General features: G+C 32.8%; 3 protein-coding genes and 1 pseudogene across 9 annotated transcripts; 2 read left to right on the top strand and 2 right to left on the bottom strand.

The window, feature by feature from the left end:
* The first annotated feature begins 15,476 nt into the window (after positions 1-15,476).
* Positions 15,477-17,543, top strand: LOC18589522 (uncharacterized; annotated as a pseudogene).
* Positions 17,544-27,681: 10,138 nt separating this feature from the next.
* Positions 27,682-36,129, bottom strand: LOC18589520 (Zinc finger C-x8-C-x5-C-x3-H type family protein). 6 transcript variants are annotated; one of them, XR_016028156.1, is made up of 11 exons: positions 36,000-36,128; positions 31,469-31,658; positions 31,194-31,273; positions 30,996-31,091; positions 30,410-30,503; positions 29,475-29,707; positions 29,221-29,327; positions 28,912-29,140; positions 28,685-28,757; positions 28,089-28,189; positions 27,682-27,999 (listed from the first exon to the last, which is right to left on the bottom strand). XR_016028156.1 is itself a non-coding variant. In XM_018127867.2 (10 exons), the coding sequence occupies exons 1-10, from the start codon at positions 36,041-36,043 to the stop codon at positions 27,994-27,996; spliced, it is 1,152 nt and encodes a 383-aa protein (XP_017983356.2). In that variant the 5' UTR covers positions 36,044-36,129; the 3' UTR covers positions 27,682-27,993. The 6 variants fall into 6 exon arrangements, 5 of the variants coding, with proteins under 5 accessions (XP_017983356.2, XP_017983355.2, XP_088665499.1 ...); XM_018127867.2 differs by lacking the exon at positions 28,089-28,189 and having other exon boundaries at positions 36,000-36,129; XM_018127866.2 differs by having other exon boundaries at positions 27,682-28,189; positions 28,685-28,754; positions 36,000-36,129.
* A 141-nt stretch (positions 36,130-36,270) lies between these two features.
* On the top strand, positions 36,271-39,669 carry ROS3 (RNA-binding (RRM/RBD/RNP motifs) family protein). Of its 2 annotated transcripts, none has more exons than XM_088810271.1 (4): positions 36,271-36,740; positions 37,019-37,429; positions 37,519-37,803; positions 37,919-39,669. In XM_088810271.1, the coding sequence occupies exons 1-4, from the start codon at positions 36,336-36,338 to the stop codon at positions 38,828-38,830; spliced, it is 2,013 nt and encodes a 670-aa protein (XP_088666397.1). In that variant the 5' UTR covers positions 36,271-36,335; the 3' UTR covers positions 38,831-39,669. The 2 variants fall into 2 exon arrangements, with proteins under 2 accessions (XP_088666397.1, XP_007014591.3); XM_007014529.3 differs by having other exon boundaries at positions 37,519-37,818.
* On the bottom strand, positions 39,100-42,588 carry LOC18589518 (myb family transcription factor PHL6-like). The gene is made up of 7 exons (XM_088809690.1): positions 42,001-42,588; positions 41,478-41,691; positions 41,321-41,397; positions 41,188-41,227; positions 40,620-40,695; positions 40,473-40,542; positions 39,100-39,417 (listed from the first exon to the last, which is right to left on the bottom strand). The coding sequence occupies exons 1-7, from the start codon at positions 42,586-42,588 to the stop codon at positions 39,100-39,102; spliced, it is 1,383 nt and encodes a 460-aa protein (XP_088665816.1).
* Positions 42,589-72,089: the final 29,501 nt, after the last annotated feature.

Raw genomic sequence — 72,089 nt, 5'->3', positions numbered from 1 at the left:
TTTATAAATGGATAATGGCATCAAATTTATACTTGCACCCAATCACATAAAGCTTTAGCAAAACAATGAGCACCAATAGTACATGGAATAGTAAAATTGTCTGGATCTTTAAGCTTTGGAGGAAGCTTATTCTGAATGATGGCACTGCATTATTCAGTAAGTGCAATAGTTTCAAACTCACCTAATTTCCTTTTTTTAGACAAGATGTCTTTCAAGAATTTAACATATCTTAGCATTTATTCCAAAGCTTCAACAAAGGAAATATTAATATGTAATTTTTTTAAACACATCAATAAATTTCTGGAATTCTTTGTCAAGTTTTTCTTTTTGAAATCTTTAAGGAAAAGGTGGTGGGGGTGTAGAAGCAGTTTTTAATTGTGATTTTTCTTTTGAATCTCCAATAGATTTTTCAACCACAATTTCTTTTTCAGCATCTTTTTTTCAATTTCTTTCTCATTAGATTGAATTGAAATTTCAGAATTTAAATCCTTACTACTTACCTCTTTACTTACCTTTTTTTCCATTGCGAAGATAAATTGCCTTACAGTGTTCCTTACCTTCTCTTCTTGAATTAGGTTCAGTATCACTTGGTAAGGTACCATGAGGTCTAGTATTTAAAACACTGGCAAGTTAGCCTATTTGTGTCTCAAGATTTCTAATTGAAGCTGCTTGATTTTGAATGAAGGCATCAATCCTCGTCATAAATGTATCAGTCCTTCTCATGAACTGCATGAACATATCCTCCATTAAAAGCTTGTTCTCTAGCATAAGGGCTCTAGATGGAAATCCAGGAGGAAATTTTGGCTTAGTTGCTGATGAAGACCCTTGGTTGTTATTCCATGAAAAATTAGGATGATTCCTCTAACTAGGATTATAAGTGTTGGAATAGGGATTGTTCTGTTGCCTGTTTCCAACAAATTGACAAGACTTTGAATAGATGGGACAATTGTCAATGGAATGTCCTTCCCCACAAAATTCACATGCCATAAAGGAGTTCTGAACAGCATTAACACTTAGTTTATCTATTTTCTTTACGAGAGAAGCCAATTGTGCCAAAAAAGTGTTTATCACATCTAATTCATGAATTCCAGGAATTTTTCTTGTACCCAATCTTTCATATGGCCATTGATAATTATTAGAAGTTATTTCTTCAACCAAATCATAAGTGTAATACCCTGTACTTTGACATGGTGGCTAATGAAGCTTATCGGATGCCAAATGAGGTTAATTATAATGTTTAAAGGTGAGGAAAGGTGAAAAGAGTATTTTAAGATAAAATATTTCACACGCGAGGGAATAATAATAAAATAATAATATTTTTATCATGGAAGAATTTGCAAGAAAAAAAGTGATTTGGAAGTGAATTGAGGCATAATAAGGTATTTTAGGTACCAAGGAGACAAGTGAAAAATTTTGGAATAAAATAATATTAAAATATTAATATTTTATTCAATGTCTAAATTTTTCATGAAAAAGGAGTATACGATTAATCTAAGTGGGGGAGAGAAAGAACGAAGAAATTTCAGAGAATAATGAAGCTAGTGGGGCCCATGCATTATTAAATAAAACTAACGTAGGAAAATATTATGAAGATGTCGCGTTGGAGTACAAGCTTTATATTTTATTTGTATATGTGTAAAAGAAGATAATAGAAGGAAATTGGAGTTAACAGAGTGTTGGGAGGACTAAATTAAAAAGGAAAGAAACTTGGAGGGTAAAATGGCAATTTTACGTAAAGTTTGGTCAAAGCTTCCAAAGGAAGCTTTGACTCTCATCTTTATCAACCATGACCATCTTTATCTCCTCCAGCAAGATATTTTCTTCTTCTTCTTGAAGCTTCCAACGCCATTTTCATTTCAAGTTCATGAAAATCAAATTTTTTCATGTGATTTCCCTTGTTTCTTTTCATTTCCTTTCTTTTCTTACTTCTTTCTTCTCCAAACTTCTTGGGCACTAAACCTGCAGCTTCTAACCCCAATTTCCAGCACATCTAAACCCTAGAAGAAGAAGAAAGAAAAAGAAAGAAAGGAAGAAAAGCTTGGTTTTGTAATTCAAGCAAGCTAAGGTAAAGATTTTTATGTTTTAAGCTCATGGTTGGTTAAATCTTTGGAGAAATAATGTGTGAATCATTTTGGCAGCTTGATGATTAATGTTTTGAAGGAATATTGGAGTGCAAGTATGGGTCAAGCAACCATAAAGGTAAAGACAAATGATGTTTTAAGTGTAGTTGAGGAATCTTGAGAAAATGGGTATTGTTGTGTAGTTGACATTTTAAGTGGCATATTGTGAGAAATTGTCATTGTGGAAAGGATAATTGAACTTGATAAATATCCTTAGAAAAGATTAATATATGTGTTAGAGTCATAAACAAGTTACCGGTAATCATAATTTAAAGAATTACGCAAGCAAGGGATAAAAGCAACTTTGGTAAAAATTATGTCAAGACAAGTTAAGTTGAATAAGGATTTGTGATTGAACGAAAAAGGGAAGTATAAATGATGTACGCCAAAAATATTGAATTGGGATTGTTGCTAGGAAGTGCAACAGTAAAGGTAGCGTACTGTGGTGGTGTGCTGGGGGAAATAACGAGCGACCGGCAAGTAGAAATAGCTAGATATGCCTCCGAATAAATAGCGATGTAATATCCCGCTATCGTAAAGTGAGTGAACTTGCATTGAAAATATTTTGGGAAATGTATTGGTATTTGGACAAAGCATGTGAATGATTTTTATTTGATTTTTCCTTAAAGATTATGCATGGGAAGAAACCTTTATTAAAACGTTTTATGTTGTGAGTGTGCAATATGATGAATCCTTGTGCCTTATATGATGTTGATATAAATATATATGTTGTGTATTGATAGTTAACATTGAGTAATAAATATAACCGTGCGTGTGCGCGATGTGGGGGATGCACATGCCAGTGATGACGGGGTGCAGAAGTGTGGATAATGATATTGAAGTGTGCGAGTAGGGAGTGCACACGATGATGTCGAAGTGTGCGAGTAGGGAGTGCACATTATGATGTTGAAACGTGCGAGTAAGGAATGCACACGATGATATAGGAATGTGCGAGTATGGAGTGCACATGATGATATATAGTGTGCGCGATGTGGGGGTGCACACAATGACTCCAGCTATGTGCGCGATGTGGGGGTTGCACATGAGCTGGTGAGGCAGTGGTGGTATTCGTGTTATATATATTTATATATACATATGCAATAGAAAGTTTATGAGTATAATGTGTGGTTTGTAATGTATGTTGCATCCTACATGTTGAACCTTGAAAAATTGCTAAGTGCTTCCGAATTGATGTTCATTACAGCAAAACTGGTTTTTCGTTGCAACAAGAATTCTTTTGACTTAATTGCTCTGTTTCTCGCTGCAGCGAAATTGCATTCTCGTTGCGGCTAGAAATTCTCAGGTGTTGGGGGCTTGCAACAGCCCTGGAGTTCACTGCAGCGAGAATGCATTATCGTTGTAAAGAGTTGCTCACTGTGGTTTTCGCTGTAGCGAGATTCATTCTCGCTGCAACGAGAAACTCTCGAGTTTGGTTCAGAAACCTGTGCTCTAAATTTTGCTGCAGCGAGAATCCTTCAGTCATGTTTACCTTGTTTATATCTTGCTTTGGTTTCACTCATTTATCTTCATGGTTGATCTTGGGTTTTTCAACACTAAGAGATGACTAATCAAAGTTTTGAAATAAGGGGTTTTAACAAGCAATTAAGTTAAATTGCATGGTTTTAACAAAGTGCATCATGATTTTAAAACTTTCCGTATCATATGCTTGTTCCCTTCTTATGTTCACTCACTAGGTTTATACTCACGTTTTTAAACTTCATGTTTTCATATTCGGAGGCAGTTAGGACCTAGATTGAGTGTCCATATATGCTCGTCTTCTTGGTAGGTACTATGGCATCTCAGTAACAGTACCTTCACTTAAAGTCACTCTGCTCACAGTTAAGAGTCTTTTGTCTATGTACACGTATATGTAATGGAAACTACTAGGAGTCATGTTATAAATGAAGTATGTATATGTTGGATTCATGATGATGCCCTTATGAGACGGCAATGAATGACAGTACTTTGAGATAATACAAATATGAATATTCGGTTGCTATAAAATATTACTGAAACATTCATCATTGAGAACTACAACACATGGTTTTAAAGATGATGGATGGAATAAGGAATAGGATCTCATAAAGAGGCTTGCTTAGGCCTAGTGGGCTATACCCATTGAGCCCATGTGCCGATCATGGCCTAGGATTTGGGCAGTGACAATAAGCCTCATCAATGGATTTACTCATGAGTGCACCTTCAGCGACAACGTCAATGGTAGTTCTAAAAGGTCCTAGCAAACCATTATAAAAGTCTAAACTTGTAGCCACTTAGGTAACCCATGGTGAGGACACCTTCTTATCAAATCCTTATACCTCTTCGAAGCCTCATATAGTGATTCAAAATCAAATTGCATGAAAGAAGTAGTATCATTCCACATCTTTGCTAACTTTGCAAGTGGGAAGAATTTGCTAAGAATTTTTCAGCTAAATCATCCCAAGTATTAATGAAACCAGCAAGAAGCGAATTTAACCAACTCTTTGCTTTATCTCTCAATGAAAAAGGGAAAAGCCTCAATCTTATGGCATCATCAGTAACACCATTAGCCATGAATGTATCACAGATTTTCAGAAAATTTATCATATGAGCATTCGAATCATCATTAGGCAAACCCCCAAACTGAACAGCAATCTGAACCATCTGAATGATTGATAGCTTAATTTCAAAGTTGTTGGCTTGAATCGAAGGTCTTCGGATGCTAGAGTGAAGATTTTGTACTTGTGGGACCGCATAATCCCTCAAAGGCTTGGTCTCTTCCTTTTGTTGATCAACCATTGTTTTACTTGAAGTAAAAACTTTTTTATTTTTCCTATGAAGTCTTCAAAAAGTTTTTTCGATTTCTTGATCAAAAGGAACAATTTCTAAATTTCGTGCTCTTATCATACAATGATCAAAAGTACCTAAAAAAATTAAATAAAAAAAGTCTAGATTAAAATTAAGAATGTTTAGTATTAATATTAAAAAAAATAAAAATCAATTCCCCTACAATAGCGTCAAAAACTTGTTGCTCAATTTTCTACCCACGCAAGTGTATGTATCGCAAAAATAATATAGAAATGAGTAGAGTATCAATCCCTCAAAAAATTATTTTAATCCTTATTATTAAGTACTAAAATTGACACACCCTAATCTTATCCAAACAATTAAAAATATAATTAAAACTAATAAACTAATAAACTAAAAATAAAACTAATCTAAAATCTATTAGCAAATTTACTTTATTAAATTCGAGTGACTACCAGACCTAAGATTATGATATCCCTCAATACTTCATCTGAATATTGTCTTTCTCTCTTAACTCAGTTTAATGGATTAAGTTGCTAACCTAGAGTCCTAAATTAGTTATAAGTTTTCTATCGAGTTTTTTATAAAAATACATCTCCCAAGTAATTGACTATATGTCTATGAAAATTATATTGAAGAAATATTTAGTAAATTTGTGCTCTAATTTTGGCTACGTATGGTTTATAGGTGTATGTCTACTCTATATGAAAATCAAACCACCTAATCAACTAAGTGTATTCAATCATACGCTATTTTATTCTAGGTCTACCTAAATCTCCTTTGTCAAGGTTTAACCTAGGTTTCCAATTCAATCTAATTGGTGGCCAATCAATCAGAAGCATGAAGAATAGAATAAAATAAACAACTTAAATTTATCAAATATAAGTAAAAGAAAGATAAATAATTTAGACTACATATTGAGTTCAATCATAATCTTAGATTAAAAACTTAGTTCCCCATCAAATCACACATCATCATTGAACAAAGTTTAAACTTTCAAATCATACTAAGAAAAATAGGAAAATAACAAAAGATAGAAAAACCCAAGAATTGTATTCTTGATCTCCAATTCTCCTTGAATCTTTCAAATTCTTCTTAGCTTCAATAACTTTGTCGCTTAACTCTCAATTGTCAATCTTGGTGTTTTGCTCTCCCTTTTTCGAAGTCATTTGAAAAGTTTTTTTTATAGTGCTTTGAAGTTAGGCTAAGTTGGGTGAAGAAAGAAGTCAATTTCAGTTGAGATTTCCTCATCAGACTATGTGGGTCACAACTTTGCCCAATTAATTAACATAAATCGTAATTGATCTAGGACTACTACAATATAATAAATTTGACAAGATTTTTTACCATCTTCCATGCCGAGCTAGGCAAAGTAATAAACATTTAAATTGTATATTTTTATCTTATCTTTGCAATGGTTTTAGAATCACTTCATTTGGTCTAAAATATCAAAACATGTGTAATGAAAGTCTACACCTCAAAATTGCTCTCCTTCTTCCATTAAAATTCTTCTTTCATCAAACACCTACAAAAGTACAAATAAATCTGTAACAACCTATCTTAACCACATTAACACCAAATTAAACATAAAATTAACTAAAATTAGATTGACACACCTAAATTAACTAATTTAAAATAATTCAATAAAATCTACTAATTTTTATGCATTACTACAAGAACTAAGCTAAATTATTATCAAAATTAAGCCCGAACAAGTCCATATCATAGAGTTATCAATAATACTTCTCATGTGTTAGCTGTGTAAATACTCCCTAGATTTGAGACACTAGGTTGTCTTGTGTGTGGAATGCTATACTTTGATTTCATCCCTACGAGTGCCTAATCAAGGATGACAAAACAGGTTGTTTTTAGGTATAGCATAAAGCATGTGAAGGTAAATGAATGGGTAAGATAGGAATCATCACACCAAGCGATTCAAAGGACATATCCTAACAGCTCTTAGTTGATATTAGCTTATTGAAGTCCTTGACCAAGGCAACTTAAAGATTATGAAAGTAGTTTCATAAGTCTCTATAAAACTGATGATCAAACTTAAAGAACGAATATGGAGATCAATAAGATTACACACTGCACCATACTCTTATCATCTTCGAAATATATGATAAAGGAATGAATTGCACTAAAAGACTGATCACTAAAAGGTTGAGTCAAACCATCTTGACTCTTTTAATATTTAGGTGGCCATGATGGATTACTAGATCCTAATCTTGGTCTATGAACTCTAAGTACTTGATTTGATTAATGATAAATTTAAAGTAGTTTAAATTTATCTAATTCTAAGTTTGACATAAGAATTATGTATTAAGTTCATTGCCAATATATTAGAAGCCTAATGGGTCACACACCTAAAATGAAAGTTGAAAATAAAATGGGAGAGGTGATTGAGTTGGACTTAATCAAATTAGAAGTTATGAGCTTCTCAAATACTTGATTAAAATTGTTTAATTAAGTTGTTGGGTTTAATTAATTAAGTTATTGGGCCTAATTGATTAAATTAAATAATTAAGTTAATTGGGCTTCTTAATTAGGGTTTAAAATTAATCCATGGTATAAATGCCTTCCTATAGCCTCCAAAAAAAAAAAAGAGTAGCAAAAAAATTAGAAGAACAACAAACTTGAAATTCCTTTTACCTTGCGACCTCTTGTGTGAAGAACAAATAGTTTTTTATTCACTTGATTTCTTTTGTGTGTTCAACCCTAAATTTTTGTGTAGACTATGAGTTTATGGAATTCATCTTTGCTAGCACATTGTCAAGGCATAGCACTCATAATCCTTAAAAAATGATTTTCTAATTCATTGGTGTGGATTACTGTTAGAGGCTATACAAGGATTCCGTGAATAGCTTTAGTTTACAACAACCAAGCTAAGGTGGTTGAGCTCTTTGAAGGATGTTTTGGTAGTTTAACAAAGGATTCATCAACATTTGTTATTTAGATAAAGTGATATGATCATATATTTTATTTATTAATTTAATTTTGTACTCAATTTGGCATGGAAGAGATCTTAGGAGAGTAAGGCATAATTCAATTTGTTAATTTTATTTTTTCTGTGTTTTTGTTTGTATATGATGCTTGATCAGCCCTCACCCAACATTCTTAACTTGATTTGTGCCCTAATATGTGGTCCTTAAAGTATCTCATATTTGCTTAGCATTTTCACACATAGAGACTTTGTTAAATTCACTAGCACCTAAGGCACAAAGGAGAGTATTATATGTCTTTCAATTGATTTGAATTAATTTTTTATCTGTATCATTCCATTTTTTCCTAGTCTTAATAACTAATTTGCCATCTAACTCTTTATATGGAACTCATGGATCGTCTAATATAACATTCTAAACATCTAAGTCCATAGATTATATAAACATTTCCATACATTTTTTCCAATAGAGGTAGTTATACCTACAAAGAAAGGCGACCTTTAAATTGATTGCCCTTCACCAAGCACAGTTGCCATAACCTTCATTTTTGGTAATTTGAACTACCATAATGGATCACTCAAGGTTTTTAGACTTACAAAATTGAGTCCTTGCTTTGATACCAATTGTTAGTATAGTAAGCTCAATACAATAAATATCAAAAAAGGGGTGAATTGATATTTTAAAATTTTCTTTGCAAGCTTAATGAAGATAGCCCCTTTTTTAAAAACAAATTTTCTTCTTTTGTCATAATCAAAATAAGTGATTTTTCTTTAAAGCAAATATCAACAATAAATCACAAGGCATAAAAGTAAATCAAGACATAAGTATTTTTATAGGGGTTCAACTTTCTCAAATGCCTACGTCTTCTCCTTTAGCTCATCAAGGAGTTTCAAATCTACTAAAGGAATGTGTCTTTTAATGAGATCAAGCAATACCCTCACAATGACTTTTTCACAAAATCAAGCGATAACCCTTACATCTACTTTTTAATGAGATAAAGCAATAACCCTTATAACCACTTTTTTACGGGATCAAGCGATAATCCATCAACTTTTTAAAGGGATCAAGCGATAATTTTCAAAATGGTTTTTACCAAGCTCAATCATAAACCCTTACATTAACTTTAGAACCTTTACAAATGTTTATACAAAGGAGTAATAGCAAAGATTTACCTTACAAAAACTGGGTGTTTCCATGTTTTTTTGCCCATTCTGCCATAGGATCGATTGTAGCTTCTCAAGGATCGACTGAAACTTTGATTCTTCATGATTTCTCATCCATTCTGTCCTTGGACTGATTAGCCTTGCTCTAACATCAATTGAAGCTTTGTTTCTTTAAAATTCTTTGTCATTTGTTGCTCAACTTCATCTCTATCTTCCTTGTGATCAAATACCAAGTTAAGGCATGTTTGCTCTATGTTTTCTGAAGCTAAAACTCATGTTTGAAAGCTTTGTGATGTTTTCTAAGTAAGAAAGGCTTTTCAAACATTTGTATGACTTTAGGAGGATGAAGAACATGATTTTGACAATTTCAAAATCTTGTAACTAAAACTAAGATATCACATAATTTTGTCAAATCAAAATATAACATATTTCAATGCTAACAAATCTTTATTCATTGTATTTGTAGTTTCTTAATCTATAACCTAATAAGGAAGAATAAACAAATTTAGTTATTTTTTAAAATAATCGAAAGATCATACTCTACTTTAATAATATTTCATTCCATATACTTAAAAATTAATTAATTTAATGTAATCAATGATAAAAATACATCAAATTTAATTTAAAATTTAATGAATTGTAAAAATTTATATTAAAAAAAAGTCAAAATCAAATGAATATGGGTTGATGACTTGAGTAGTTGAATAAAAACCAAATGTAAAACGCACCAGCCTTTGATGGTGAAAACAAGCCGACAACAAATTTGACAAGAAAGAAGCATAAAAAGTTGAAAAGGACCAACCAATGAAAGAAGCACAAAAAGTTCTGCAAGCAAATAAAATAGCACAAAAAAAAAAAAGGAAGGATAGGTAATTGAATAATAAAAAAGTACGTACTATTTTATGCTTTATAAAATCCAATGAATAAAAATTTGCCTACAATTTTTTGTTCTTTAACTTCAAAAGGAACTGACGTTGCCATTACTTAATTTTTCGTTTATTAACTTTAATAAACTAAATGACTCGTGATATAAAAATAAGCATAAGACACCAAGGGAGGCACAACAACGGAGCAAGAGATTTCTATTCTGAAACACCCCATTGTAAAAATCCAAAAGCCGTCAAAGCTTTGGAATGTGGCACGTAAGAGTCACAAGCCGTGTACGACACTTGCATATTGGAACAGTCAAATTCCTCCAAGGTACAATAGTTAGCAAGACCCATATGCGCATAGTGGCGCGTGTTGGCACGTGCAGCCATTTTGTGCATTGTTTTTTAACACCATCACCATCACCCATGCCAGTATTTTATAATTATTTAAAATATAAAATTACTTGTTTAAAATACTAAAAAATATTTTGTGATGAATTTATTTATATTTTAAAAAGTGATTATAAAATTTTAAAATTATTTTCTAACATTTGTTTTAGTGGACTAGAAAACGCCACATTGCTTACAAGAAAAAATCAGAACTTGTAAAGTCTTAAAAATAAATAATTAAACAAAAAATAAAATATTTTTAATTTTCTCTCCAAACCTTCTTTCAAGTTTTTAGATTCCTTTCATATTCTTAATCACGCGTCCAACCCAAGAGATGTACAAAATGTAGTTATTCATCTCACTATCATAATGTGTGAGTTTGTAAATCCAACCATTTGATGTGAAAGAGAGGATGTCACCAATCTTTTTTATTTAGATGTGATTGGTTACTTAAGTGCAGGGGCAACCCAATAAGTTCAAAAGTTTAAAGCGAAATATTCAAATGAGGTTTTTTTTTATTAAAATTAAAAAAAATTATTAAAATTTTATTCTTCTAGTTTTTGAGATGTCAAATTTTTAATTAAACTTTTATAATCAAGTTCTTTTAATATTTCTTTTTCAATTGATAATATAGCCAATCTATTTAATCTTTCTTGAGACATTGTTGATCTTAAATAAGATTTTATTAATTTTAGTTTTGAAAAACTTCTTTCTCTTGAAACAACACTTACTGGAATTGTTAACATTATTCTAAAAATATTTAACCATTATAATTATCTTATATTTTTTAAATGGCTAATATAAAATCAACAATCAAAATTTTTAATTCAAATAAATCAACTATCACATAAAAAAAATAATATAACAATATAATATAAATCTAAATTAAAGTAAAAAAATCTGTAAAGATTAGAACAATAGTACCTAATTGTTGAATGTTTATTGTAAACCGCAAATAAGACTCACAACTTTATGAAGATAATAAAAGAACAGACTTCTTATGTATTCTTTGGAGAAAAATTGAAGTTAAAAGAAGAAAGAGCAAATGAGAAAAGAAGATTTCAAAAGTAGATATTATACATTGAAAAAAATAATTGGTTTTATATATAGGAAAAAAATAGCTGTTGGAAATTATTAAATGCTTTGATTGGAAATAAGAGAAATAAGTGAGAAAAAAATAGTTGTTGAAGATGATTAAATACATATGACTGTTAGTTTATTGAAAATAAGAGAATATAGTTGAGAATTAATAGCATTCTAGAAATAAGAAAGTAATAGAAAATTGAGATTTATTAGGCACATAATTAAAAAAAGTAAAAGAACAAATAATTTGATGAATTATTTTTTATTTTTATATTTTTTTTAATTTTTAATTATCTTATAATTATTATAAAATTATAAATCTTCTTTAAAATTGGGACCTCTCCAAATTGAGAACCTAAAGCCCTTGCTTGGGTGGCTTCACCCAAGGGCCGAGCCTGGATCGACGATATCGGGATAAGGAGCGCTATAGAGACAGATACAGAAGGGTTTGTGTTTGACATGCTTTAACCTTTTTTATTCGTACGTGTAGCACCATTGATAATAAAGACCAAGAAACTAAGAGAAACTAGACAACAAATTCTAATTTCTAAATTTCTATTCTCGAGCTTAACATGCAATTTGCAAAATCCCATGTCTCCACACAAGAAAGCTATGGAAATGATGTAGGACCACTGCCTAGGTGTATTTCAGGCATGCACACCTTAATTAGATGAAAATTTGAAAAGTAGGACCTTATTCATGTGGGATTTGTTAGTTGGTTTCTGTTTTAGTGAATGTTATTATTAATGTAGGCCTTATATTAGGTTTTTAAATGAGCATATGTCTTTCTGTAAGAATAGATACTTGGCTTGGATGGTTGATTTTGAAGCTTTTTCAAAATTGAGAGTACTTTCAATTCAAGCTAAGTGATGTAGAACAAGTAGGGATAAGAGATAGATAGTAGAAGTTTAGAAGGAAAATTAGAGAGGAACAGACACACAATGACTAGGGGCAAAAAAACCGATAGATTGAGCTCAATAATCAATATCTCAAATTTTCAAAAGTTCATCATTCAAAAGCTTATTGAAACTAAAATTACATAAATTTTTATAACTAAACCAAAACCCTAATAAAATGTAAAATATGAAATATAACCCTAACACCCTAAGATTTGAAACTTTAAATACAATATAAATTAATATAATCTAAAACTAACCAACAACCTAATTAATATAATTTTGTTTAGCCAACTACCTGTTTTTGTAATTTATAAGTAATGAAAATACAAGACTTTAAAAAAAATATTAATTAATATAATCTAAAATTAGCCTAAATATATGTTAAAATTGCAATCAAACTCATTAAATTTAAAATAAAACTAACATAATTCCATGCTTCATGAGTTTGCTTTGAAAATGAAAAAAATACTTAAACAAGATTTTAAAAATTTAACTACTTCAAGAGAGAAATGTGTGTGTACTTAAAATACGAATATAAATTCAACTGGATTTTACAACTAGACCTTGAATATTTAGCTTATCAAACTTTTCAATCATACTGCCATTAAAAAGTTCAATTTCTAATTGAGATTTTTTGTTTTACAACATCCACATTTACTTGGATGATTATCATGTAAGTTATCAACCTTAGATTTACCTATTTCTTCTCGACAACGTTCTATCTTCTATGAGAATGCTTTCAAATTATTTCTACTTCATGTCTTTAAAATAAGATTTTGTACCATATAATTCACTTCTGTTGCTAGCAATTCCAAACTCTTCAGATTTTGTTGAAGAAGTAAATGAGATATCTTTTTATTTATTTATTTTTTTCAATCTAAGATCAGTCACTATATTTTCAAATTGGTCCATGAATTATTTTATTACTCAAGGGGGGCCCAACAAGTTTAAAGACCTAAAACGAAATATTCAAATAAGGCTTTTTTTATTAAAATTAAAAAAAATTATTAAAATTTTATTCTTCTAGCTTTTTTAGATGAAAAATTTTTAATTAAACTTTTATAATCAAGTTCTTCTAATATTTTTTTTCAATTGATAATATAGCCAATCCATTTAATCTTTCTTGAGACATTGTTGATCTTAAATAAGATTTTATTAATTTTAGTTTTGAAAAACATTTTTCTCCTGAAACAACACTTACTGAAATTGTTAACATTATTCTAAAAATATTTAATTATTATAATTATCTTATATTTTTTAAATGGCTAACATAAAATCAACAATCAAAATTTCTAATTCAAATAAATCAACTATCATATAAAATAAAAATAATATAACAACATAATATAAACTCTAAATTAAAATAAAAAAATCTGTAAAGATTAGAACAATAGTACCTAATTGTTGAATGCTTATTGCAAACTGCAAATGAGGCTCACAGTTTTATGAAGATAATAAAAGAACAGACTTCTTGTGTATTCTTTTGGAGAAAATTTGAAGTTAAAGGAAAAAAGAGCAAATGAGAAAGGAAGATTTCAAAAGTAGATATTATACATTGATAAAAAATAATTAGTTTTATATATAAAAAAAATAGCTCTTGGAAATCATTAAATGCGTTGATTGGGAATAAGAGAAAAATGTAAGAAAAAAAAAGTTGTTGAAAATAATTAAATACATATGACTGTTAGTTTATTAGAAATAAGAGCATGTAGTTGAGAATTAATAGCATTTTAGAAATAAAGAAGTAATAAAAAATTAAGATTTATTAGGCACATAATTAAAAAAGTAAAAGAATAAATAAATTTATTAATTATTTTTAATTTTTATATATTTTTAATATAATTAATTATATTATAATTATTATAAAATTATAAATCTTATCTAAAATAAGGGCCTCCCTAAATTGGGGGCCTAAAGCCCTTGCTTGGGTGGCTTCACCCAAGGGGCGACCCTGCTTAAGTGAATGCACCTTTTTTAATGAAGTCTTAAGTTTGATTTTAGGTTCATTAAAAAGGAGAAGTTCCGATTTATGAAACAAACTATGTTTGAGAATACAATTACTTTTGAAGAAAATATTGGCATCCTCACAACGTCCATTCAAAGAATAGTACCAAATTAATCATGTACTTATCATTTAGCCTTTATAAGTAAAGTTAAATGATATTAAATTTTTTGTTTCCCTCAATTATTTCTCTATTTCATTGTTTTAAAACAAATAAAAATCTTTTAATATCGAAATGTTTCTTAAATTCTTCAATATTATAGCAGAATTTAAAAAAAAAACTCTCTCTTAGAAATTTTCTTGAATTGTTTTTTATGAATATGTAAATTTTTATTTACTAATTGTCAATGTCAAAACGACATTGGGCTTGATGAGTTTAATTACAAAATCAAGGAAAATTAGAAAAAACCGAAGCCTAAAACATCCAATTTAGGGAGATTGGATATTAAACCTATTCCGTAGGTGCTGCCCGAAACAAGAGGCTTTAAAATCCAGGCTCAACTCCTAGCTTATTCTGAAGCCCATAACAAAGAGACTCCCTTTAATACTCCGCGTGAAGCCTTCAGACATGCGTCCAAGCCTAGACAACATAATCAACGAGAAAACCGCTGAACATATGTCCCAGCTTGAACAAATTAATTTTTTAATTTTTTTAAAAATTATTGTCTATAATTTATTTAAAATATTAATAATGTATAATTTATATAGTAACATGATTATTTTATTCAATTTTTAAATATTAATATTTTATTTACAATTTAAATATTATTATGATAAATTTAAAATTTAATATTTAATATTTTAAAATATTGCATTTTCTTTATAATTTAAATATGAACATTGTTAAAATATTACGCCTCCGAATCTTGAAATTTCTCTGCTCCTCCGTGGCCCATTCTCTCTCTCTCTTTCCTGACTCGGGAGTGATTGATTGACTTTTAGTCACTCTCTCGCCTTCTTTTTTTTTAAAAAAAAAAAACCAACAACTTTCTCTCTCTAGGGTTTTTGAAGGAAAACTTATAGAGAAACAGGAGGGGCACCCCACCCTACTTGTAGGGTTACTTGCGACTTACACAACGAGTTTTATTGTGTTTAGCGGATTCACGAGAGGCTTCAATTTGTTTTTTTATTCCTGGGGAAAAAGAAACGGAGGAGGGAATCCGTTTGTTTTAGCGGCGTAGTGGATCGCCGTTTTTTGCTGTAACTTCGTCGTCGATTTCATGTTTCTGGTTATAAGTTCATGGTGTTTTATAGATGCTGAATGATTGCTAGTATGGACTTAAATGCTTCGCAATTACCTGAAGATGATGAAGAGACACATGAAAGGCATATAGGACACTACTCTGCACCAGAAGCCCATGTAGAGTCTGCAGTTGAAGAAAGACGGAAGAGATTGAGAAGATACCGACCAGATCACCGGCCTGTGTATGTCTCTCAGCCTCCTATACATGGTCACTTTTATCAAAATAGGAATCCCAGGGTTTATGATAAAAGTAGGATCCCTCCTGGTTGGCTGGATTGTCCTTCGGTTGGTCGGGAAATAGGCTGCACCATTCCTTCTAAGGTTCCACTTGGTGAATCTTACGATGACTGTGTTCCTCCTGGTAAAAGATACTCTTTTGGACAAGCGATTCATCAGCAAAAAGTCTTAGGAAGAAAGCTCGGTTTGGTGATTGATTTGACGAACACATCTCGTTACTATCAAACTACAGACCGTAAGGGTGAAGGCAATATCGAGCATGTAAAGATTCAATGCAGGGAAGGGATGCTGTACCGGATAATGTCTCTGTAAATACCTTTGTCTACAAGGTATCAGAATTCCTCCGACGTCATAAGTCAAAGAAATATATTCTTGTGCATTGTACGCATGGGCACAATCGCACTGGATACATGATTATTCACTATCTCATACGTTCACGATCAATGTCTGTTACTCAGGCAATAAAATTTTTTTCAGAGGCACGTCCTCCGGGTATTTACAAACCGGACTATATTGATGCCTTGTATGCATTTTATCATGAAAGAAGGCCTGAAATGGTTGTCTGCCCGCCAACTCCTGAGTGGAAGAGATCTTCTGTTATTGATCTCAATGGTTAAGCAGTTGCAGATGATGATGATGGTGGAGGTCCAACTGCATTACATGGGAATCATCAGACGGATGTTGTGTTGACAAATGATGACATTTTGGGAGATGAAATACCTCATGACCAGCAGGAATCACTGCGGTCATTCTGCTACAAAATGTTGGAGTTAAATGTTGGGGCCAGAAGACATTCGCAATTTCCTGGGTCACATCCAGTTTCGCTCAACCGCGACAGTTTGCAACTTTTAAGGCAACGTTATTATTATACCACTTGGAAAGTGGACGGAACACGATATATGATGTTAATAACTGTTGATGGATGTTATTTAATTGATAGGAGTTTTAATTTCCCAAGGGTTCAGATGAGGTTTCCGAGTCAACACCAACCTGAAGTTATGGGGGACAGAACTGATCATTTCACATTGCTTGATGGGGAGATGGTAATAGATACCATGCCAGACTCTCAGAAGCAAGAGAGAAGATATCTCATCTATGATATGATGGCACTTAACCACGTTGGTTCTTTAATTCAGTGGCCTTTCTGTGAACGATGGAAAATGCCTGAAAAAGATGTGATTGAGCCTCGAAAATATGAACGCCAGAACATTTACCAGAGCAGGAATCCTTATTACCGATATGACCTTGAACCCTTCAGAGTGCCGAGGAAGGATTTTTGGTTTCTCTCTACTGTAAATAAGGTTTTGAAGGAAATTATCCCCAGGCTCTCTCATAAGGCAGATGGTCTTATTTTTCAGGGCTGGGACGATCCTTACGTACCTCGCACTCATGAAGGTCTTCTGAAGTGGAAATATGCTCAGTTGAACTCTGTTGACTTTTTATTTGAGATTGGCAGTGATGATCGTGAACAACTTTTTCTCTACCAACAGGGGAGAAAGAAGTTGATGGAAGGGAATAGAGTTGAATTCAGAGATGTTTCAGATCCTCCTTCTTCATTCTCTGGGAAGATTATCGAGTGTTGTTGGGATCCTGATCAACATGTGTGGATCTATATGAGGATCAGGACGGATAAGTCGACTCCCAATGATTTCAATACTTTCAAGAAGGTTAAGCGAAGTATAAAGGATAATATTACAGACGAAATCTTGTTAAACGAGATTAATGAGAGCATTCGCTTGCCCATGTATGCTGATAGAATAAAGATTGACAGCAAGGCCCACCTGCATACAAATTCAGCACGACGCAAGTGATGGATAGCATGCCTGGTTTGTTGTCCAGTTGATTGAGGTATTGGATGCTTGAGTGTGCCTTTCATGGCCTGTGTGCTTTCAGGTTTCTTTTGGTAGGAAGTTTGGTGCATACTTGGCTTGTTGAGCACATCATGTAAAGGATCACTGTGGTATCATGCAATTAGCTATCCCCTTTCTAATCAGTCTTGTAGTACTGCGTGTCAGGGGCAGCCTAATAAATCCAAAGATCTAAAACGAAATATTCAAATGAGGTTTTTTTTATTGAAATTAAAAAAAAAATTATTAAAATTTTATTCTTTTAGCTTTTTGAGATGCAAAATTTTTAATTAAACTTTTATAATCAAGTTCTTCTAATATTTCTTTTTCAATTGATAATATAGTCAATCCATTTAATCTTTCTTGAAATATTGTTGATCTTAAATAAAATTTTATTAATTTTAGTTCTGAAATACTTCTTTCTCCTAAAGCAACACTTACTGGAATTGTTAACATTATTCTAAAAATATTTAACTATTATAATTATCTTATATTTTTTAAATGGCTAATATTAAATCAACAATCAAAATTTTTAATTCAAATAAATCAACTATCACATAAAATAAAAATAATATAATAATATAATATAAATCTAAATTAAAGTAAAAAAATCTGTAAAGATTAGAACAATAGTACCTAATTATTGAATGCTTATTGCAAATCGCAAATGAGGCTCACAACTTTATGAAGATAATAAAAGAACAGACTTCTTGTGTATTCTTTGGAGAAAAATTGAAGTTAAAGGAAGAAAGAGCAAATGAGAAGGGAAGATTTTAAAAGTAGATATTATACATTGAAAAAAATAATTAGTTTTATATATAGGGAAAAAACTAGCTGTTGAAAATCATTAAATGTGTTTATTGAAAATAAGATAAATAAGTGAGAAAAAAAATAGTTGTTGAAAATGATTAAATACATGTAACTGTTAGTTTATTGGAAATAAGAGAATATAGTTGAGAATTAATAGTATTTTAGAAATAAAGAAGTAATGGAAAATTGAGATTTATTAGGCGCATAATTAAAAAAAGTAAAAGAAAAATAATTTGATGAATTATTTTTTATTTTTATATTTTTTAATATAATTAATTTTATTATAATTATTATAAAATTATAAATCTTCTTTAAAATTGGGGCCTCCCCAAATTGAGGGCCTACCCAAATTGGGGGCCTAAAGCCCTTGCTTGGGTGGCTTCACCCAAGGGCCGACCTTGTTACGTGTGCTACACTAGGGTGTTGTATGATCCAGGTGGTACACTCGAATAGTTCCGCGACGTTCAGATCTAAGACTATTTTTCTTATAGTTGTTCAAATCAAGAGGATTAGCACTAGGGTAACCATTTAGATTAGAGTTAAATTTTTTATCTTATTGTTCTCCCTTATGTTAGTGATCTCTAAGTTCTTCTAAAAAGCTAGTCATTTTCCAAAATAAAAAGCAAAGTGTTCCATTTTGAGGGTTTTTGCATTTTCACTCTATGTGAATGTTTGATTGGAAAATGGAGACTTTGGTATTTAATCTTGCTCGTATATTCTGCTTTTGCTAATTAAATAGTTTTGCTACTTTCCCTTCAAAAAAAAATTAAAATTTTATATATAATTTAAATTTTATTATGATTAAAATATTAAAATATTAATGTTTTCAATAAAAATTTAGAGAATAAAAGGTGGAATTTAGAGAGGCATGGAGAGAGGCAAAAATGGGAAGAGAGACAGATATTGATGAAGCGTTAAAGCATAATTATTCCACCACTATTACTGTAAGCCCTACAAGCTAATTGATTTTGTGCTTGTAAAACATTATATTAATTAGTCATATTTCATGTTAAATACGTTATGAATATTGTATATAATGTATGAGGCATTTCTTTATTCAAGAGTTTATTTATAAAGAGTTATAAGAAACTTATGTAGATAAAGTCCTTGGAACATAATGGCCTTGTAAAGAAATTATAAAGGTTATAATTATGAGATTCTTATGCATTAAAGCTTTGTTCCTAAATATGTTGCTGGTCATTGTATTGTCAAGAATAAGAGCATTGACAATGCTCAAAGGTTGGTACATGCTAAGCCTCTTTATTTTGGAAGTAAGAAATTGATCTCATAAGTTGAAATATGTGAATACTTAAGGTTAGTATGTGGGTGCTTGTTAGAGAACAAGTTCAGTGAACATGACACGCTATGAGAGTTCCATTTAGTATTTCACTCAAGCATTTATGAAAATACTTTCATGTGTCAGTAGTGTAGTAATCCTTAGACTTGTGATACCAAATCATCTTGTATGTAAATTTTCATGCTTTGATTTCACCTCAATGGGTCTGGAGGTGACCAGATGTTTAAACAAATGGCACGTTTGGTTCGCGGAATAGATAGGAATGGAATAGAATAGTTATTACGTGGGAATAGAATAGAATAAGTATTATATAGTTTGGTATGATGAATGGAATAGAGTAGGAATAATTATTATGACTTATTACAGTGTTTGGTTGGTAACAATAGCTTTAGAATAGGAAAGGAATAGAAAATAAAAAGACAAAAATACCCTTTATTATATTTAATTATTTTTATTTTATTTTTTAAATATTAATAATTTATAATTAATTAAAATATTAATAATTAATAATTTAAATATAGATATTTTAATATAATTTAATTACTAATATTTTAATTAATAATATTTTATTTATAATTTAATAATATTATTATTAAAAATATTAACAATTTTTATTTTTATATTCATTAAAAATTTAATATATTAATAATTTAATAAATAAAACATTAATAGTTTAAATATTAATATTTAATATTTTAATCATATTAATATTAATAATGTTTAAATTATATACAAAATATTAATATTTTAAATTTTATAAATAATTTATTCTTTTATTTTATTTTTTCCCTTTTTCTTTTTTTCTTTTTCATGAGCCGGTAGCCGGAAAGGCGACCGGTGTAACAAAACGCCGATCTGGCGCACCTTGTGGCCAGATCTGGCCACTACGGTGCCAGATCGGTGCTTCCCCGCGGCTAGATCTGGCTGTGGAGTGCTAGATCCAACCGTGGGATCTGGTCGGGAAGCACCAGATCCGGTGCTTCCCGCTGCCAGATCTGGTCGTTGAGTGCCAGATCTGGCCAAATCTCCGGCGTAACCAGGTCCGACCATATTCGGTCATAAAATCGCCGTCACAGCCGCTTCCGTCGCAGTCGTCGTCGCTTTCGCTGCCGTCGCCGCCGCCGCTAACATCATCTCCGGCGTTGATGCCACTTAGAGAGAGAATAAGAGAGGAAAGAATGGGGGAAGAGAGAGAAAGAAAAAGAGAAAATGAGAAAAAAAATATATATATAGGTCTAGGGTTGTAATATTTATAAACAGTAAGGGGCATTTTAGTCATATCATAATTCAAAGCTATTCCCATGGTCACGGAATAGCAAAAACCATGGGGAGCCTTGGGTTTAACTAAGCCTGAGTTTTACCCCTTTTGAGAGAATAGCTATTACTAAGTAATAGCTATTCTTTGTGATATTACCATACCAAACGGAGGTAAGCTATTCCCTTGGGAATAGACAGGGAATAGCTTAGCTATTCCCTGTACCAAACGTGCAGAAAGTGCTTTTGGGTGTGGCATGAAATATGTGAAAATGAATGAATAATTTATAGAGGATTTATTACCCCAAGTGATTTGAAGGGAACATATCTCATTTGCTTCTGGCTTATATTGATTAAAAGTCCTTAGTCAAGGCAATCTTGATAGGTCAATATAGAAGTTGCAAGACTAATATGGATAAGTTAGAAAGTAGACACCGAGCCAGGCTTTTTATCTATTTGGGATATAAGATGAAAAGATCAAATTACACTGAGATACTGTACACTGAAAGGTTAGTCAAATCATATTGACTCTCCTAACATTTGGATGGTCATAATGTATTGTTAGATATCGCTCATAATTTATAAATATAAATATAAATTCTTAATTGAATTAATTTATATTTATTACCAACATGTTAAGAATCTAATGAGTCACACATATAAGATGAATTATCGAAATTAATTTGAGTTCAATTGGATGTGATCTAATTGATTTTATAGAGGCTTAATCCAATCAAATAATGGGCTAAATCAAATATGATTTAATGGAGTATTAAATAAAGGTTTAATTAGCCCAAGATACATTGTAATCCTTGTTGGATATAAAGTAGGTTTGTTCACTCTATAAAAGAATCTCTTAGCCGTCTCTTGAATATATAGAAGAGTTATATTTTATTTTCTCATATGTTGAGATAGGATCACGGCCAAAAAGAGAGAAACACAAATGAGCTCAAAGTTGAGAGTTTGCTAGCACAAACTTCGACTTGAGGATTCACACACTCTTAGTGAAGAAATTTCGACATATCACTGTGTGGATCACCATTAGGGGCAAGACAACTGTGTTGCTATGATTTGATAAGTCCTAGTTGGTGTACAAAAGTTAAAAACGAAAAGCCAAAGAGGAGTCCACCAAAGAAAGCAAAATTTCAAGTATGTCAAAATCTCTCTTGTGGTTTTTCTATATTAGTTTCAATTAAAGTGATCCATGGCTTAGGGATTAAAATTTTAATAATATTTCACTGTGTGTGAGTCATCTTAGCATGATTTAAATCCCCAACAATGGTATCAAAGCCTCTTTTAATTGATTTAATCTAGTTTTATGTTTAATTATTAAAGATTACAAAAACTATTTTGTTTATATGTCGATTTGATGCAAAGTTTGAAAAATTATTTAGAATAATTTTGAATGGATTTTTTCAAAACTAATTTATGTTTCAAAAGACCTTTGAAGTCTTGATTTATGGATTGAATAAGTCCTTAAAGATTTTATAGATTTGTTTTAAGAGAATCCAAATCTGAAAAATATGGCAGCATAACGTGATCTATTTTGAAAATTTTTTTGAGGGACTTAAAGAAGGAGTTCGTGCCTGATTTTTGGAGTAAAAGGTCAAGAGGATAATCTCAACCTCTGACAATTTACAGCATTTAATTATCTTTGACAACCTTTCCGTCGCTAGTATTCTTGTCTTAGTTTTGTGCTTTGCCAAGTAAACCCCAAGCTTGTTGTCGAAGAACCAAACCCCGTGTAAGCTTATGATGGCATTTTGAGCTTCAGAAAGGAACTGGTAGCATATAAAACTGAAAGCTTTCCCTTTGTTTGAAAGGTTTTAAGGGATGAAAACATCAACGATATTCCCATATTTCTCAAATATGACTCTTAACCAACGAGCTATTGTTCTTGGAGGAAGGTTTCCTACAAAAATCGTAACAATTCCATCTATCTAAGTGCTCTGCAATTGTTGCTTGTCGTTCTCTTCAATGACATGCCTGTTCCATCTCATAGTCTCCATCCTTAGAAAAGAAAAGATTTATAAGTGTAAGTTTGTAATTTTCAAAGATACAAAAAGGCATTTTAGTTTTATATATTTTAGATGCTATTCCATCAACTATAGACTAGCCAATATTATGAGGTTGAGAATTGTTAAACCAAGATTTTGGAGCATACCCATTATTTGGAATAGCTGGTTCCACCCCAAAATTCAACCAAACTAAAAGAATTAAAAAGTGGAAGGAGCCATTCTTATGTCAAACATGCTGTTAGTGAAGTTATCCGAGCCTAATATGTCTTCCATGTTAGAATTTGGCATCAAGGAGAGTGAACAACATAAATTACTGTTTATCATCTTCAAACAAAACCAAAATTTCATATTTTAGACTATCTAAGAAATTAGAACCTTTAAATGTTGCCTTTAAAAAAAAAGTAAAATACTTTCATATCTCAAAGTTTTAATCAAAATTATAAATGGATCCATTAGTTTTCGAAATGGACACTCCATCTTAAAAATATGAACACCATTAACAGAGATTATGAAAGGACTAAAATACCCTTTTTTCCTTTAGTAATTTAAAAAATTATCATTATATTTTTTTGTCCTTTAGTAATTTAAAAAATTATCATTATATTTTTTTTCAAAAATGATATAATAATTAATAAAAATTAATAAAAAATATATAATAATAATTTTTAAAATTAATAAAAAGTAAAATTATCATGTTAATATTGCCACGTCATCAAACTAATAGAAACATTAACGGTTGGACCTATGTGTCTAGTAGAAGATATTTTTCTAAGACGGAGTGTCTATTTCGAAAACTAATAGATTTGTTTGAAATTTCGATTAAAATTTATGGGTGTAAAGGTATTTTACCAAAAACAAAAATTCAAATGTCAGTAATTATCATTTCTAATCAAATCATGCATATAATATACCCATTTACACCTTGTCATGTAAACTTTACAATGATACATTTTATACACCTTGACATTATATATACAGGAAGATACACATGCAGAAACTATGCCAAATTGCTAATTGATTACATAAAATTTGAAAGCAAAAAAAAATCATAGGAAATCTTTATACAACTCATATATATCATTTTAGACTGTACATACATCACATTTTAGACTAGAAGGCAAGCGTTAATGGCTCTAGCACCACTAAAGGAACTATTAAATGTGAAAATTAAAATAAACTTACAAGATTGGAGTGCAAAACCTTGGCGTGGGTCGAGTCTAAGTAGAGTTCATTTTGACATTACTTTATAATGAAATTATTACTTTTTTAAAAAAAAATTAACTTGATAGGATATACAACACCCACATTTATAAATTTTTCAAAATCTTCATACCTATTCGATATGAGATTGAAATGTCTTTTGAACATGAAGCACAACTGACGATTGGACTATGAAGCAATTGCTCTATTTTTTTTTTATTTCAAATATATTTTGATTGGGTAACCCACTTATAATGCTAGAACCACATCTAAAAACCAACAATTTTTAATCACAAAAGCGATTTAATTAATTGTATAATCATCTTTAGTTATTATCACATGAAATTTTATTAAGTTAAATTATAATTTAATTAAAAATAAATAAATTGTCACCCATAAAGTTTTATGGATACCCCATTGACTTGGAAAACATTATTTATATGCCCCTTGATAAAAAAATATCAACGCCCCTGACAACCCCCCTTGATGCACCCCTGGCTGGTAGTCCATCATTTGCCCTACGTCCCATGATGTGGACAATGGGTCTTTTGTTAATTTAGACAGAGTAATTAAATTAGTTAATTAACTAATTAAATGAGTTTTTTTTATTAGTTTATAATTAAATTAGTTTAGACGAGCTAGAAAGATGTTGGGTATTTTTAGTACAAAAATAAATGAATTACTTTGCAAGTAAAGAGAAAGGAACATCACATCGATTTTTAACAAAAATATGATGTTAATAAAATGTTACATTACATTTGTTAGCTTTAAAATTATTATAGTTTTGATTATGACAAAATGATCAAATTTGCTTGAACATTATTTGAGTAATCTTTGACAATTTCTTGAAATGATTTAACTCCCATACATTTGTTCTTACATAGACACAAGCTTGACTCTTGAAGTTATTGAACTATATCTATAAGCTTGTATGACTTAAGTATATGAGTGCTTATGATTCCTATTCATTAAAGTCTGATTTAAAGATTAAATGATCTAAATGCACTCATTACGAGGGAGTTTTGAATATCTTTTTTAATGATGACAAAAAAAAAGAGAGAAGGAAAACTAAGTTAAATTGAGTGTGATAGGTTTTCATGTTTAATTTATGTGTGTGATGCTTAGTTATGATTTTATTCAATATTATGTGCTAGTTATTATGGATATTCAATATATCTTGCTTAGCTACTGTGGGCATTGTATATCTTGTTTAGCTATTATAGCTATTATGGATATTATAAATAGTTTATTGCAAATCTTTAAAGAAAACTAGATGCATTGACTAAGGGGGAGCAACTCATTATACATAAAGATTTGAAGCATTTATATTGAACGTAGACATTGCACTATTAATCTAAGAGTGTTTTGTCATTATAAAAAATAAGAGATAGAGAATGTTGACTCTATATGTTTTTTATGATAGCAAAATATTCCCATTTATTGATGACTAATTATATTGTTTAAGTGTGCAAGAGAAAGCTTAAATCATTAATATATTTGGTATTTGTAAGCAAGTCAAGATGCTTGTTCAGTTGCAAGATGGGTTAATTGGTTAAACAAGCAAAGAAGAAAGAGCTACAATTGAGTCACAAAATATAAGCTTTTTAGTCAAATGATGATGGGAGTTAGTTAGCTAAAATTCGAATAAGAAGTTGAGGGGCTTAAGAGTATTGAGAAACAGAAAAGACTTAGTCGACCAAGAAATGGGTTAGTCAACTAAAAGCATATTGCCAAAAATCTGGACTTCAAGACAAAAATAACTTAATCGACTAAGAGCTCACTGTCAAAAATTGGGATAAGAAAACAGAGACAACTTAGTCGACTAAGAGTGTAGTTAGTCGACTAAGATCATTTTGTCAGAAATTTTGAATTAAGTACTAAAAGACAAAATAACAGCTAGAAAAGGCTAGTTTCTGTCTCCAACGGCCAGAATTGATTTTGCAAGTATTTAAAGCCTCTCCAACAGTCAAAAACAAGAGAGAAAAGTTATCCAAAGTGATTTTGAGCTTAGAAGACCAAAAACCTTCTCTTTACACTTGTATTTCACTCCAATCCTTTGAAAAAGTGTTTGAGCTTAGCTTTGTACATCTTAGATCAGTTAGGTGATCAATTGTACTTTATCTTTTCTTCATTTCTTGGTTACTTAGAGTGTGCAAGGCACTCTAAGGGATTTATTCAAGCTTGGATTGCTTGATTGAGTGTATAGGTTCTAACTTAAGTTAGAAAAATTAGTTGTTGGGTTTTGGTTGATCTTGTGAAAAACCATTGTTGTAGGTTGTAATTGAGCTTTTGAAAAATCACTTTGGTTTTGGTTGAGCTCGTGAAAAATCATTGTGAAAGGTTGTGGTTGAGCTTTTGAAAAACCACTTTGGGTTTTTGTTGATCCCGGTAAAAATTATTGTAAAAGGTTTGGGCTAAGCCTAGTAAAAGCCATTGTAAAGCTTGGTGAAAACTTGTTAATTTCACCGGTTCTTAGTGGATTGGTTAGAAAACCCTTGGTTGGATAATCAAAGTAGTGAATGTAAGTCTTAGACCGAACCACTCTAAATTCTACTGTCTTATTTACTCTGTTTTTGTTTTATTTTCATTCTTTCTTTTATCTTGCATTTGTCTACACTTAGAGGTAATTTTTGAAAGAGCCAAATTGTACTATTCATCCTCCCTCTAGCACATTTAATTGGGACTAACAACATTGGTATTTTACTACTACAAATTATAATGTAATTTCACCATTCACGTTACAAGAAATTTTAAATAACAAATATCCTCTGATTGTTGAGATTAGAGATTTTGCACTGAGTCGAGTTTGAACCAAAAACTACTCGGCTCAGCTTATTACAACTCTAATTGATATTGTGTTAAATCTTAATCATCAAATTAACAAAAAATCCTAATAATAATAAATTTATTTTCAATTACAAAAATGATTTTCTATCTAAATTTATTATTATTATTATTATTATTATTATTATTATGACCAAAAATATCAAACTAGGCCATCATATGTGGTTACGCTTCCAAGATTTTGAAAATGCAGTGCATCTCTGTGGAGTTTCATTTTACACAAGAATAAGCCTCACATGTAAATATGAAGCCTAATGTAGCTGGTTCACATAATTTAAATAATAATATTAACCTCTTTGTATAACTGGAAGTTGTTTTAAAGTTGAAATGGAGCAATGAATCAATTTTTCAGTGATTTAGATTTAGTTTTTTTTCTTTTTTTTAGTTTAGGTGCAATTTTAAAAGTTAAATAATTAACTAAATAAACAAATAAATTTTTAAATTATATTAAAAAAGTTAATTTAATTCTTATCTTTTTATTAGCTTCAAATAAAACCATAAATTTTTATTTCAAGTCGAAATAAACCCCTTACACTAACTACTTCGTCATCTTTCACGTGACATCATCTTGATGGCATCAATGTCACGTGACAAAGGACGTGACAAAAAAAATTATCGACTGTATCATTGACTAATTAGTCAACTATTAGTAAGAAGCTTATTTGATTCAAAATAAAAATAATAAAAATTCAAAAACTTCTTTGGGTATTTAACCAACAAACAGGTATCCTTATTCTTTGGCACTTCATGCCTTCATACACATGACAGATTTATCCATGGCATTTTCCTTTCTATCAAGTTGTAAAAATCAGAGCCAAGAATAGACAAGTTTCACAAGATCATGCCAAAATCCTTCTTGTAACTTTACTTTGTCAAGCCTTAAAAGGCCTAAAATCTCCTCCCCCCCCACCCCTTCAAACACACAGGACACCAGCAATGAACCCTCCGATGACAAACCAAATCTGGTTGACACAGGTCTCCTGCACTTCTGTTACAACTGCAAAACAATGAAGCACAGCCAATAGTAAGTGGCTTCCCATCTTTACCATGTGGGATCCACATTCAGATGGCGCTTGCAGAAGACACCTATAGGAAGCATGCTTTGTATACACATGTTTATAAACTTTACATCGTTCTGATATGAATCCCAGCTAAACATAAGCATCTGGAGGAGCTTCTTCAGGAATCTAGATAATATAACAAAGTAATTTGAGATAAGAAGGCCAGAAAAGATTAAACTACAAAATACCTTTCCCAAATAGTATAACAAGGGTTAAAACAAATCACATAAATTACTGGAATCATGACTATTCAGTAAACCTAAATAATCAATTAATTTTCCTGTTTACAAATCAAGATTTAATCTACTTTCTTAGCCCACAGCTTTTAGAAGGTGCATGCATTTATGGAATTTGTAATGTTTTTTCGCTGCAGCAAGCAGCATAAATTAACAAGCATCACTTGGTTATTTGGTCACTACGAACAACGAAAGCAACAATAGAGGTTGACGCCTTCATTTGAGGGGGAAAAATTTAAACAGCAGGCCCAATAGAGGAATGCCAAATTTGAAATGCATTGATTCCAAATTTGAAGATGATATACATTGAACCCTAAAGATAGAACATAGAATCTAGTAACTTTAACTCCTATATAAAAAATATAGCATAAATAAAGTCCTTTACCTCTCCAGGAATCCATTTCTCTTTTAACCAAACACTTGAATCCCCAGAAACAATCTTCCTTTGCAAGTTACTTCTGTCAGATTTGGAAATCGAATTAAAGAGGATTATAAGCATATGAAGTATTCTAATTGATATCAATAAATTCATTCAAAATATTACAAAATGCTAGCAACTAAATAATCTCTTAAATAGATTAGGAGTGTACAATAGCTTCTCCAACAACATACCCTAACTGAATATCTGTAGCTGATTGTCCATCTGCTTTAGAAATTAAGTTTGAGACATTGAAGAGAGCAGGAGGCTGGACGCTTGATAAACTGAGGTTTTGTGTTGATACTACCGGAGCAGAAAATTGGTTGAGTGCAGTACTAGTGACACTACTGTTGCTGAAGCTAGACATGCTTGTGGTGAAGGCAGCTGCAACTGACTGGTTAGGTTGTTGGTTACCGAATGAAACTGTCATGTAAGGACTGAAATTAAAAGCATACATAATACATGTACAAGTACAGTGTAAGTGGTAAAACCTTAAAACTTACAGGCATTGGCCAATGGAATATTGTTTGTTGCAAACACACTTGAGGCTTGGGCAGAACTTGAGAAAGAAATTGGTTGCCCAAAGGCATTATTTGACTGTATAGAGGGCCTGAGAAAATATTGTTTGCAAAGTTAGTAAAAACCCTGAGGGCTAAACTTAGAATCAGGAAAGAAGTTGATTTCAGCTTTCATAAGTACAAAGCAAGAATAATATGAAACCAATTTTTTTATAAAAGAATTTAGGAGTCATTCTTACCTCACTGCAGATCCTGAATTAAGTGAAGCTCCCAGCTGGCTAAAACTGGAGACAGAAGGAGGGAAACCATTTTGAGAACGGCCAGTATTTTGAGGAGAGAATGCAGTTGCAGTGGCTGTGGGAAATGGAATTTGTTGGGCCAGGGTAGAGCCAACAGGCCCTGTATAGGGATTACGAAGAAGGTTTTCAAACTCAACTAACTTTGAATTGAGTAAATTTCTCTCTCTCTCAACCTGTGGAATTTGCAGTTAGTAAGTGCCAGTCAATGATAACCATTGCATAGTATGACATCAACATCTCCTGGAATTTTCATAACAATGTGGTAATTGATGATAGGCAGAAACAAGGAGTTCTTTATGCAGCAGAAATACACAGACCAATATTTACAACAAATGTTTTGTTTGAAAATAAGAACAAATTAGTTATAACATAATACATTGAGAGCTCTTGATTCATTTCCAGAGCAAATTTGTGTTATATGTATATTTTTCAGTTTATCAGATTAAGCATAGGATTCTCCTAGGGGTAGCAAAGGAATTCTATCAGCAAAATTCTCTAATCTATCTGTCTATATGTGAGTATTTGTGTGCATGGCTGCATAAGTGTGTATCTAGGGTAAAAGTACATTCCTAGGGCTTAAGGCCCATGTCATAAAGTATCCCAGCTATCTCTGCAAGAAATTCAAGGTGATGATATCAACAATTGCATTTAGCTTTGACTCAACTGTTCACTGGATCCATCAGCCCATTTATTCCAGGTTTCTTCCTTTCTCACCGAAGCTTAGCCAAAAGCATATGTCTATATCAAAGTAATTCCAAAGTTATAATTCAGAATGAAATGGCAAGCAACATAGGCAAATGTACTTTGGTGACTGTGTATATATGATTAACATGCAACCAAAAATATGCAAAGCAAGGTATTGAAGATCCCCTCACAATTGACTGCAAGCTTAATCCATGTTTTGCATCATCATATGCTGTTGCCCGCAATTCTTCAAAGCTGACATCACCAACGATGTCACAAGGAGAACTACAAACAAAAAAACTCAAACTTTAGACCATGTTAATATTCCTTTATTCATTCTCATAATTACAAGAATGGACAATGTATATCTACCACCTGACAGGCTCTGGCTAGGAAAATGGGACAAGGGTGCACTAGCCATTAAGTTCAGAATGGTTTTAACAGCAGCAGATTTCCTAAACCAATAAAACATTCCTAAGGAAAATGGGTTTCACCTCTCTACACATCTAATAAGATCTTAATCATGTTGGGAATATAATCTAAAATTTAAATTTGGGGCAAAAGGATCAGGATATGCTTAATTTAACAAAATTAAACTTTTAGAGGTTGTTATTATTTATGAGCACCCTAAAACACCCGAACAAGAAATCATTCTTCCTATCCAGTGCTTCTGCAGATATTTTGCCCTTGAAATTAAAAAATATTCATGGAAACAAATATCATAAATGTTGTGAATCTTTTGAAGGGCCTGTAGACGATATAAATTGTAAAACATACTTTTTCCAATGGCTGTAACATGTAAGCTTCCAAAGGGGTCTCTCATGCTCAAAATCTTCAATAATAGTGCGTTTGCATAACTCAGGATCTGTGCACCTTTTGCATGCATCAATTTCACATTTTGTCAGAAGAAACAAAAATTATTTTGAAGTTACACAGCAGCAAAGAGAAATGACATAACCAGTCATCACTACTTACTGATGATTCGTTGCCTGGGGCTGATTATCAGGCTGCCGCAATGAAGGGGCACTGCTGGCAGAGGATCGGGTCCACGTATTCTTTTAAAAAAGAGTAAATTACAATACAATAAGGAAGAAGAGTCCAAATTAGTAAACCTTTAAAAAGAAGCAAAAGATTTCCCGAAACCTTCCAGAGCTTGATTCAAGAAGGAAAGCCCGAAATGGCATCATATATCCAAGCAACCAAGTTGTAGGTCCAACTGATACCTGCAGATTTTAAGAGTGGAAAATTACCTTGAACTGGTTCTGTTTATTTCCAAAATCATTGGCCCCTTTTGACTGAACATTGTTCTGAACACCGAATCCAAAAGGATTGGGCTTTTGTTGTTGGTGTGAGCTAGCTTGAGTGCCAAATCCAAAGGCGTTGGACTTTGGCTGTTGCTGTATCACATGAAGAAATTTGCACCTTTCACCATACTGACAGCTGGAGGATGAGCAACGAAGATTAAAGACTTAGTGAAAAATCTACTAATGATGCATAATGAAAAATCTACTAATGATGCATAAGTTAGGCATGTGTGCTATATATAGAAAAGACAATTATGTACAAACAAAAGTTAATTTTTGGTCGAAGTGTGAATTTGGTTCCTCTACTATTTCAATTCAGCAATTTTAGCCTCCTTACTTTCATTTTAATGAATTTAATCCCTACACTTTTATTAAAAATAAATTTAGTAACATGATACCGGTGTTACAATTTTGCAATTAAATTCAGCTGAAAGGCTCTTTTTGTTGATGACTTGATATGCCAACCTGAATTTTTGTGGCCATGTGACATACATTAGCAAAAAATGATTTTCTTATAAAAACACTAAAAACTGTTTTTCTAATTTTAATAAATATTAGTTATTATTTAATTAAATAAAATATGATTTTTTAAACTGATACATAGTAAAAAGTTTAGTCCACATCAGCATGTCACATCATACCAAAATACCACATCATCACAGCTAAAGCCAAAGTTTTAACAGCATATCAATTGTCCTAAAATTGACTTTTAATGGACGTGTAAGGACTAAATTCATTAAAATTGAATAACAGAGACCAAAACCACCAAATCGAGATAGTAGAAGTATCAATTTCAAACTTTGAATTTAACATTTCCATCAAGATACTTTTTGGCAGAAAAATGAATGATAATAAATCAAGCATGAAAACCCACAAACTTATCAATTCAAGCAAAAAAAGCTACAAAAAGATCATTTTTTGCATTTTAAGTAAATATACTCAAGCTCATGTGCATTGCTAGGAATAGAGATCATTAGGTGATATAAGTAGATGTTAGGGTTAAGGTGCAAAGTTATTCATTCTACTTAAGGTGGTGGTCCAATTTCAGCACCATTTTAAAACTAGTGCAGTTTAAACAGAACACTTATAATTAGGGAAAATTTTGGTGAAAATGCAACAATAGTAAAATATTCAGTGGAATGTTCTGATGCACCTTGTTATATTATTCAAAATAGAGTTCTGAGAATGACACGGAAGAAAAAAACGTACCACCTTAGAACCATGTTTGGTTGGGAGGAATGGCTAATCCATTTCTCCCCGATGCTTTTTTTGTACTTCATTCTTTTGTTTGGTTACAGAATGACCATTTTGTGAAATGACCATTTTTGGGATAAGTTGAAATAGCTATTACAGAGGGGGACGTTAGTAATAAGCCCCCTTGGTAATAGCTAGTCCACAGGCCACAAAATGGGCTAAAAAATTTTGGACAAAAATGTTGTTAATTATTTTGTCAAATTACTAACCTAAATAACCTAACCCTAACATATAAAAACCATCATTTTACTTTTTTTCTTTCTCTCTCTACGTCATCTGCCTCTCTCCTACTCTCTCTAAACTTTTATTAATGCCGATGAGTTTGCCTGAGTTAAGAGTATTTATCGTTCGAATTAGTTGTCTAAGTCTCAAGACTACATAAATGACTATAAGTGCATAATGTAGTTGATAGATAGCATAAACTTTTTTCTAAATCGTTATGACTATGAACTATTGAAAACTGAGCTAATGCTAGGACAATTCCCATATAGCAATACACTATACTCCTCAAATACTAAGAGGTGGTAATAACACTAGCTTGTAGTGAAAAATGAGCAATGTTTCTCACATTTTCATGGAGAAGTGCATGTAATGAACTTAGTCCAAGACAATGAGTTATGCTTTTGGACTTAAAAGTTTTGGGCCATTAATAGATAAACCAATGGAGGTTGTTGAGATTATCATTTGAAGGAGGATTAATGTTGTGTCCATTGAAGAGACTAAGTAGAAAGGAGAAAGGGTAAAGGAACTCAAAGACTTGGTGTTAAAAATTTGGTATTCAAATAAGGGTTGCACAAAAAATTGGTGTATGTGTCTTCATGGGTAAGACATTGAAGGATAATGTTACAAATATCAGAAGGATTGATGGCAAAATCATAAGTATAAAGCAAGTGTTGAAAGAGGAGACTTTATGGTTAGCATGCATGCAACTAAGTGGGCTTGGATGAGCAGCTCAAGGTCATATCTTTTCAAAGATTAGGATGGATCGATCCAAAAAATCCTCTGATAGGAGAGGATATTAACAGGAATATATCTAATAGGCATAAAGGACTCTATGGAGTAGATGGGTATTCATGGAGGTCACGGTTAGAAGAAATGATGAGAAAATACTTTCTAAGACTTTGCTACAGATTAGGACCTCATGATAGCCAATCACATTTTCTCAAAAGCAAGAACACCATGTGATCACTGATAAGACTGGGATATCAAGAACAGAAAGAAATAGATTTCTTTTTTAAAAGGAAAAGAGACTGAATAGTTTGTTAAAGTCATTCCAAGAGAAAATGTGACTCACTAATATAAACTAATGTTTACTCAACATACATGTCCAATGATGGAAAAGGAGAAGTAAATTCGTAAAGTGCTCAATAATTAAATGATAGGATTTGAAACGTAGAAAATAATTGACTTTTAAGAAGAGGTTGTTTGAATAAGGAAGTTGGGAAATGGGTGGGAAAGCCAAAGTTACATGCGATGATATCACTTGGTCACATTCAAAAAGTGGCCAGGGATGTTTTCAAGAGAATCTAAGGTGGGCACTCCTTCATACGAGAAATCTTGGTGGTTAATAAAGGAAGTATAGGAAAAAGCCCAAGTTGAAAGAACTTGTTTTAGAGATTTGCATAAGTAGAGAAATGTAGAAAAGCTAGAAAAGCAAACAGTGGCAAAGAAATATGCTAAGAAGACAATAAAAGTGAAAGCTTTAACTTTAGAAGATTTCTATTTTCTAGAAACGGTTGGATAGCGAAGAAAAAAGAGATAAAACTTGCCCAAATGTGATAAATCGGACAAGGAACTTCAGTACAGCAAAGTGCATTAAGGATGAGATTGAGAAGTGCATTTTGCTCTAAAAAGTTATTAGGGACAGCTGGAGAAGTCTATTTTATATCAGTGACAAATTGGACGCCTGTATAACTTTGGCGAGGTTAGTAATTCATATAATTAAAAAGATTATACTTTTTATTGGCAGGTTCGAGAAAAAAAAAAAAAAAGCTTTGGAAAAGATGAAGGGTAGAAAAAACAGTTGGACTAGATGACATCCCTATTGAACAGTGGAAGTGAATGGAGAAGAATGAATATCTTGGCTTACAAACTTGTTTAATAAGATTCTAAGAGCTAAACTAGATTTCAGATGAGCAGAGAATGAGCACTTTAATACCCCTAAACAAGAACAAATCAAACATACAAATTTTTGCCAATTATAGGGGTATCAAGTTAAGGAGCCATACGATAAAATTATGGTAGAGGGTGCAAAGACAAAGATTAATGAATGAGACTAGTGTTTCTAAGAACAATCTGATTCTATGGCAGGTTTTATACAGAGCTCTCACTATAACTAGAGAGATTTGCACATGGTGTTCATTATACTAAAAAAAAAACTACTGATAGAGTCACTAGAGAATTCTAATGGAGGGTCCTGGGAAAAAAAGGAGTTTAAACTACTATATTCAAGATGTAAAAGACATGTTTGACAGAGCAATTACTTTGTCAATACTCATACCACAAAATATCTTGGTTCAGTCATTCAAAGGGATGGGAGAACAATAGAGATGTCACCCTGACCCATGCGATCCAAGCAGGTTGAATGAAATTGAGAAATTTATTGGGAGTCTTTTAAGATGCCAAAATTTTCATTAGAAATTAAGCGAAAATTTTATAAGAGAGTCAACAAGGTGGGGGACTGATCCTTTTAGAGTTCTATCATATTACTCATTCCCTTGTGCACTATATGACCTAACTTTTGTTTTTTTATTTTAGCTAGTCTGATAGGTTGCAAAAACCCACCTTCAAGCTTTGCCTGAAATTCACGGTTAAACTGGGAATTTTAAGCAATCTAAAAACCCAAGGAAACATTATGTAAGTTAATCGACTATGGCCCTATGTATTTATTTTCCAGGAAACCCCTTTTTTTTTCTTCTTTTAATTTTTGAACATCTTGTTAGTGCAGTTAAAGCTCTATTCCTTCCTTTATCGAAGCAATAGTGTCTGAATTTGAACCAAACCCTATGGAAACCATTCAGATCAAGTTTGTTAAATTCGCCCTCTGCAGTTTATCCTTCAAGACCTCAGTTTATGGGCAATAAGAGATTGCAAACTATATATAAGGTAAGGGTCATCCTCTTGATCCATCAAAAGCATGCAATTTGAAGAAAAGAAAAAAATAATCTTTGTATGAAACATTGAACAGGTAAGCTCAAGAACAATAATAGAAAAGAACAAGTACCTGCCACGCTGAAAGTTTCTGCAAGGCTCTTTCTTGTAATGCATTTATAAGTTATGTGAATGAAGAAGGACGCCGCAACCAAAATAGCTTGCTAGTTCTACACACTTGCGATGCTTGTTTCTGTTCAAGCCCTTTGCCTATTTATTCTTCTGTATTGGACAAAAGGCGCGGTGGGCTCTGATGGATCAATAATTACAGTAACTAAGCCCAACATAAGGTTGAGGCCGTCCCTGGAATAAAAAGCCCTTTCTATTTCTAACCTGGCGCTTTGGCAGGCAACAGGAACCTTTTCTCTCGAGTCCAGCGTAGGTAAACTGGGAAAAAGGAGAAATATCAATGGCTGCCACAGCATCAACAAGAATACATGTAGGAGGTTTGGGGCAGAGCGTTAGCAGCGATGATCTCCGGAAGGTTTTCTCCGCCGTGGGAACGGTGGAAGGACTGGACATTATTAGGGCCAAAGGCCGCAGCTTCGCATACGTGGACATCCTCCCATCTTCCTCCAACTCCCTCTCCAAGCTTTTTAACACGTACAATGGGTGCGTGTGGAAAGGAGGTAAGCTGAAGCTGGGAAAGGCGAAAGAGCACTATCTTACCCGCTTGAAACGGGAATGGGCGAAGGAAGAAGAAGAAGCACACCATCAGCCCATGCCCTCTTCTTCCGATGAACCCTACAACGGCAACAAGGTTCACGTCTCCCAACAGGGCCATCTTCGGATTTTCTTTCCTAGATTAACTCGGGTGAGCTTTCTGTTTCATTTCTTAGCACTTTTAAATTCCAACCCTTTTCTCTTCTTCTGCTAGCTAAAGCCGCCTTCTGCTGAGATTAATATAATTTGATCTGTTTGCCCTCTGAAATTTTTATCTAGTCTTAAGATTTCAACCTTGTACTGGAAATTGCTTTCTGAAATCTGTTGTCTGTGTCACTAGCTTACCGGAATTAGTTAGTTTTATATATTTGGAATTGCCGACTTCAGCTGAGACCATATCCAAATCATGAATGACTATATGTTATACAGGTGAAATCATTGCCACTCAGTGGGACTGGAAAGCATAAATACAGTTTCCAACGTGTCGAAGTCTCTGCCCTCCCCATACATTTTTGTGATTGTGAAGAGCATTCTGGTCATTTTAATGCTGTGAGACGAAAAGAAGGTCAGAATCATGAAGAAATAAATGGTGTCATGAATGAGGAAGAGGTTAGTATGATGAGCTCAGTAATGAACAAGCTATTTGAGAGGGCAAACATCTCAAACACTAGCAGTGCTATCCTAGCAGATGAAAGAGAGGATTTCACCAAACTAATTGAGGGTCCACTGTCCGATGAGGAGGAAACAGATGATGATGACCTCATAATTAATGTTGTTTCTGATTCAAATAATCGAGCAGCTATGTCTGGGAGCAGGGAGAAGAAAGCAGTCTCCACTGAGGTGCAATTATATAGCTCTCTGTTTGTCAGGGTTTCTTAATGTTTATTATCCTTGCGCTTTATTTCTTACTCTTGCTGTATTGAACACAGAAAACAGGACTTGGTGAAACCCATATTTCTAATTATGGAGCAATTCGGAGCGCGTGCAAAGTGCAGGAAAATAATACTTTGCATCCAAGAAAGAAGAGGAAACCACTTCCTAACAAAGAAGAAGATAAGCACCAACTTGTTTCTCTTTTTCATGGACAGAGAAGGAATTCAGAGTTTGATGATAGTAATGCAGATTTTGAGGAGAATGAAGCCAATGAAGACAACCTCATGATTAATATTGTGTCCATGGCAAACAAAAGATCAGGGAGAACAAAACTTGATAAGGTATCATTGAAACAGGTATAACTTCTCATTCGATTTTTTTTTCTTCTATTCTATCAGCATTATGTAACTGTGTACATTCTGGTCCTAATTCTTATATTGCTGTCATAAAATTAAGAGGTTCAAATCCAGTGAGAAACAAACTTCTGAAGATGGACCAATTCAGAATGAGCACAAAGTGCAGAAAGACGATATTTTACTTCCTAACAGAAATGAAAAGGGAAATGTTCAAACCCAATCAAATGAATCTGTCGTTGTTGCTCAAACCACTGGAGCAGAATGTGGTCTCAAACAGTCGAATACTAGTTGTTCGTGGTCGCAGAAGTCTTCATGGAGGGCACTTGTTGGAGATAGAAGCAATAGTGCATTCAGTCTCTCTAATATTTTGCAAAATGTTGGTACTACCAAGGAAAAACAACAAATTTCTGATGGTTGTAAAGTGAACAAGACTCTTGATAGCAGGAATGGGAATTTGGCAAAGCCTAAGAATTTGGAAGGCATGTTAGGCAAAACAGAAATAGTGGATGTGGAACCTCAGCCAAACCAACCTAAAACGGCTTCAAGTAATTCAGGAAGAGGTTCTTCATGGCTCCACAAGTCCTCATGGATGCAATTGGTAAGTGAGAACAGCAGTTCTTTCAGCATCTCAGAAATTGTGCCAGGCAGTACTACAAAGCAAGAGTGCACAAAACCCATCTATGAGGATGTGGTTTACTCCGCTGATGGAAATCATAGCAATAAAACGAAATCGCATAAGAGTGAACCTACAGTATATGGTTCTCCTGCTTTAGGAGTCAGAAAGGAAGGAGACACTGTACGGAGTATTCCAGAAAGCAACCAGCAAACTGTTGTGGGCAATACAGATGCTTCCGTCCCAACAGTTGAGAAATGTAATTCAGAACCAGACAAAGCTTTTGGTGGAGATACTAGCATAGGCGAAACTTGTTCATTTATGAGAAGCTCTGCTTCATTGAAAGAGTGGGTAAAGACTAAGGCCGCCCTAAAGGGGTCACGCAAGAAAAAACGGTAATGAGACGTAGTAGGGTGTTTGAGCTCTCTGACGTTCTGGTGAAATGATTTTGTTATGATTCTTGCAAGAGATTGTATTCCATAGAAACATACTTGAACCATCAAAATATTTTAGTCTGCTTTTCTTGTCATAACAAAACCAGGAAGATTTTCGTCATTTTCACCCTTTTTAGTCTTGGACTTATGCAACAACCCAGGTATCTTGTTCATCTGTTCAATCCTTTCAATCATCACAGATTTTTAATATAATGACAATTATTTGATTCCTATTCAACACGGGATGCTGGTGTTTGTGATGCTTTCTCCTTTATGCGACTTTTGACATTGTTCTGGTACAGCAGCTTGAGACGCTTTACGCTTCGGTGAGTGGGTTGAAGGGCAGTCCGTAATGGACTGGGCCCCATTCTGTGAGAAGGCAGCCTCGGATGAAGACAGGAGCGGCATTTCAGTATGAATTAACGTTGTATTGTTAAGTGATGGAAAGCATTGGGCCGGAGTCAAATTGGTGCCAGCTTTCTTTTGTTCTTCCATAAGCTTTCTCAAGAACTGTCCTTGCTTCTCTATTTGCAACTGAAGTTCCCTTTGCACCTATGCAAATCCAGAAGAAAACAATTGTCATGTTAGCAAACCTGCCAAGTGCCAACGTTACTAGAGGGAGCCTAGGGTCACAAAAGAGAAGTAGACGATATGCAACTGAAAGTACTGAACAAAGATACAAGGACATTGTCCTGTAGGTTAGGCTTGAGCAAAATCAAATCAATTGCCTACTCAAACTAAATCAAATGTGATTTGAGTAAAATAGTTCTACCTAAATGATTCATTCAATCAATTGATCCATAATATTTAATTTAATTGATTTTTTGGTTAGTTCTTGATTTTAAAATTTTTAGATCAATCTATTCAAAAGATCAAACGAATGTTTTTTATGTATTAATATATATATAATATGTTTTTTATATATTAAGAAAAATTTGTAGTAAACATAATTAATAATATACTAGAAATATATTAATTTATTTTATATATATATATATACAAATCATAGTCATAGTAATTTAATTTTAATTATATATATTTATTTATTTATAAATCTATATTAATATGAAATTACAAGTTATATATTTTAAATGATATAACACTTAAATAATATTTCGTAATATTAATGTTATGAATATATATATATATATATTTAATTTATACATAAGTATTTCTATAACTTATAATAAATTTTATTTATATGATTATATTTAATAACCTCATTAATTATCACTTTAGTTTTTATAACATATTATTTATACAAACTTTGATATTAAATATTATAACGTATAAATTGTTTCATTAATTTCATATATACATAATAAAATAATATATTATATATACATGATTTATATATTTTATAATTATAGATGAAATTTATAAGTTTTAATCTATTGGTCCAAAACCAAACGTGTCAAATCAATTTTATATATGATCGGTTTGGTCTTTCTTTATGTTTGGTTGATTTTATAAAAATATTTGATTCATTTGATCTTTAAATATGATGGACTAAATTACCCAATCTATTTATTTGCTCACCCTACTAAAGGCAATTAATACACACAAAAAGAAAAAAACTACCAACATAAAGCAGCGCAAGAACGCACCTTAAGCTGTTCATGCAACAGCTTTTGTACTTCAACTTGCATTCGCAAGGTCTCTAGTACTTGCGTGTCCCTGCCATAATGGCGTGGAGAAATCATTAGTGGTTTGAGCATGAATCAAAGAATAAAAGTAGGTTACTGGAATTTCACCTTTCTTTTGCTATATTCCCATCACCATGGGTTTCAGTTAAGGTTTCCTTTTCTTCAAATCTGGAGCTTCTTTTATCTACAAATATAATGCATGTATGAAAAGTAAGCAATCAGAGCTTGGATGACTTCTTTTTTGGGATTTAAGTGACCAGCAAACAATAATTATGTCTCAATTCTTGATCACACTCTGGCTGATGGTGAGAGTTAAGAGATTGAAAGGTTCTTCATAACTACTGATCCAGCTAGCTATCTGAAGAATAATCCAAGAGGTCGATAGTCGAGAAGGTAGGAATTTTCCTTGTAATAAAGAGGATGGCAAGTTTACTGCTGTAATAATTGGGTCCTTTAAAGGTGTATTCTGCTGCAATCTCGTTTCAGTAATCTAAAAGTTTAATGTCCCTTCTTCGCAAAACCAGGGTCACATAGCACACCAAGTGGGATGAACATAAACTTGTCTGAAACTGTTTCTTGTAAACGTCAAGAAGCTATGTCTTAAAACACAAGATACGAATTAGAGTGCATGATTAATGTAAACATAAAATTTTCTTCATAGAATAGAATTTTATACCATGTTTAAGCTCTGATACATTCTTAGCAAGTCGATACTTCTGCAATATAGATTCAAGGAAAAAAATATTCATCAACAGATTGAAAAATTTCTTTAATGAAGATCAAATCCACAAGTTAGCTAGAATGATCACCTGCAAATGGCTCTTAACATGACAGATATGTAAACCTTGGACATTCATTAGCTTCAAAATATTCTTTGGCGTGGCACCTATACAATTCATAGCAAAAGTAGTAGTTCGGCTTAAGAATCAAAAGCATTCAGATTTTACTCAGGATGTTTTAGCTCACTCTCAGGTCCGCCAAGTTTGTCAACTGCGTTTAAGAAAAGTTCGTGGAGCTTAGGCATCCATCTTATTCTTTGTTTATTTGCAGCTACAGCCTCAGGATGTTGATGCGTTGAATGTATGCAACCATCAAGATTAACAACCGAAGAAAGACAGTTTCTGTTATGTTCCAACTGAATGACTGGGACTGTAGCAACTCGTGGCACTTTATGTGTTTCCTAATCAAGATGGATGTTAAAACTCAATATGGTTCTGAATCTATATATAAATTACCATGAATAAGACGCATGCAATACCAAATTCAACTTGACATCATCATCGATTGTTGGGCATTACCCACTAGCTATAACCTATCTAATCAATGCAGGTTAAATGACATTCTAAATCATCTTTCCTGATCCTAAAAATATTGATCAGTAATTTGGAAAAGTCAGTGATTAGTCATGTCCTGCATCATGTTCAAACCATTGGCCATTTTGCTGGTATTAATTTGTCAAAAATGTGAGAAATGTAACAAAGATGCTCACCGCAAGGCCAGGATTTTCATTTTCACTTCCATTCCCATTCATTTCGATCTCAAGCTCTCGTGTCAAATATTGTAGCTGCAGCTGCTCTTTTAAAGTCAAAGTGCCCTTTGGATAAGCTGAATGTTCAGGAATGACGGTAGAATTTTCTGCTGGGACATGAGGGAAGACCATGAATTTCTCAAAGTCCTCTTTGTCACAAGTAGTTGTCTTACCTTCTCCGAAAAGCAGTGAGGAGTCGGGAGTATTTGTTGCAGGAATCAGATGATCAAACATTGGGAGTGGGGAAGAACATCTCGAGTTTCCAACATGCTTTTCAGTGTTCGAACTTTCTGAAGTTGATGAATGGAAACCAGTACACAACCTAGTGCTCTTATGACATATGATATAAGAATTATGAGGCACAGGGTTTGGAATCAAATCTCGGGGCTGGGACACGGATGCTTGTGGTGCCGAAGCAGGTGCTTCTGACTGTTCGTAACAAGGCTGCAGAATAGTAAATGATGAGTTTCCATTTGCTGAAGATAGGCCTATTGGCTCGCCACTCAACAACTTATAAACAGAGGAGGGTCCAGAACGGCTGGTTTGCATCGCTCCTTTTACACTTTGCTCGTGATAATTATGTTTTTCACTTTCTGCAAAACATAAAAAACATACAGGCTTTAAAAACTGGGCAAAAGTGCTCTCTGCTGGAAAACTCTTACTACTTCTAAGCTATTTTACACGTAATAAAACATCTGTCCAAGCAGTTTGGATCCTTTGACAAGGAAGTATGTCAAGGAACATAATACTGCATGAACTGGCTTGTGCCTTAAATTGCCATGATGAATTGTTATAGCCAAATAGAGCAAAATTAGCCTAGGAAATTTCCTTTTCAATATCCCTTCGCTACTTGCAACAACTCAAGTGCTTGAACCATTGGAGCATATGACCTCATCAATTAAGTGAAAACCCTCAAAACAGTAATTTACTAATTTCAATTTGCTAAGGGCTTCTCTGATGTATAGCTAAGATGCGTATCATTAGTTAAAGAAAGTTTCCTTAAGCCAAAAAAAAAAAAAAAGTTAAAGAAAGTATCTCTGAGTCATTTTCATTCTGCATCTCTCTCGTTTAAGCAGAGTACATAACAATCTTCAATATTCAGTAGAGATATATGTGTATACGTCCAGTTCAGAACAAAACTACATGAACAAGCAGAGACCCTGCACATGCACAAGGATACACTGTGCATGCAGATCATTAATTAGAAATTAAATTAAAGAATCCCAATATGAAAAGATCATAAAGAAGACCTTGTATGTCTCAATCTTAACATCTAATGCACAACAAACCAATCAAATGATGACAGAGAACCAAGAGCAGCAACAAGAAGGATGCCCGAAACAAAACCTCAACAAGGCCAGATAGAGAAAATATTGTCATGATACTATAGATTGTTGAGTATTCTTGACACAGTTGTTCACGCACAAGTTTTTATCAATACAAGCCAAGATAAACTGCAGATAGCAATAGCTCAAAAGGCAAATAGATATGAAAATTGTTTACAACTTATACGAAACAGCAGCTTTTGGCCAGAGAAACTGCTAAAAACATTATTATAACGATAATGAAGAGTAAAAAGGAGAGAAAGGAAGTACGCAGGCCTTGAAACTTGAAAGCTTTCGAGAACAACATGGAGATGGCAAATGATGCGTTCTTCAAATTCTGTTACCTTCGTCAACTCTAATGCCCTTTGTTATTGTAACCATAACAAAAGTAGCCAAGCCAAAGAGGTTGAGATTATTATTGTATTAGTAGATGTAGTGATTGGTCTTTTGGATAAGATATGAGGTGAAGGAAACAGTCTTCTTTGTTTCACTCGCCTGATCATTAATTTTGAATTTCACAAGACAAGCATTGCTAATGAAGTTTCCCACATACTTCGCAATTTTTGTGATTTGTCCTAACGCATTTCTAAATCAATATTCAAAAGTAAACGGAGGTTTTAAAGTATGATATTTGGCAGCTTCTGATCCGGATTCATGTGAATAAAGGGCCACTGACTATGGTTTATAAATAATATTGATATATTAGCTGCACTAGTTTGTTTCTTGAAATTGGGTGCCAACATCTCCCCCCATCCCCCATGGTCTAGTGCATAAAGGGAACTATTAATACTCGGCACAGGAATGCTTACTCTTTATCCTGATCCAAAACCAGAGGATTAATGGACAGCTTTCTCCTTTTAATGCAAATTGGAACCGTGGAAGGGTTCAAAGCTTCAGAGTTTCAGACCAACACTCAGCACCTCAAAGATTCTAGTGTTAGATTTTCTCAATACAGAATTAAAGACTTATATTATTTATATTTATTTTGTCTTTTATAGAATAGGTTAAACTTACTTGGTCTTTATAAAGTGACAATTAATTGTATCCTATAATTAGATCTACTTATTCACGTACGTAGTAGTGATACATGAATCTACTTATTCATGTAGGCAATAGTAATACGTAAATACAATAAATGTGGACTTAATGTGTAGGCTTATAAGAAACCCTATGTCCCATGATGGGTGAGACTCAGGATTCACTATATAAAGGAAAAGCTAGGTCCCCTCTCGTCATTCAAAAACATAAAGATCTCACCTATTAGAGAGTTAAAAAGAAAAGGAGAGGAAGATCCTAGTGCATTGATGACCAACAGTCAATCTAGGCAAAATTGTTTCTGCAGTTAAATCATGGATAAAAAATCAGGTACGCTTTGTGTTCTAAATTCTTATTATGATAGATCCTGGATTTATATAATCTTATTTATACATAAAAGTTTATCAATTGGTATCATAATTTGAATTTAAGATCTAATTAAACATCAATGTATGTTATTTAGCAAAAATTTATATGTTTAAGCCCATATTTTTTTTCTTGAAATTTTTGGCTATTCACCTACACTCTCCCAACTTTACATTTTGTGCTAATTTTTTTTGAATTTTTTTAATACACCTTTAGTATTTATTTTTATGTGCATATAAATGATTATTTTGGATATTTTGGTGAGATATTTCTGGAATATATATCACAGAAAAATAATATGTATATGTTTGAGGTGAAAATAGGATGTATTCTTCTTAGATATTTATATGTTCCCGGCATAAAGTTATAGAGTAAAAAATTGAATAACTAAAACCATATAAAGTGATATTTTTCAATTTTTTCAATACAACAACTTTATTTGTGACATCGATGAAAGATTTAATGACTAAATATCTTATATGGTTATGTCACATTTGTAGGTATGATTTTAGAGTATAATGCCCCATACTCATTAAAGTATTGATAAAATAAGTAAAATCATATCATAAAATTGATATGGGTAATATAAAGAATATCCTGTTATGAGAGAAGCTTCATTTATACTAGTTAATCCACAGTCATTAAAACGGCCAATTGGCTAGTGTTATGGAATTATCATTCCCATATGTTTTAGGGATGTCTTTGATTTTAGTGTACAGTCATTCCCCTAAAGGTGATGTTTTTTATATTAAAATTAGAGGGTAGCACATAAAAGCATTTGTGTATAAGGATTGGCTAGTTCTAATAATTTATTCACCTAAAGGTGGTAAGTTACGAAGGTTATGTTGTATTCTCGTGACTATTTTTATGTGAAAGAGTTTCTAATTACCTATCATGCATTCAACCTAAAGGTGTTTACATGATGGTGTGTGTAGACTTTTTGGTTATACTCATTTATGGTTTGGAGTATTTTGATTACCCTATTTATTCTAGTTAAGTTGCTTTGTTTAAATTTTCAGTCACCTTTTTTGTCAATAACAACTTGGCCACCATTGATATTTTGAATGGGTCAAACTTTAAGAATTGGAAAAGAGAAGTGGAATTTACCATTTAGATGACAAATATAGATTTAGCATTGAATAACGATAGGCCTATACAGCCTATTATTGAAAACAATGTGGAGCAGAAGAAAGCTTTTGAGGCTTGGGAAAAATCCAATAAGTTCTATTTGCTTGTCATTAAAAGGCCAATTCCTGAACACTTGAGTAGTGGACTTCCTAATACAACCAATGCAAGAAAGTTTTTTGCTATAGTAGCCAAAGATATAGAGTGTCATCAAATACCAAAAGCAACACTCTTTTAAAGGGGCTATGTTCCATGAAATATGATGGGATTAGGGGAGTTAAGGAATACATCATTAAGATAGTCCATTATCAAAAACCAAACTAAAAGCCCTTGATATTTTCACTCTTAATACTTGTATTGTTCATCAAGCCTTGAATACCTTTCTTTCTAAATTTGGGTACATAGTGATTGCTTGTAACTCACAAGATGAAACTTGGAGCATTAATGATCTCATCACAAGATGTGTTGCTGATGAAGAACAGATCAAAATTGAAAAGATCAACAATGCTATTTTGTTACCAAGGCTCATCACAAGAGAGATAAGAAACCAAATCCTAATACTCCTAAACAAGTTCAAGATAAAAGGATAGAACGTGGTCAATTTGTCAATACAAAAAGTGCTACAGCTGTCATTAAGAAGGAGCTTAAGTGTTTCTTTTGCAAGAAAAAGGGACACAAGAAACAAGATTATCTCAAATATAAGATGAAACTTGGAGCATTAATGATCTCATCACAAGATGTGTTGCTGATGAAGAACAGATCAAAACTGAAAAGATCAACAATGCTCTTTTTGTTACCAAGGCTCATCACAAGAGAGGTAAGAAACCAAATCCTAATACTCCTAAACAAGTTCAAGATAAAAGGATAGAACATGGTCAATTTGTCAATACGAAAAATGCTAAAGCTATCATTAAGAAGGAACTTAAGTGATTTTTTTGCAAGAAAAAGGGACACAAGAAACAAGATTATCTCATATATAAGACTTGGCTAGAGATGCGTGAACGTGTAAGTAACTCATTAGCTCTCGTTGTTTTTGAATCCAATTTACTTGAAGCCTTATCTAGTTCTTAGTGGCTTGATGGTGGTGCAAATAACCATATAGCTTTTACCTTACAAGGGTTCATAAATAAGAGGAAGCCAAATTAGGCTGAGTGCAAAGTCACGGCTAACAACAATATAGAGGCAAAAGTTGAATTTGTAGGAATAGTTTGCTTAAATTTAAGTATTGGAAATAGACTTTTGCTAGAAAACATTTTCTATATACCATCATTTAGAAAGAATTTAGTTTTTGTTTCTGTTTTAAACACTGCTGGTTATGCTTTTGATATTAAGGATTTAATTATTACAATAAGTTTTGATTCAAAACTTATTGGCATGTGTTCTCTAACTCGAGGATTATATAGATTGTGTTTGTTTCTTATTAATATTTATGCCACCATATATAATGTTGAAAGAGTTGTCAAAAGGCCCCACATAAAAGGAAACATCATTCATGTTATGGCATAAAAGATTTGGTCACATCTCTAAACAAAGAGTAGAAAGGTTGATAAACGATAACACCCTTCCTACTTTTATTCTTGATGACTTGGAGACGTGTTAATTGCTGAAAGGGCAAAATGACCAAAAAAATGGGTCAAATTGAAGCTTCAATTTATTAGAACTTATTCACATTGACATAAATGGACCATATACCTAAATTATTTGCAATTGTAGATATTTGGTGACATTCATTAATAATTTTTCTCGTTATGGTTATATGTTCTTAATTAAAGAAAAGTTTGAAGCTCTTGATAAATTTAAGATCTTTAAGACAAGTTGAGAAACAATTGGGAAAAATCATTAAGGTTGTCAAATCTGATAGGGTTGGCGAATATTATGGTAGACATAACACATTTGGATAGTAAAAGAGTCTGTTTACCAAATATTTAGAAAGTTGTCAGATAGTGCCCCAATACATTATGCATGGTAGTCTTGAACAAAATGGTGTGGTTGAAAGGTAGAATCTCACCTTGAAGAATATGATGAGGAGTATGATGAATAGAGCTAATTTACCAAAATTTTTATGGGGGGAAACAATTAAAATAACCTTGTATATCTTAAATAGAGTTCTTTCCAAGTTTGTGCCTAAAACCCTTTATGAGTTGTAGAAAAGATGAAAGCCAAGTCTTAATCACTTATGTATTTGGGGATGCCTTTCAGATATGCGCCTTTATGATCCCACTAAGACTAAGAAAAATGTCGATCCACTCATTGTTATTTCATAAGGTACCCAGATCATTCCATGGGCTATAAATTCTATTGCTCCAATGGATATGATAAAATTATTGAGGCAAAAACAGTTAAGTTTCTAAAACTGGATGTGGTTGATACTAGTTCCTTTGAAGTTAAAGATAGATGACAGCATATTAAGATAGTAAGAATTCTTACATCTATATAGAAAGATATTGTTGTGGAAACACAAGTTGGAGAACAAGAACTAGTGCAACCAGTTCTTGATAAAGTTCCCTAAAATCAAAATCTAATAGAAGGACCAAAAAGAAGATCTACTAGGATTAGGAAGCCTGCTCTTTCTTTAAACATATATGAATTCCATTTTAGAGAGGGTGACTATGATATTGGTCATGTAGTTAATATTGTAAAATTTTCAAAAGCTGTTTCTAGTCCTCAGTTAGATTTGTGATAGGATGTAATGAGGGATAAGATACAACCTATGTTACATAATAATGTATGGGAACTTGTTGAGCTACTAAAGGGTTGCAAACCCGTCGGTTGTAAATGGTTGTACAAAACCAAGAAAGATTCCAAATGAAAGATTAAAAGGTTCAAAGCCAAATTGGTTGCTAAAGGTTTTAAATAGAGAAAAAGGTATTGATTACAATGAAACCTTTTCTTTTGTATCATCCAAGAATGCCTTTAGGATTATTATGGCAATAGTGGCTCATTATAATTTAGAGCTACACCAAATGGATGTTAAGATTGTCTTTCTAAATAGGAATTTTATTGAAGAAGTCTATATGTTGAAACCTGAGGGGTTTAAAGAAGAAGGAAAAGATCACCTTATATATAGACTCAAAAAATCTATTTATAAGCTTAAACAAACTTCTTGTAAATGGTATCTTAAACTTGATGAAGTAGTCACCTTTTTGGGCTTTGTTGAGAACAAGTTAGACAAATCCATATCTCAAGATTAGTTGGAGCAAGTTTATCTCTCTTATCTTGTATGTTAATTATATCTTGCTCACAAGTAGTGATTTGAAGATGCTACAAGAGACTAAGAAGTTATTGTCCTGACAATTTGACATGAAAGATCTTGGGGAAGCATCTTGTCACGACCCAATTTTTCGGGCCATGACCGGCGCATGAGCTCAATGAGCATAGCTCACTAAGCCCAAGCAAGCCTATCCATTTACCTTTGCTTTATCATATCATGCATACACACATACCTTTTCCTAGGTGTGAACATAGCCAAAACACAATGGCATTATCGATAATAATATACATGCACTATACCAGTCATGTATTTAGCAATTTACATTGCATACACATATTCACATTGTTAGATTGTATTCACAATACAAAAGGACCCATGACTTCCAGCGGAGACATTTACAATAAAAGGGATTACTATCGAATGCCAGACACATACCCAGGAGATGCATAACGGGGACTCCTCGATCTAGGGTCCAACAGTCACTTGATATGAAAACATGAATTTTTATAAAACGTGAGTACAATACTCAGTGAGTGAACAAGAAGGGAATAAGCATACCATAAGGAATGTTTATCGAAATCATGATGCATTCATTTTCTCAAAACCATGCAATTGTTTTAGCTCCTTTAAACCCCTCATGTAAACACCACATGAGTAAATCACTTTACAAAAATTCATACTCAACTATGGTACCAAAGAAATGGGAAATATGGCAAAAACCCACAAGTTAGCAAAATGGACAGAAAGTTTCTCGTTGCAGCGAAACAGAGCAACAAGAGAAAAGTTTCCCTTCACTCAACAAAAAGGCCATCCTACTAAACCAACAAAATCAACGTAAAACTCATGAAAATTCCCAAAGTGTAATGTATCAAATTTCACATATATGTCAACCATATATCACATTCATGAGCTTTCATTTCATAAGTCTGGATATGCATAATTTGATAGACAAACATCAATATCATCATAATCACACCTGGCTCATGTACATCCCCCCACATCGTTCACATAGCCGACACCATCGTGTGCATCCCCCCACATCGTGCACACACACAGTTACAGTCATTTTACACAATATCATTCATCATGCACAACACACACACACACACACACACACACACACACACACACACACACATATATATATATATATATATATATATCATCATGTTGTAATAATGCATGAATCTATAGCAATCACATATCACAACATCAAACCATTTAACAAAAGCTTGTTCCCAAGGTACATTTTCTAAGACAAGTTTGATAGAATCTTTCATGTTCTTCAAAACAAGTTTGAAATGCAAGTCCACTCACTGATATCGAAAATCCGAATTCCGGGTGCACTCGGACTAATAGTCCTCAAGCACAATTCCTTTGCCTTTTCCGAACGTCTCACTACCTTGACAAATAATAAAGTCAAGGAATTTACTATATTGTCCCTAAATTGATATAAACTAATTTAAATTACTAATGCTTGATATGTAAATGCAAAAATACGTCCGATTACCGCTTAATCGCGATATCGATTAAATTCGACCGATCACCGATTAATTGGCGATTGTGTCCAAATCACCTCCAAATTAATCCATTTCTCCTCTAATACCTTAATTTACCACATACCATTTAAATAAAGCCAAATTCAGCATTAGAACCCTCACAGTTCCTTATAGAAAAATTCGTTCATTTAGTGCACTAACACCAAAATTTTTTCTACATAACCGTTTCACCTTAATTCATCATTTTTCAAGCCATTTTCCTTGAAATAAAAACAATCTCTCATTGATATTCAGCCTTCATGGTTCGACCAACAAGGAAACCTAGAGAAATTGAATATTTTTTTTGTGTTTTTGTTCATAACCATGCTTAACTATCCCTAAACACTAACATAGTCTAAAATCAAATCATTCCAACAACAATACCTCTTCCATACCCATTTTTCAGAATTGAATTCATCATGATAACTCAATATTCAACCATGGAAATCAAGAACAAAAGCATGGGTAAGCTAGGTATCAAGGAGAATTAAAGAAATTCTAACTTACCTAGTTTGTTTCCTTGATTTCTTCACTTTTTCTTTGAATTTTCACCTAGGTTTTCTTATTTTTCCCTTTGTTCTTCCTTTTTTCTTGTTGTTGGTTGCCTAGGCCAAATATGGTGAGAGAATTGGGGATTTAATGGGCTGATTTCTATAGAAAATAATAAAATAATCAAGCATGCCACGTGTCACATGCTTATTGGCCCAATTTTTTAACTTTTTGACTTTTTTTTCTTAATTTTCCACCACAAATATTCTGGTATTTATCCAATCCTACCACAATTAAAATCCCTTGGTCTTGACAAGTGCTGGGGCAAAAAATTTATCGATTTACCCCCGAGATGAAAAAATTACGATTTTGCCCCTATACTCCGAAATGTATCGGAATCACATTATTTCTACTTTTTAACCTCAAATAACACTAATATTGATCAATATTAACCAAATGGGGCAAAAATCGTTTTATAAAAATTCCCGTTTAGTCCTCTAGTGGCAAAATTATCATTTTACCCTTGTGCTCTAAAAATACCGAGAATCACAATTTTTCACTACTAAACATCATTTTATACTCCAATAATCATAATTATATTTCATATAATTATTCTTGGTCAAATGTGATCAAATCTTGGCTAGAAATCTCCATTTTATCATTAAATGATAAAATGACCGTTTTATCCCTAATCGGTCAATTTTCCTGATGGACTCCAAACTGGACCTTGAACTCCGAATTACTATTCTAAGCCATTCTGTGGGTTTCAAAATTTTCAAATTCCTCTTATAATTTCTATTTGAACTAGTTCAAGGCTCGATTTAACTTAGTTGTACCACTCGGTACAATACCGTCTTTTAATCGAGCTTGACAGGGTCTCACACATCTTATGTTCTTGGAATTGCAATACATAGGGATAGAACTTGTCACTTATTAAGACTCTCTCAAAGTGCATATATTGGTCGAGTATTAAATAGATTTTCTATACTTGATTGTAAAAATAGAGATCTGCCAATTGTTAAAGGTGATAAATTGAACTTGGCACAATGCTCGAAAAATGATGTTAAGAGGGAATCAATGAAAGAAATACCATATGCTTGTATAGTAAAAAGCTTGATGTATGCCTAAGTATGCGAAAGGTCGGACATTGCTTTTGTAGTAGGTCTTTTGGGTAGATAATTGTCTAATCCTGGTAAAGATCATTGGGAAGCTGCAAAGAAAGTGATGCGATATTTGAAAAGAACTAAGAAATATCTACTAGTTTATCAAAAGGTTAAAAATCTTAAGTTAGTGGGTTATATGGATTCAAACTTTGCCAGCTGTATAGATGATAGGAAATTCGCACCATGATACATTTTTATGTTAACAGGTCATGCAATATCTTAAAAAATTGTAAAACAAACACTTGTGATCTCATCCACTATCCAAGCATAATTTGTAGCATGTTATGGAGCAACTACACAAGTGGTTTGGTTAAGATATCGCATTAAGGAATTATCGATGGTTGACTCTATTACTAGATTCATACAATTATACTGTGATAATTTTGCAACAATTATGTTCACTAACAATAATAGAAATATCATAGGGGCCAAGCATATAGAGATAAAATATTTGACAGTTAAAGAACTTGTGAAAAATGGTGACATTATTGTAAAGCATATTAAAACTGATGACATGATCGCTGATCCACTAAACAAAGGACTGTGCCCTGTTACTTTCAAGAAACATGTTCATGATATGAATGTTTTATAGTTTTTTGATGTACTTAGTTAGTGGGAGGATTTGATATTTGTTTTATTGGCTTTTGTTTGGCACTTATCATTGATAATGTATTTAAATTTATTTTAATGGTTATTCAAATGATATTCAGTCATACTGATTTTTCGAAAACATACATATTTGCATATATTAAGACTTAAAACATGTGTCAGTTTTAAGTATAAGAAAGGGCATAAATTTACAGTCTTGAGAGTATGTCTTTGACACATAAAATAATCTCGAGATATGTAAAACAAACATACAAGTTTACTAAATAAACCATAAAGTATTTCTCTTGCATGCATGAGCTACATAAAAAAGAGAATGAAGCGATTGACAAACGAATACCACACATGAATATAGATCATTAAGGATGTGTCGTTATTTATTGCTACCTTACCACATTTACTTCATGTCAATAAAATTCAGTGACGTATGTGATTATAGTTAGTATTATATCTTAATAGATGTAGTTACTGCTATTTTCCTATATCATAAATCTTATTGGATAGAAAGATTATTGAAGTATGTCTCAAGACTAGTTAGTTTTTGTTTGAGATCATAAAGTTTTAAGTTATCTTAGCCTATGAGTCATTTTCAAGAAAAGTTTTTTCAAAATTTAAAATTTAAATAATGTAGTCCAAGTGGAAGATTGTTAGATTTTCTCAATACAAAATTATGGACTTACATTATTTATATTTATTTTGTCTTTTATAAAATAGGCTAAGCTTACTTGGTCTTGACGAAGTGACAATTAATTATATTTTATAATTAGATCTACTTATTCATGATGCACTAATGTTACATGAATCTATCGATTCATGTATGCGATAGTAATATATGAATCTACTAATTCATGTATGCAATAATAATACATGAATACAATTAATGTGGACTTAATGTGTAGGCCTATAAGAAACCTTACTTCCCATGATGGGTGGGACTAAGGATTCACTATATAAAAGAAAAGTTAGGTCCCCTCTCCTGTCATTCAAAACCATAAAGATCTCACCCATTAGATAGTTACAAAAAAAAAAGGAGAGGAAGATCTTAGTGCACTGAAGACTAGTAGTCAATCTGGTCAATATTGTTTTTGTTGTTAAACCATGGACTAGAAATTAGGTATGCTTGTGTACTAAATTCTTATTATGGTGGATCTTGGATTTGTAACCTTATTTATACATAAAGTTTTATCATCTGTAAGCGTGCCCTTACTTCCGTTCAAGGGCATGGTGTGAAAGGTATCCATTCTCATGAGTTACGACTCTCGTAATATCTCTAATCTTACTTTAACCATGACAAACGCTTTATGCAATCTTTGTACTCCTTTGACACTGGGACAAGGTCCATAATGGTCTAGAAATACTCGGGTTCATGAAAACTTAAAAATTCTAACTTGAGGTGAAAAATGACCATTTTGCCCCTACCTTGAAAATCATCAAAATTTTTATTTTCTTGTCATTTTACCCATATTTTCATCATTTATTTACATGTTTGGCCTACTTAGGCCTTAATATTGTTTAAAACTTACTTTTAGGAGTTTACTAAGGAAATGATGAAATTATCCCTAATTAGGGATGTCGCGTCTATTACTAACTATGAGTCTACAAAGGTCAAGGTCTCACAATTTACTTGTTGTCCAAGTAAATTAAAATAAAAGGGATATTCTATTATACCTATTATTCTTAATAGGATTCCTAACTAAATAAGGAAAATACTAAAATTAAGGACATATCTATTTATGACCTTTGGACTTTTCATTTTGGCTTTTGACACTTAGCTTGCTTTAAGAAATCATCTACGAGACTATCTACGTTAGTCCTCTCCACTTGAGAAAAACTCAACCTCGAGTTAATTTGTACATTTGGATACAAGGGTCATTTGATGTCAAGCCCAATCCTAAATTATCTACCATGTTGCACATGAGACTGATAGAGTGATTGTATATTTGAACAGTCTCAGAAGAATATTTAAAAGTCGGTATTGTGCTTAGAAGTACAAGTAAGTCGATTTATACCTCGAACTAATTAAAATAGAGATTTTAAGGTGAAATTAAGAGTTTCACAGTCTAAGGATGACTCAAAATGGTAATTCGGAGTTCGAGGGTCAATTTGGAGTCAAATCAGAATTTTCACTATCTAGGGGCAAAATGGTCATTTGCCACTTGGGGACAAAATGAGAATTTTTGAAAAAGATTTTTTTGGCCCCATTTGACTTATTGGAGTATGATTTGAGGTTTAGAAGTGAAAAATTTTAATTTCGGTATAATTTGGAGTATAGGGGCGAAATGATAATTTTGTCACCCTAAGGGCAAATCGATAAATTTTCACCCCCGACACTTGTCAAGACCAAGGGATTTTATTCATCATGGAAATGGATAAACATGAGAAATGTGTGGTGGAGAATTAAAGAATTAAAAGTCAAATATTTAAAATTTGAACCAATAAGGAAATACCATGTGTCATGCTTTTATTATTTTATTATTTCTTTATAAAAAGGCAAAAAAATCAGCCCATTTCTCCCATAGTGATCAGCCAAACCATAAGAGAAGAGAAACCAAGTAAGAACAAACCCCAGGTGGGAAAAATCAAAGAGAAAGTGTTGGAATTCAAGGATTTGATCAAGCAAAGGTAAAATTTCTTTGATTTTGCTAGTGATTTACCTTACCCATGCATTTTCCCTTAATTTCCATGGTTAAATTACATGTTTTCATGATGAATTCATGGCTGGTCAAAATAGATAAGGAGAGAGAAAGATGGTGGATTGAATTGATTTTAAGATATGTTAGTGTTTTTAGTTAGTTTAGCATATTTAGAAGCAAAACAACAAGAAAAGAATCCATTTTCCCCATGAATCTTCATTGGCCGAATCTTCCTTGATGTGTGTGGGTGATGGATTGTTATTATTTCAAGAGAAATGGCTTAGAAAATGATGAATAATGGTGAGAAAATTAAGTAGGAAAAATCACGATGTTAGTACATTGTAATGGCCGAATTTTTTCATGAAGAATTGGGAGGGTTTTGATGCTGAAATTGGTGTTATTTGAATAATGTTTGGTGAATTGAGGTATTAGAAATGAAATGGAGCAATTTGGAGCCAAATCGGACACAATTATCATTTAATCGGGTGATAGGCCGAATTAGGTCAACATCGCATTTAAGCGGTAGTCTGATAAGTTGCATATCATATCATGCATATACACCGAGCCTGAATTGATTTATAATGGTCAAGCATTAATGTGGTGAATTATGTATTGTACATTGAGGATAAGTGGTGAGCAAATTACACTGGTAAAAGTACAGAGATAGTGCTCGAAGATTGGGATTAGGAGTACATCGGCTCCTAAAACTGTGAGTAAACTTATTATCGTCTTAATTATCTAGAGTAGTTTTATACAATTGTGTGATTTTATAGAAAATGGGTTTAAATGGTAAATTGCTACATTTTAGGAGAAATTGTTATTTTATAAATTTTTTGAAAAATTAAATACTGGTTTTGAACATAGAGTAATTGGAGACTGCCTACTTGTGTTATAAATTGTGTTTTAAATTATATGGCTTATAGCAATATGTGAGCATGAATGGCAAAGTCGGTATTTGTATCAAAATTATATATACTATGTATTCAGCCTTGAGAGGCTAGAATGAGATAAATTGCCATGTCATCATATAAGGATTTTATAAATCAGGTGGTAGATAAAATAATCCATAGTCACTGCAGTGGTGGGGGTTTCCGTGGACTGCCTATGAGAGGGGCATGGTAACTTAGTTATATATTTACCTCAAGGGGGAGATGTTGGATGAAGTATCTCTTGAGGTAAAGATTTGAGTGCATTTCACGTGGACCACTACATGAGAGTGAGACTCAGCCAATGCTAAGGAGCGACTGTGTGTCAGATGTGAAAACATGTTTATGGGTATGAGACATTTAATAGCCTTGGCGGTCTCAATGGGATACCTTGACGAAGGTACCCGCGAGAATGATTTTGGAAGGAGCCAAGTTTTGTGAGATATATAAGCCATATTGATTAATTGAGTAAACTGAATATTCATGTTATGAAACATATATTGGAAAAGAATATTTTAATTCGTCTCCATTTACTTGCCTTTAGATAGTTTAGATGGTGTCTATTTACTCATTGGGATTTTATAATCTCACCACCCTTAATTCCCCACATTTTAGGCTCGGGATAGCGGGTAGATAGTCGATTGCATCAAGAACTTCAGTTACCTTGCATCGACAAAATTGTAGGTTCATAGACTCGCACCTTATTGGTCAGTTAGGGGCCCATGTATCACTGCAAAAGTAATTTTATACTTCAGTTATCTGATTTAAAGTATGAATGAACATATTTAGCTTTTACACCATGTTTTTGGCGGGTTTCGATATTTTCAAAGAAAAATGACGAAAATACCCCTGTGAGGCAAAAATAAATTTTCATTATTTTTGGATGGAAATTGGTCCATTTCGTTTCAAAACATGATTTTAGTTACTGTCGATCACAGGGGACATAAGAAAACTGATACGAAAGCCTTGCGAGGTTTCGGTCAGCATTCGGAGTAAAGAATGTCTGACGAGACTTCGCGGCGATTGTCATGGGCTCGATAGGAGTTTCGGGTCATGACAATTCAGTTGGTATCAGAGTAAAGGGAAAGATAACCCTATTCCTGGGAACTCTCGCATATGATCTGTGGTGAAGTATGACTCTCCGCCTAAGAGCTTGAAAAAGGAGGGAAGGGACTGCCCCTAGTGAGTCCCGAGGTGAAGTGCACCTTTTCCCTAGTGCTCTAATAGGTACCATTGAATGTCACCATGCCCTGAGGGGTGGGCAGAATTTGGTTGGTATCAAAGCATGGTTTAAAGATCAAAGATTTTGGTTTTAAAGCTTTGGATTTTAAAGTTTTTGGTTTTAAAGTTGTTTTAAGAAATTCACACTGACACTGCGTGGCCTCGAGTTAGGTTAAGTGAGGTTAGATTGAATAGGATGCATCTGCATCGATCATTAGACATTCTCCCCCAAGTTGTGGGAGCAATGTATGGGGATGGCAAGAGAAGAAAAAGGGAAAACTTGAAACAGACTCGAAAAAAGATCAGGATGATAATGATCCTAAAGATGTTTAGTGCCTTGTTAAAGCTCGTAATATTGTAATCCTAGGCAGGTATAGTATAAGAATGATAATAATCTCCTGTATAAAAGGCTTAAGAGTTGACTTTTGTCTTGTATAATATAAACGGATGATGGAGTAGTTGTTTAAACGATAGAAGGAGTATAAAAATCTTTTAGTATGACAAAGGTAGATTAGTAATATAAGTATTGAGGATGAATAATTATCTTAGTGGCACGATCGATTATTTTAAATAAGTACTGAAGGTTGAAATAGGAAACCATTAATGGTTCGAGCAATTATTAGATTTAATAACCATTAAACCTTGCAGTACTATGAATTGATCACCAGTTAACGGGGTTAAGTCAAAGATTATAAATTTGAGTATGGAGGGAATTAGAAGGTGATACCGTAAAATTTTAAGATGAGAAATATAATCGGTTACGACTATGAGAATAGTGGGATACTATAAATAATGAATCATTAGGCGTGTGATGAAGTTGTGATCTATTGAACCATATGGGAAGACTGTCCTAAGGTGGGACATAGGACATGAGGATTTTTGGAGATGCTTATAGAGGGAGATATAAATTGTAAAGTATGTTTTGCCCCACAAGTTTTAATTTATTCGAGAAATTATAATGGTAAAGATATGTGAATATTGGTAGTGAAATATGCCCTAAGGGATAACTGTGGCATATCACATAGATAATATAGATATGTTGGGGTCAGTGTCCCGATCATGCATCTGTGATAGAGAATTTACTTTGCTAATTGTGGTATAGACTCAAAAAGGAGTCAAGCCATTGAGAACGACTAAGGTAGTAACTCCAAAAGTAAAAGATTTGTTTTAATTAAGTAGATTCCAATGGCTACATTGAAATAAATTACTTTTTAGAGTATTAAAATCAAGAATGTATTGATCAAAGTCAAATCTTAAGAAATAAAGAGGATGAGAGATTAATGAGAAGGGACATCAATGTTAAGTAACGAATTTGTGAATAAAGGATTATGATGGTGGCATAGAAAATGAGTACTATAAAGGATTACTATGAGGATTTATAATTCTTGTATTAACTCAATTGAATGAAAAGTGATTAAATGAAGCAACTCTTGTGGTAAACAGCGAAATAGTGAAGTTGACGTAGAGTCTTGTTTATAGTCAGTGACTGCAGCACCGATTATAAATAGAAGGCTGCGTAGACTCTTTATCTTGGGAAACCACCTAGTATAATCCTAAATGACATAAAGACTCATGATTGAGAGGATTATTGTTGATCAAATTCTAAAAGGTAATAATAGATAGAAGTGAAGTATTCAAGTTGAGTTGGAAATAAATACGAGGAGCAACTCAAGATTTTGTATAAAGGAGATAACATGAGAAGTTGAGTATCGAATAAAAAGATAATACCCTACCTTTCCTTTGAATTTGATAAGAGAAATTTTGAGGACAAAATTTTATTTTAAGGGTGGTAGTGCTGTCAAGCCTCGTCCTAAGCTATTTACCATGTTACACATGAGACTGATAGAGTGATTGTATATTTGAACAGTCCCGAAAGAATATTTAAAAGTCGGTATTGTGCTTAGAAGTACAAGTAAGTCGATTTATACCTCGAACTAATTAAAATAGGAATTTTAAGGTGAAATTAAGAGCTTCACAGTCTAAGGATGACTCAAAATGGTAATTCGGAGTTCGAGGATCAATTTGGAGTCAAACCGAAATTTTCACTATATAGGGGCAAAATGGTCATTTGCCACTTGGGGACAAAATAGGAATTTTTAGAAAATATTTTTTGACCCCATTTGACTTATTGGAGTATGATTGAGGTTTAGAAGTGAAAAATTTTAATTTCGGTAGAATTTGGAGTATAGGGGCGAAATGGTCATTTCGCCACCTCGGGGGCAAATCAATAAATTTTTACCCCCGACACTTGTCAAGACCAAGGGATTTTATTCATCATGGAAATGGATAAACATGAGAAATGTGTGGTGGAGAATTAAAGAATTAAAAGTCAAATATTTAAAATTTGAACCAATAAGGAAATGCCATGTGTCATGCTTTTATTATTTTATTATTTCTTTATAAAAAGGTAAAAAAATCAGCCCATTTCTCCCATAGTGATCACCCAAACCAGAAGAGAAGAGAAACCAAGGAAGAACAAACCCTAGTTGGGAAAAATCAAAGAGAAAGTGTTGGAATTCAAGGATTTGATCAAGCAAAGGTAAAATTTCTTTGATTTTGCTAGTGATTTACCATACCCATGCATTTTCCCTTAATTTCCATGGTTAAATTACATGTTTTCATGATGAATTCATGGCTGGTCAAAATAGGTAAGGAGAGAGAAAGCTGTTGGATTGAATTGATTTTAAGATATGTTAGTGTTTTTAGTTAGTTTAGCATATTTAAAAGCAAAACAACAAGAAAAGAATCCATTTTCCCCATGAATCTTCATTGGCCAAATCTTCCTTGATGTGTGTGGGTGATGGATTGTTATTATTTCAAGAGAAATGGCTTAGAAAATGATGAATAATGGTGAGAAAATTAAGTAGGAAAAATCACGGTGTTAGTACACTGTAATGGCCGAATTTTTTCATGAAGAAATGGGAGGGTGTTGATGCTGAAATTGGTGTTATTTGAATAATGTTTGGTGAATTGAGGTATTAGAAATGAAATGGAGCAATTTGGAGCCAAATCAGACACAATTGTCATTTAATCGGGTCATAGGCCGAATTAGGTCAGCACTGCATTTAAGTGGTAGTTTGATAAGTTGCATATCATATCATGCATATACACCGAGCCTGAATTGATTTATAATGGTCAAGCATTAATGTGGTGAATTATGTACTGTACATTGTGGATAAGTGGCGAGCAAATTACACTAGTAAAAGTACAGAGATTATGCTTGAAGACTGGGATTAGGAGTACATCGACTCCTAAAACTGTGAGTAAACTTATTATCGTCTTAATTATCTAGAGTAGTTTTATACAATTGTGTGATTTTATAGAAAATGGGTTTAAATGGTAAATTGCTACGTTTTAGGAGAAATTGTGATTTTATAAAATGATTTTATAAATTTTCTGGAAAATTGAATACTGGTTTTGAAAATAGAGTAATTGGAGATTGCCTGCTTGTGTTATAAATTATGTTTTAAATTATATGGCTTATAGCAATATGTGAGCATGAATGGCAAAGTCGGTATTTGTATGAAAATTATATATACTATATATTCAGCCTTGAGAGGCTAGGTTGCGATAAATTGTCATGTCATGTAGATAAAGATTTTATAAATCAGGTGGTAGATAAAATAATCCATAGTCACTGTAGTGGTGGGGGCTTTCGTGGACTGCCTATGAGAGGGGCACGGTAACTCAGTTATATATTTACCTCCGGGGGGAGATGTTGGATAAAGTATCTCCTGAGGTAAAGATTTGAGTGCACTTCACGTGGACCACTGCTTGAGAGTGAGACTCAGCCAACGCCAAGGAACGGCTGTGTGTCAGGTGCAAAAACATGTTTATGGGTATGGGATATTCAACAGCCTTGGCGATCTCAGTGGGATACCTTGACTAAGGTACCCGTGAGAATGATTTTGGCAGGAGCCAAGTTTTGTGAGATATATAAGCCATGTTGATTAATTGAGTAAACTGAATATTCATGTTATGAAACATATATTGGAAAAGAATATTTTAATTCGTCTCCATTTACTCGCCTTTAGATAATTTAGATGGTGTCTGTTTACTCACTGGGATTTTATAATCTCACCACCCTTAATTTCCCACATTTTAGGCTCGGGATAACCGGTAGATAGTCGATTGCATCAAAAACTTCAGTTAGCCTTGCATTAACAAAATTGTAGGTTCATAGACTCGCACCTTATTGGTTAGTTGGGGGCCCACGTGTCACTGCAAAAGTAATTTTATACTTCAGTTATCTGATTTAAAGTATGTACGAACATATTTAGCTTTTACACCATGTTTTTGACGAGTTTCGGTATTTTAGAAGAAAAATGATGAAAATACCCCTATGAGGCAGAAATAAATTTTCATTATTTTTGGATGGAAAATTGGTCCATTTCTTTTCAAAACACGATTTTAGTTTCTGTCGATTGCAGGGGAGGTAAAAAAACTGATACGAAAGCAATGCGAGGTTTCGGTTAGCATTCGAGGTAAAGAATGTCTGATGAGACTTCACGGCGGTTGTCACGGGCTCGATGGGAGTTCCGGATCGTGACATTTGATGAATGAAATAGGTAAATATTGTTGGAGTAGGATCTTAGTGAATTAATGTGATTGTGTAAAGCATGGATTTCAAAAAAAAATTTCTTTTTGTAAAGGAAGCAAGCAATCCAATTACACAAGCAGAAACACATATTATTGTTATTGCAAGCAATATAATCACATAAAAAAATAATATAAGAATCTATTAAGTAAGAAAAACTATACCTTTATTTTGAGATTCTTATTTTTGGACACCATCACACCAATGAATGATTTCTCGACCAAATAAGTTTACCACTTATTCTTCAAGAATACTTTCAACTTGAACCTTGAGTGGACAAGGTGTGGAATGCAAGGCTACAAGATGGTAACTGATTTTATTCTCTTTTCTTTGGAAAAGCTTGGAGGAGGAAAAGAGAAGAGATGGCTGTAACTTTTTTTTTTTTAAGAAAAAGTACATTCTCACATTTTCTTCCAATCTCTTCTCTTTTTATTAAAACTCTTGCTTCAAAGGTTAATCAAAATGAAACACTTTTAAATCAATCTTGACCATCCATTCAGAGTTATGGAAGCATCAAACATACTCCATAATTATCAAAATAAAAATTAAAGAATAAATAATTTAATTCTTTAATTATCATTTAGAGTTCTTGATAAAATAAAACTCCTTATTGAATAATAACTCTTATTTTATTATTATCCATATTTATTTAAAAAGAATTAATAATAAATAAAAGAGTAATAATCAAACATGGAGTCTCCTTTTATCAACATGGATGTCTAGATTCATTTTGCAAGAATCCTCCTAAAATTATCTTAATTTAAGACAACTCTTGTCTATAATTAAGACAAAAAAATATTTTATCTTGTCTAAATTGAGACAAATATGTTTTCTTGTCTACATTAAGACAAAAATGTTAAAGCTGCCATTTTTATACACAATTTAATTAAACAAATTAAAACATGCATTCCAACTTAAACAAGTTGAATTCTACGAAGCTAAGTGGGGAATCTATTTGGACATAGATATTCCAAGCTCCAATAAACTTAGAATTATTCTTAATCTCATTAAAAATAATTCAAACTTATTAACCATGAAATCACTCCACCATAGATTCATGGTTGCACTCTTGGATTAACTATAATTACAAGAAACAATTCAATACTTGATATTAATTGTTAGTTGTCCAATTGCAAACCTTATATTGTGAACCCTCATAACCATCCAATGACAAAAGGTGAAATTACTATTTTACCCTTTATGTCAATTTTGTCCCCTAATCTCAAGTTTTATCCAATTAGTGATTCAATACTCTAGATATAATCTTTTGAGTATCCAAATGTGATGAGTAGCTAATTCATCAATCCACTAGCCCATATTAATCACCAATCTTCTTGAAATCACTAAAAGTGATGTTAATGCTATGAACTCCATTATCTGGATATATGTTCCCAGATGTTTATCTCGATTATAATCCCAAAATACGGAGTCTAGATCAATGCTTTATGATGATCATGCTCATGGTAAATCAAATATTATAAGGAGATTAAACACGAGTCCACTATCCATCAGGATTTTGGTTCTACTATAAGCAAATGCTAAGTGTGAGATCAAGATTTAGATAACGGTAAAACTTAAATTTGATTCTCACATGATTCCAGTTCATATTATAGTGTCATTACTCGAAGTCAACCATTTCGATGGTTTGAGACTCATCATTCCTTTGAAATGAATCACATTCATTTTGTTGGAAGAAATCTGGACACTACAGCCTTAACATAATAAAATGACCAGCTTTATTATATGGCTGTGAATAATTTTTTAGATTCAATTAAAATACATGTCTCTTATGTATGACTCTTCATACAAATGTATTTTAATATCTTAATAGAATCTTGGTACCTTAATAACTAGATAATGAATGCTTACTAAAACAAACTCTTCGTCTTATTGTCAAAATATACTTTCATTACAAATAAATTTAATGAATTTAAGCATGAGAATATACTTGCTTTCCAGGGCACCATATTCTCAAAATTACTAACAATCTCTTACTTGCCCTAATGTAAGTATGACATATCCCTCATTCCAAGATCTTCTAAGTGATGATCGAAACTCTTTTGTGTTAGAGTCTTTGTGAATGGATTGGTGAGGTTTTGCTTTGTTGGAATTTTCTTCACAATTACTTCTCCATGTTGTATGATCTCTTGAATGAGATGATACTTCCTTTCAATATGTTTTGCTGCTTTATGATTTTGTTGTTCTTTTGAGTTAGCCACTGCTCCACTGTTATCACAATAGAGTGTAATTGGCTTGTCTGCATCTGAAATTACTTCTAGGTCCGTAAGGAACTTACAGAGCCATATAGCTTCCTTTGTTGCTTCACAAGCTACAACATACTCTACCTCCATAGTAGAGTCTGCAATACAAGATTGCTTTACACTCTTCCAAACTATGGCTCCTCCTCCAATGGTGAAAACAGATCCTGATGTTGATTTTCTAGAATCAACATCAGACTGAAAATCCAAATCAGTGTACCCTGTCGCTACAAGGTCATTTCCAGAATATACAAGCATGTAATTCTTTCTTTTACAAAGATATTTAAAAATGCACTTGACTGTAGTCTAGTGCTCCACACTTGGGTTTGACTGAAATCTGCTAACCAATCTAATTGCGTAGCAAATATCTAGCCTAGTGCATAACATAGCATACATGAAACTTCCAACGGCAGATGTATATGGAATTCGTCTCATGTTTTCAACTTCCTCTAGAGTTTTAGGTGACATCTCTTTTGAAAGTTTGACTCCATGTCTAGAGGGCATAAAACCCTTCTTGGAATCTTGCATAGTAAACTTGGCCAAAATCTTGTCTATGTAGGATGCTAGAGATAATGCTATCTGCTTGTTCTTACAATCCCTTATAAGTTTGATCCTTAGAACATAGCTAGCTTCTCCTAAATCCTTCATATTGAATTGTTGGTTCAGCCAACCTTTAACTATTGATAATATTCCTATATCATTCTCAATGAGTAAAATGTCATCAACATAAAGGACTAGGAAAACAACTTTTTTATCCTGTATCCTTTTATAGACACAAGGTTCGTCAACATTTTGCTAGAAACCATATGATTTGATAGCAATATCAAATCTTATGTTCCAAGACCTACATGCTTGCTTAAGTCCATGGATAGACCTATGCAATTCACAAACCTTATGCTCGTGGCCCTTTTTAATGAAACCTTTTGGTTGAGCCATATAAATGCGCTCTTCAAGATCTCCATTTAAAAATACGGTCTTGACATCCATTTGCCATATCTCATAATCAAGATGTGCGGCTATGGATAGGAGGATCCTGATGGATTTAAGCATAGCAACCGGTGAAAAAGTTTCCTCACAGTCAATCCCTTCTCTTTGGGTAGAATCCTTGGCCACTAGTCTAGCCTTGAAGGTCTCTTCCTTCCCATCACTTCCTCTTTTTCTCTTATAAATCCATTTACACCCTATAAGTTTTATCCCTTCAAAAGGACCTACTAGAGTCTAAACTTTATTAGAATCCATGGAGTCCAACTCAGATTTCATTGCCTTATGCCATTCTTCAGCATCAACATTGTTAATAGCTTCCTTATATGTAATAGGATCATATTCATGTTTGTTTGAGAGTGCAATCATGTTTTCTCCTAGACCCATGTATCTTTTTGGTTGTCTCACAACCTTCCGACTACGTCGTGGCACCACTATTTGATGTTCAGGTTGTGTTTTTGTTTCAACCCTTGAATTGGACTGTGTTATGACATCTTCAGAATTAACTCTTAAATATGAAGGATCAGACAATTCTTCTAAGACAATTTCACTTCTAGGTTTATGATTTCTCATAAACTTTTTCTCTAAGAAAATGGCATTCGTACTAATGAAAACTTTCTTATCTTGAGGACTATAGAAGTAATAACCTCTTGTTCCCTTTGGATATCCTACAAACAAGCACACCTCAGTCTTTGGCTCCATCTTTGTGGACTTAGGCTTTAAAACATGTGCAGGACACCCCCAAGTTTGCAGATGACGTAGAGATGATTTACACCCTGTCCACAGTTCTCTTGGTGTCTTAGACACAACCTTAGATGGAGCAAAATTAAGCAAGTACTAAGCAGTTTGCATACAATATCCCCAGAATGAGATTGAAAGGTTAGCATAGGACATCATTGATCTAACCATTTCTAAAAGAGTCCTATTTCTTCGTTCAGCTACACCATTATGTTGAGGTGTTCTTGGCGCTGACAAATTTGAAATTATCCCATTGTTAGTGAGATATTGTTGAAATTCATATGAAAAATACTCACCTCATCGATATGATCGAAGTTGTTTTAATGGCTTGCCTAGTTACTTTTCAACTTGGGCTTTGAATTCTTTGAACTTTTCAAAGGATTCACTTTTTTTGTGCATTAAATACACAAAGCCATGTCTCGAGTAATCATCAATAAAAGTTATGAAATATTCATAACCTCCTCTAGCTTTTACGTTCATTGGTCCACACACATCTATGTGCACCAAGTCTAGAACGTTTGGCATTCTGTTACCTTTCGCCTTGAAAGGCCCTTTAGTCATTTTAGCTTCAATACAAGACTCATATACTGGCAAAAGACACTCAACCATGTTTGGTAGAGTACCATCCTTTATAAGCCTATTGAGTCTATTTTGATTTATATGACCTAAACGCAGATGCCAAAGATAATTTTGATTTATACTAGATTCTTTGACTCTTTCAGTTTCAAATCGTATTGCTTCTATAACATTTGCAGAATAAGTCATAGGCTCAAGGAAATAAAGATTATATCTTACAATTCTAGAACAAATAAAATCTTTATTCAAATAAATAGTGAGTGTCTCACTAAAATAAATTGAATATCCAGACTTTATTAGACAAAAGACAGATATCAAATTTCTATAAGTCTTTGGAATGTAATAAACATTTTCCAAAACTAAGCTACGACCATAAGGAAATTGAAGAATAATGGATCCGATTGCTAATGCTGAAATGAAGGTGCCATTTGCCATCCTCATTCGAAACTACCCTTTACTCAGTTTTCTCCTTTGTTGAAACCCTTGTAAAGAATTGAAAACATGGTTAGTGGTTCCAGAATCTACTATATAAGTATATGTAGAATCGACCACTAAATAGGCTTCTAACATATTTAGAAAACCCATACCTTGTTTATTTTTTTGGATTTCTTCAAGGTAGACCTTGCAATTTGGCTTCCAATGTCCTTTCACACCACAAATGGAAACATTTTCCTTTGGTGTTGTCTTTTGAAGTAGTCTTTTTCTTCATGGGCTTTTTCTTTGCTCCCACTGAGCCCTTAGAAATCTTTTTATTTCCAACTATCTTCTTTTTACCCTTGGGTTTGGGCTTAGAAGTGGAAATTGCATGTGCTTCAAGCTTCTTTTTGAAATCAAGAACCTCCTCCACATTTTGAAGATCATTCATTAGCCCATTTAGGGTGTAATCCCTAGTGTGCAGTTCATAATCCGATATGAACTGTGAAAATGACAAATTCAAGCTATGAACAATCATTGATATTTGCGTTTTTGCATCTATCTCAGCACCATTTAGTTTTGCCTCATTGAGACAAGAGATCACTTTTAGCATGTAATCTCTAACTGGCTACCCAGGTTTCTACTTAAGGTCCTTAAAAGCATTGATTGCTTTCACCTTAGCAGATCTAGTTTTCATACCAAACATCTCATGTAGTGCAATATTATGTCAATAACATTACCCATGCCTTCATGCTGCTTTTGCAATATACTGTTCATAGAGGCCAGTATATAGCATTTAGCTATCTCGTTTGCATCATGCCACTTTTTATGATATTCAATATCTTGTGGAGTTGATTGGGGAATCAGTGCTTCAGGCTCATGGTCAGAAAGAACCCATGTGATCATGTCATAATTAAGGACAATATTAATGTTTCTTTTCCATTTAGAGTAGTTATCACCATTTAGAGTGCGTTTGTTTAGCAAAATTGAAAGTGGATTCATATTTGTGATGTTGATATGTTTCTGAAAATACATTTGAAATTATGTAAGCATACTAGTTATTCATAGACTTTGAACATTTCATGATGCATGTATGCATGATGACAATATATAAAACCCTATAAATTATATTATTAGTTCGACGGTCATCTACCTTTTTGTAATAAATTAACTGACTATGGGTTGTGAGAATTGACTACCAAGTAAATTGGGACCCTTCCACTTAACTATCTTACCTAGTATCTTCATACTTAACATGGTTAAGGAATGCCTTCATTTGGTCCACGAAGTTTACTAATAGAGCTACTGTAGGCAAGTTAATAGTAAATTCATGTTGAGTGTAACAACCATTGTTTCATTCTTTTAAGCTCCTTACTTAGTGAGCCTCTATGGGAGGTCTCACTTCATAATCCACCTAAAAGGATTTATCCTTTCAGAGACCCAGTCCATCATGATCTAGATTCATGTCCACCTATAGGGAGTGACATGTTTCACATGCCATGAGCCAACAATGGAGATCATGGACTCTAGGATTACTAGCATCCTCTCCCACTCAATATTTTTATACTTAGGGTTTTAATTGAATTTTTTTTACTAGATTTTCTATATGCATATTTAGAATATCCTAAGTCAAATTATGGGCTTAGTTATGCTTCCAACTAAACACTTTTAGTATATAACTAAGTCCATATTACCATCTTGTCTAGATGTGATTTATTTTCCTATATTCATTATGTATCTCATAGTATAAAACTCCTTTTAAACTGAAATACATAATGTATGCAAGGCATTTCTTAAGAGATGTTGGTACCTTAATTCTACATGACATGTTTTCAAGCATACAAATAATATCTAATATCATTCATACAAATACATAAAAATTTATATATATATATATATATATATATAATAAGCCACATTAATGTCCATTCTAGAAAAAAAAAATTACAACTTGTAATTCTCTTCAATCTTGCTTGCTTCCGCTGCTTGTTAGGGTCACCGTCAAGCCCAGCTCTATAATATACTTGCCATGTCATTCATGTACTTGATAGCATGTCTGCATACTTGGATGCCTTAGAAAATCATTAAAAGTCGGTATTGTACTTAGTGGTACAATTAAGTTGATTAAAACCTCAAACTAGTTTGAATAAAGATTTTAGGATGTATTTGAGAGTTATTAAACCTTAGAATGTTTTAATATGATGATTCGGAGTTCGAGGATTAACTTGGAGTCAAATTATGAATTTTCATAACGTAGGGGCAAAATTGAAATGTTGGACGAAATTTTTGACCAAGTTTGACTAATTGGACCATGATTTGAATTTTAAAAGTGAAAAATTTTAATTGTGACATTTTTTTCGAACATAAGGGCAAAACGGTCATTTTACGTGTTCACGGGGACGTAATTGAAATTTTTGAAATTTTACACCTCCATAACACTTGTCAAGCCCATGAATTTCATCTATTATCATTTTATACTTTGGATAATTAAGAAATTACATGTGGTGGTGAGCAAATGCTTAGTTGTTAAGTTATTAACCATGGACCAATTACATGGTGACATGTGGCAAATTTTAATCCTTTTATAATTCTCTTTAAAAACCAGCACACACTCCTCCCATTTCATTCTTCATGGCCGGCCAAAGTAAAGAACAAAGAGAAAAGAATAAGAGCAAACCCTAGAGAAGAAAATCCAAGAGAAATTTGTTGAATTTCAAGGAACAAAATAATCAAAGGTGAGATTTTTCAATTTAAGATTTTTCAATTTTAGCTTAAGATTTACCTTACCCATGCTTTCTTTTTCATTTTCTATGGATGAAACACAAGTTTCCATGAGGGATTGCATGCTGGCCGAACTTAAGGAGAGAGATTTTGATGGTGGATTTTGCTAGATTTCATGATATCTTAGTGTTTTTAGTTGTTTGATGATGTTTGGCATGAAAAACAAGCAAGAAAATCACATGCCCTTCAACAACCCACTTTGGCCGAATTTTATGGGTGACATATTGATTATGGATTTTGTTGTATTTCAAGTTATTTAGCTAGTAATTGATGATTTATGGTATCAAATATCGAAATCGGAATGAATTTCCATTACGGTGAATTAAGTCATAATTAAGCTTATTGAGGTACTTAGGTGTATTTGGAATTTTGGAAGTGAAATGAATATATTTGAAGTTGAATCTGATGTTTTGGTTAATTTAACATTGTATAGATTGAGTTAGGTCGAATACAAATTCAGTCCGATCATAATTGAACACACGTAGAACACTGTCTTTAAGTGATTATTCGGACAATTCTCGTTCAATTTCATGCAGTCATATAGAGCCTGAAATAGTTTTATAATAGTTTGGCACAAATATATTGAATTACGTGTCGTGTATTATGTATAGGTGGTGAGCCCTCTAATAAGGGTAAAGATATTGTACCTGAGGACCAAGAATAGGAGTACTCCAAACTCCCGCTATTGTGAGTAACAAACTTTCAACTTAACTATCTAAAGTTGTTTCTACTCGTTTTTATGTTTTAAAGAAAAATGAGTTTAAATGGTAAATTATTATGTTTTAAAATTTAAGTGTTGGTTAAATGAAATGAGTTTTATAACTTGTTTTGAAACTGAATACTGGTTTTGGAAATTGAGTGAGTGGAGACTATATACTCGTGTTTTGATATATGGTTTGAATTGGTGGCTTATGACAATGTGATGGCATGAATGGCTGGATTTGTGTTTTGTATGGAATATATAAACTGTTTTGTTTTGCCGTGACACAGGCTGGGTAATATTATATTAGCCATGTCATGTTATCGAAATGTTGATTGATTTGGTGGGTTATTTGATTAGCTTACTGCAGTGGGCGGGTTTTTGTGGACCAGCCTATTAGAGGGGCACGGTAAACCCCGTTATATTTTACCTTAGTATGAGAGGCGCAGAGGGTATCTCCTAAGGTATATTTAGAGTTCACTTCACGCCGAACCACCATGTGAGGGTGAAACTCAGCTAAAGCCAAGGAACGGCTACATTTTTAAACGTAAAAACATGTTTTAGGTGTATATATTGTTTTAACAGCCTTGGCGGACTTGGTTGGATGCCCAGGCCAAGGTGTCCCCGAGTATAAGTTTTGGCGCAAGTCAAGTTTTTAAGAGAGTCATAAGCCTTGCTGATTAATTTTGATGAAATGTAATTGTTTTATATGAATTGAAATGAGTTTTGAATGTTATGAATTATATTATGATGGGATAATTTAACTGTCTCCATTTACTCGGCTTTAGATGTTATAAATGAATTTTGCTTACTCACTGGGTTTATAAAAACTCACCCCTTCTTTTCACCCATTTCAAGCTCAGGACAGTCTGTAAACAGTCGATTTTGTCGAGAATTGCTTTTGGATCTGCATCCTTAGAAATCAAAGGTCTACAGTCTTGCATATTTTCGGTTATATCGGGGTCCACATGTCATTGTAGAATATTTTGTATACCTGGCTATGTGTGTCACTGTATGTATGAATTTATTTTACTTTTGGGCTACAAAAATTATTTACGCAAAGTTCTATAAATATTGTTTTATAAGAAAATGAAATATTTTATTTAATATTTTTATTTAGTTTGATTAGCCATAATATCATTTTAAATGGATGATTTAGATTACTAAAATTATTTTTAGATAAGAAATGTATATTTTTCGATCGCATACTATATTTTTACCAGGTTTTAAAATTTTTGGGTAAAAATGACCAAAATAACCCTATGTGGCAGAAATTATTTTTTTGTTTGTTTTGATTTAAAAATAGTTTATATTCCCTTAAAACATGATATTTAGTAACTATTGCTCACGAGGAGATGTAAAACTGA

This window comes from Theobroma cacao, chromosome 9, assembly GCF_053813885.1.
Source record: "Theobroma cacao isolate CCN51 chromosome 9, ASM5381388v1, whole genome shotgun sequence".
Taxonomy (NCBI): domain Eukaryota; kingdom Viridiplantae; phylum Streptophyta; class Magnoliopsida; order Malvales; family Malvaceae; genus Theobroma; species Theobroma cacao.
This window is presented reverse-complemented; position numbering and strand designations above follow the sequence as displayed.

What these genes read in the sequence shown, in the direction of transcription:
- ROS3 (XM_007014529.3), top strand. Translation starts at nt 36,336, where the DNA reads ATGGCTGCCACAGCATCAACAAGAATACATGTAGGAGGTTTGGGGCAG. An exon ending in TCTTTCCTAGATTAACTCGG is followed by an intron (nt 36,741 to 37,018) that starts GTGAGCTTTCTG and finishes TATGTTATACAG; the next exon opens with GTGAAATCATTGCCACTCAG. An exon ending in AGAAAGCAGTCTCCACTGAG is followed by an intron (nt 37,430 to 37,518) that starts GTGCAATTATAT and finishes TATTGAACACAG; the next exon opens with AAAACAGGACTTGGTGAAAC.
- LOC18589520 (XM_007014532.3), bottom strand. Translation starts at nt 36,043, where the DNA reads ATGCATTACAAGAAAGAGCCTTGCAGAAACTTTCAGCGTGGCAG. An exon ending in TATTCCATTGGCCAATGCCT is followed by an intron (nt 29,141 to 29,220) that starts GTAAGTTTTAAG and finishes CTTACATGACAG; the next exon opens with TTTCATTCGGTAACCAACAA. An exon ending in GCTACAGATATTCAGTTAGG is followed by an intron (nt 28,758 to 28,911) that starts GTATGTTGTTGG and finishes CAAATCTGACAG; the next exon opens with AAGTAACTTGCAAAGGAAGA.
- LOC18589518 (XM_088809690.1), bottom strand. Translation starts at nt 42,588, where the DNA reads ATGCAAACCAGCCGTTCTGGACCCTCCTCTGTTTATAAGTTGTTGAGT. An exon ending in ATGAAAATCCTGGCCTTGCG is followed by an intron (nt 41,692 to 42,000) that starts GTGAGCATCTTT and finishes CATCTTGATTAG; the next exon opens with GAAACACATAAAGTGCCACG. An exon ending in GGGAATATAGCAAAAGAAAG is followed by an intron (nt 40,543 to 40,619) that starts GTGAAATTCCAG and finishes CCATTATGGCAG; the next exon opens with GGACACGCAAGTACTAGAGA.